Source organism: Citrus sinensis, chromosome 7 (assembly GCF_022201045.2).
Source record: "Citrus sinensis cultivar Valencia sweet orange chromosome 7, DVS_A1.0, whole genome shotgun sequence".
Lineage (NCBI taxonomy): Eukaryota > Viridiplantae > Streptophyta > Magnoliopsida > Sapindales > Rutaceae > Citrus > Citrus sinensis.
The window spans coordinates 14,999,155-15,071,243 of NC_068562.1; the positions used below are offsets into that span (position 1 = coordinate 14,999,155).

The 72,089-nt window shown below is 32.8% G+C and overlaps 5 protein-coding genes across 8 annotated transcripts; 2 read left to right on the forward strand and 3 right to left on the reverse strand.

The window, feature by feature from the left end:
- Positions 1-4,501: 4,501 nt before the first annotated feature.
- On the reverse strand, positions 4,502-8,543 carry LOC102618498 (26S proteasome regulatory subunit 7). Of its 3 annotated transcripts, none has more exons than XM_006493301.4 (11): positions 8,361-8,543; positions 7,748-7,856; positions 7,556-7,637; positions 7,352-7,443; positions 7,196-7,273; positions 6,772-6,833; positions 6,034-6,178; positions 5,674-5,892; positions 5,395-5,576; positions 5,049-5,224; positions 4,502-4,862 (listed from the first exon to the last, which is right to left on the reverse strand). In XM_006493301.4, exons 2-11 carry the CDS (start codon positions 7,832-7,834, stop codon positions 4,705-4,707), a joined length of 1,281 nt encoding a protein of 426 aa, XP_006493364.2. In that variant the 5' UTR covers positions 7,835-7,856; positions 8,361-8,543; the 3' UTR covers positions 4,502-4,704. The 3 variants fall into 3 exon arrangements, with proteins under 3 accessions (XP_006493364.2, XP_006493365.2, XP_006493363.2); XM_006493302.4 differs by having other exon boundaries at positions 7,748-7,849; positions 8,361-8,542; XM_006493300.4 differs by having other exon boundaries at positions 7,748-7,866; positions 8,361-8,542.
- Positions 8,544-10,841: 2,298 nt separating this feature from the next.
- LOC102619183 (hypothetical protein) lies at positions 10,842-18,394 on the forward strand. 2 transcript variants are annotated; one of them, XM_006493303.3, is made up of 13 exons: positions 10,842-11,276; positions 12,357-12,387; positions 12,728-12,820; positions 12,900-12,962; positions 13,418-13,529; positions 13,918-14,003; positions 14,409-14,459; positions 14,758-14,816; positions 14,922-15,024; positions 15,142-15,202; positions 15,878-15,960; positions 16,039-16,119; positions 18,043-18,394. In XM_006493303.3, exons 1-13 carry the CDS (start codon positions 10,936-10,938, stop codon positions 18,100-18,102), a joined length of 1,224 nt encoding a protein of 407 aa, XP_006493366.2. In that variant the 5' UTR covers positions 10,842-10,935; the 3' UTR covers positions 18,103-18,394. The 2 variants fall into 2 exon arrangements, with proteins under 2 accessions (XP_006493366.2, XP_052287414.1); XM_052431454.1 differs by lacking the exon at positions 14,409-14,459 and having other exon boundaries at positions 10,845-11,276.
- A 12,776-nt stretch (positions 18,395-31,170) lies between these two features.
- LOC102627338 (putative cyclic nucleotide-gated ion channel 8) lies at positions 31,171-38,344 on the reverse strand. Its single transcript, XM_006493330.3, has 7 exons — positions 37,853-38,344; positions 36,340-36,922; positions 35,936-36,145; positions 35,311-35,627; positions 34,924-35,035; positions 33,645-33,881; positions 31,171-33,398 (listed from the first exon to the last, which is right to left on the reverse strand). The coding sequence occupies exons 1-7, from the start codon at positions 37,909-37,911 to the stop codon at positions 32,670-32,672; spliced, it is 2,247 nt and encodes a 748-aa protein (XP_006493393.2). The 5' UTR covers positions 37,912-38,344; the 3' UTR covers positions 31,171-32,669.
- A 2,932-nt stretch (positions 38,345-41,276) lies between these two features.
- LOC102619677 (putative cyclic nucleotide-gated ion channel 7) lies at positions 41,277-48,198 on the reverse strand. Its single transcript, XM_006493305.4, has 8 exons — positions 47,998-48,198; positions 46,651-46,818; positions 44,918-45,500; positions 44,515-44,724; positions 43,945-44,258; positions 43,555-43,666; positions 42,406-42,642; positions 41,277-42,125 (listed from the first exon to the last, which is right to left on the reverse strand). The coding sequence occupies exons 2-8, from the start codon at positions 46,707-46,709 to the stop codon at positions 41,400-41,402; spliced, it is 2,241 nt and encodes a 746-aa protein (XP_006493368.2). The 5' UTR covers positions 46,710-46,818; positions 47,998-48,198; the 3' UTR covers positions 41,277-41,399.
- Positions 48,199-57,783: 9,585 nt separating this feature from the next.
- Positions 57,784-60,566, forward strand: LOC102620137 (putative receptor-like protein kinase At1g80870). The gene has a single exon (XM_006493307.4). It carries the CDS (start codon positions 58,055-58,057, stop codon positions 60,209-60,211), a length of 2,157 nt encoding a protein of 718 aa, XP_006493370.2. The 5' UTR covers positions 57,784-58,054; the 3' UTR covers positions 60,212-60,566.
- The last annotated feature ends 11,523 nt before the right edge of the window (positions 60,567-72,089 follow it).

The window sequence follows — 72,089 nt, forward strand, 5'->3', positions numbered from 1 at the left end:
AGCATTATTAAACTTATTGTTATTAGTTTTATTAAGGCATTTGAATCTAATTTCAAACTTAATAAAGCTTATATTTCAAAGGAAAATGCTATTATATTTGTCTACAAGTTTTTTTAGTACATACTACAAATTAAAATAACTTTAAAAAAATTCTTGAATATAAAACATATTAAAATAATCACAAGTATTCTAATGAAATCATAACATGGTGTTTGTCTTCTTCGAAGTTCATCATCAAACAATCGTCTCTGCGTTTCACATTCTTGTATATGCTCAAGTTCTTTATGAAATAATTGAAACTTAACAGACAAGCATTCAATCTCCAATGCCAACTTCCTAACTTCCTCCACTAACAAATCAATTTTCTCTTCACTGGATTTACGGTCTTCTACCCATTGAAAGTTCTTACATCCTCTACATTTCTAAAATTTGTGATTTGGATTCTTTGTAGTACGTGATATTAACAACTCCATTTGCTCACCGCATTCGTTACATATTTCATATTTGCAACGAATTTCGAGTTTCATTTGTAGTAGATGACATCGTCATTAATAAACTACTTAAATTGCCAAAATATAAAAAAAAAAAAACAAAGCATTAAAACACAAAACACTCATAAGACAAAGTATAAAAAGCCTTTCCCCTTTAAAATTCCAAGGATAATCACAAGCAAAAATTACGGTGGGATAACAGGTCACCATTAATGAATGAGGAAAATTTAGTACAAAACTAATACTAATAAAGTTTAATTACTGCAATTTATTACGACACCAACATTATAAGAGTAGCAAACATTAAATAGAACACAGAAATAGGCTACTGATTAATGTAAGACAATACCAATATTGTGCTATATTAAGGGAGAAAAGGGTAGCATACACACGTAAATAATTATATGTAATAAAAACTCAATGCTGATACATATTAAGATTACCAATCAGTAATAAAGTGGATAAATTTTCTTCGTTGTAGAATTAACACACATAAGCTTGATGATTAACAATATAATTGCGTTACTAAGGTTAGGAGAAGAAAATTCACTTAAAAATTTGAGCTAATCTTCTTATTTTCTTTCACTAGGCATGCAATCTAAACCAAAATTCACAGCAATTCTACCCAATTTTTCCAATTCTGCAAAAAAACCACCCAGCTAGACAAAAAAAAAAAAAAACCCAAATCCAATACACCCACCAAAAACAAAATTTTTCACAGAAATGTCAAAACAAAAATTCAAACATCAATCAATTATTTTTCAATTAGTTTCGAACCTGCAGAAGAAATGTCAAAAGAAAAAATTAAATTCCAAAAGCTTATTACACAAAATCATACCAGCTTATCATATCTTGCATTGCTTAAATTCTAGAAGCTTAAATTCCATTTATTTATTGTTTGCCGAGAAAATGCAAGAAAAGTAAAAGAAAAAGAAAAAGTTGAAAAAAAGGCACGATTTTCCTTACTTAATGTTTGCCAAGAGAGAGTTGGAAACAGTGCTGCTTGTCGTGAGGAGGACACAGAAACAGAGCTACTTTGCTGTGACAGACGAGAAACGGAAAGAGTGATGCTTTGTCGTGAGCCCGTGACAGAGGAGGGAGACAAAAACAGTGCTGCTTTGCTGTGAGGAGGAGTGCTTTGTTGTGAACGATGATGGTGCGTCGCCGTGAGGAGTGCTTTGTTGCGAACGAGGATAAGGGCTTTGCTGTGAACGATGATGGTGATTTTTCGTGAGGAGAGACGAGTGGATGAGGAAGCGTGCTTTGTCGTGAGGAGTGCTTTGCCGTGAACGATAATAGTGATTTGCGTGAGGAGAGAGGAGTGGATGAGGAAGCCTGGCTAGAGATAAGGTTTGGATTTCATTCTATCGTTAACCCATTTCTTTATTCATTTTTTAAATTTTTTTATTGTTTCAATTGGTGAGAGAAATAAGAATCGTAACGACAGCAACTGCTGCCGTTTCTCTCATGATTCTCTTATTTCTCTCGCTCCCTAACATTTTCCTTTTATCATCATCCCTTTTGCACCCCAATGCCCACTTGTTTCATTTGCCTTTTACGTGTAAAAAAAAAAAAATTTTAAAGAAAACGCTAGAGGAAGGCTTTGAACCTGGGACCTTGTGGTTAACAGCTACAGGCTCTAACCAACTTACAACCAAGCAAATCTCACCAGCCTGTTTGGTCCCATGACTTTTTTATTCATTTTCTGATTATAAGTTACAATACTTACGAAAATCCTGCCAAGCAACTTTGTAAATCATTTTAAATGGATCCCACTCAAAAAATAAATTATTTATATTATAAAATAAAATAATATATCTCATTTGTTTTATATTTTACTAATTTTTCAAATATCACCGCCAAACTTTTTTTATTTTTTCAAAGCTACATATGAAATAAACGACAAGGGTTAACAAATTTACCGAAAACTAATAATATCTACTTTACGAAACAAATACAAAGCATCACTTAAAACACAACACCAAACGCACCCTTTATCTCCATTCTCCTCACACATGCCAATCCTCAATTTCATTGGTTTGTCACTTTAGACTTATGCCCAAACCATTGACGCAGTAAGGTTCAGTTGCATGTGGTTGACTTGTGATAATCAATATGTGCATCCATCTAAGTTATAGTAAATTTTCAATTTTTTTCTAGTCACCAAATCATTATTTTTCAATTTTAGGCTAGTATTTAATCACAGTTGTGTGTGTGCGTGTGTGTATAAAATACCTTTAGCAGGTAAAAGCGAATGTCTAAGATAAGGATACTCCCGAATTAGATGATAGGCCAGCCACTCCTATAAATAGCGGTAGACACACTGCAACCACAATAGGCACGCTTGTCCATTTGTGTCGACAAGTCGATAACTTATCATCATGTTGTCCATGCATTTATACTCTTTGGCTGTGAGGTCAATATATCGTTCCTGGCCGCAACTACAATAATATATAATTTCGAATAGGGATAGACATCGGTTCAGTATCAGTATCAGGCAGATCTAAAGATTTGGTACATAATTAAAGTATAAGCCGAACTAAAACCAAACCAGTCAGTTCATTTATGTGCGTGTGTGTCTGTATATAATTTTATGAAATGAAATTACTTATAATATCTTATTATATCATGCCATGTGGACAGGGGCGGATGCAATATGTGACCAGTGGGCCCCCGTTGGCTAAAAAAATTCTAAGAATAAAAGAATGAATATTTAAGATTTTTAATTAACCCCCATTAAATCTATTAAAATTGACCTTATAAATTTATAAACTCACAAAATTTAAACTTTATCTTTTAGAATTATAAAAGCCTACACTATAATTAAAAATAATGATAGGTCATCATTACAAATATTTTTCTATTCTTCAAAATACGTCGAGAATAATTATAAATGTATAAACAAATATTTTATATATTTAAAGTTTTAGTTTTAAAATTTTACTATTTTGTAATCTAGCGCCCAGTAAATTATTTTTCTAGATCCGCCACTGCATTATGTATATATACATATATATTTAATTCGGTATTGGTTCTAAAAATTTGAACCAAGAACCGAATTGGAAATCGGTTTGATTCTCGGTTCATATTTATCAATTTTTCTAAAAATTTAGAACCGAATTAAAATTAGAAAAAAATGAATCGAACCAATTTTTTTGGGAACTGGTTCAATTCTGTCGCCCCCCTAACTTTTATACCTACTGGAAACAGAATTTTTATTATCACAATTTTTACTAAATGCATTCAACACATGATTATTATTCTCAAGTGAGTTGATTTTCGTTTTAATAAAGTAAGGACGTTGCTAAAATATAAAGAGGAGGGGAAAAAAAAAGAACTCTATTGGGCAGACTTAATTTTCATTTATAGAATTCAAATTTCAATCCAATTTCAAAATTCAATCCAACGGTGTATTCTCAAGTAAAAATGTTTGGCATCTGAATATCATTCATCTACTATTTGATTGAATGGATCAAATAAATAAGAAATAAGTATCTTATAATTTATCTCCTTCTAAATTGGCTTATTAGCGTATAGTGTGCATAACAAACCAAATTTTGAGATTGTTTGAGGAGAAAATGTTGAATTGCTCTCAAATCACCTTGTAAACGCTACTTCACTGATGGTCTTTAATTCTCTAACCCCTACTTCGAGAGTATTCAAGAAGCTCCTTTTAAAGATCACTAGGATTTCCAAGAAAAGAATAAATTTTGCAGTAATGTTGTTCTATTATATATTTAAAATAATGCCCCCCGAATGGTTATATATATTTTCAGAGTGAATTTTACTAATAAAACTTTATATCCAAGTTTTATATTCCTGTTTCAGCAAGGACCCTTCTATTGAAGTAACTCTTTAAAGGACCGGATTCATAACATTTTATCAAGATATTTTAGGACAAATCCTATAAACATTTCTTTGTAAACGTTGAAGTTATATGTAAGATATGATTCCTCTAAATTTATCAACTGTTTTTTTCTCTTTCGAATATACATAATATACCCAATAAGTTCAAAAGAAGGTCGTCTTAATTTTGTTTCAAAGTTTTCAGTCTTAACAGATAATGTGAGGAAACCAAAATGGTGCACATGTAAACATTGGCGCACTGATTTAAACTGATAATTGAATTTGAAATCAATCAAAAATCTCCCTGAAAAGGAACTGAACCATAATTAACAGTGGGGAAAGGAAACTACTGGTTCTCATTTCTTAATCAATTGTAGACCATGTATTTCGGCGTTGCACTGAACTTTTGGTACCCTTTGATGACTTTATTCACTGCATCAAGGAAATCTTTCTCTGTCACGGTTTTCCTACGTGCTCGAATGGCAAACATTCCAGCTTCGGTGCACACGCTTCTTATATCAGCTCCTGTAGAAAAGACTCAAATGTCAGGAAACCAAACCAAACCAAATAATTAAAGATAAGGCATAAATACATACACATCAAAGATGACTTCAGTTACATTATTAATATAACTCCTATAAACATAAAGCATTTTGCAGTAGTCATCATGAGGATTTACCATGAAGCAACTCCTAAAAGGTGAATGCTTACCAGTGGAATTGGGGCAAAGCCGAGACAAAAGTTCAAACCGGATATCTCTTTCGCAGTTCATGGTTCGTGTATGGATCTTAAATATTTGCGTCCGGCTCTCCAAATCCGGGAGGCCAAACTCAACCTTACGATCCAACCGTCCAGGACGTAGCAGCGCAGGATCAAGTGTGTCAGGCCTGAAAAAGAAAGAAGCATGAGCACCTGAAAACAATTCTGCAACACTACAACTTCACAATCATCATTAACTTCAACACCACCAATGCACGCATGCATGCTTAGGAAAGTGAAAGTAACAGAAAGCAAGTTCATGCAAAACAGGTGTCGTACAGTAGGTAGCTAACTTAACCTGTTTGTAGCCATCAGAACTTTGATGTTTCCTCGAGCATCAAACCCATCAAGCTGATTCACAATTTCAAGCATTGTACGTTGAACCTCATTGTCTCCACCGACGCCATCATCAAAACGTGCACCTCCTATGGCATCAACTTCATCGAAAAATACAATACATGCCTTTTTCGAACGTGCCATCTGCAGCAGACAACATTCTTGTTGGGTAATGAGGAAACATGCAATGCAAAGGTGTAACAAAAAATCATAATATGAAATGAATGGAGCAACGCCTGACCTGAAACAGTTCACGAACCATCCGGGCTCCCTCACCTACATACTTCTGAACAAGTTCACTTCCAATGACACGAATGAAACAAGCATCAGTTCTATTAGCCACAGCTCTGGCTAGAAGCGTTTTACCAGTCCCTGGAGGACCATAGCATAGAACACCCTTAGGAGGATCAATTCCAAGCTTTACGAACTTCTCAGGATGAAGCATAGGTAGCTCAACAACCTACAAGAAATGAAATTCATTAATACATCTGCCAGTTATAACTATCTTGTTTCTTAAGTCATTTTCAAATTTATTATTTACTCATGTTGTTCACTCAATTTGTATTCAAGTAATAAGCAAGTAAAAGTATGAAATACTAACTTCTCGCATCTTTTCAATCTGCTCCTTACATCCACCAACATCATTATATGTCACATCTGGTTTCTCTTCCACAGTCATCATGGTTACACTTGGATCAATTTTTGGAGGCAAGGGAATTTGAATTTGATATTTATTCCGGTCAACCCTGGAATGGTCAGTATGAAATAATATTATTCCATTAGTAAACTTTTTTTCCCTATTTTTAGGTAATTCAATTCAGTTAAACACCAATGCAGTGTAGAAAAAATTAGATTGAACATCCATTCCAAAAGAAAATTAAATAACATACAAAATAAAATACGAAGAACAACCCAAGTATCCACTGGTTTGCTCAAATCTTGTAATATGTTATTGACATAATTATTGTTATTATTATTTTAATAGAATTGTAATATATATTTCACTCTCCACTTATTAGTATGATTACTTGATATTCTCATCATTTACTACATCAAACCATAAATTCCATTTTATCAAAATATCTCCTTCCACTTTCAAACAAAATCATCAATCAGAGACATCTGACAGCCAAGTATGCACACTTCGAACTTTCCAACTAACTCTATTTATATTGATCCGATATAGGAAACCCAGATTTACAGTTCAGTGTAACACATAAACATTCCATATGTACTATGAATTAGGAATATGACGGAAAAGGAAATTAATAAAACAATAGAGTATAGAGGCTCATCACGATAATTCTAGACAAAATTCATTCAAAAGCACAAAACTTACCCCACACGCATCCCTTCTTCAATATCAGTAGGGGAAACTTTGTCACCAAGCCCAACGACAAACTGAGTTGAGATAGTAAAAAGTTATGTTAGACCCAACATGCACAAAAACAACATTATAATCAAAGGCTGATCATACAATTTGCACACAATTGATGTGAGACAATCCATAATGACATTTATTTTTGCATCCAAAAAGGACTAAGTATTACATCTGCACATTATTTCAGACCAGAAACTTTAGGAGAATGCTCATCAAAAAGAAAGAGTTACTAGTTCCAGTAAACATTTAATCATTAATCAAAATGGTAAATTTTATATATAGGAAACATTGATATATAAAAAGAATAAAAATTACACACAAAATTTATTCACAAGAACTAATAAATTACTGGTAAAAAAGGACATAGGAAATAAAAATATACCTTGGCAATTTGCTTAACATTTATTACATATTTAGCATCTTCAGAATTTGGATTGATAATCTTGGTGCATCTCGCAACCTAAGCCGCAAAATCATTGAACAAGTGAGAAACACAAAGCCCAAATATTTTATTAAACCTTATAAAAAAGTACAATACCTGAAGAGGCTGCTCCTCTTGCATCATCTGCTTATCAGAAACAAGATCCCACTGGCTGGGTGCAGCTAAGCCTGTGTCAGATTCCTTGATACCTATTACATTACAGAAGTGACATGATCTCATTAAACAGAATCAGGGGTTTGTCCCATAAAATGACACATACCAAATGAGTGATGCAGATGTAATTATAACAAAGTTCTATACCACACAAGTCATTGACTTTCTTGGCCATGTCCTTAATCTCCTTCTCTGCTTTCTTTATGCTAGTAGAATACGGTCCTAAACCCTGCATAAACAATTTCAAGCGACACAAATATCAGCCTTCGCTGGTGATTATTACCATATCCAATGAATGACAGACAAGAAATTAGAGTTCAAGAAAGAAAGAATCCATACATATGTTTTAAGCAGTGCAATGTCATCTTCATCAAGAGGTCTGGGATTCTTCTCGTCCTTGATCTCATCTTCCGGCTCAGGTGCCATTGTTTTATGAATTTCCTGATTGCTTGCAAGTTCTAAGACCAAAATTAAATCATATATAATTTGATGGATTAAAGAAAACCCAAATTAAATACAATTCATAATCGGCAGAGGTTTTCAAAAAGTTTCCAATCACCCATTCTAGTCTTGAAAAATTAAAATCACCCAACAAAAGGACTAACATTTATATAACCATGAAAATGATAAATATCATTTGACAAAACTTCTTTTTCCTCTTTGTTTATATAATTAAGTAATATTTTCTTCTACATTAATGATAACTAACACAAAGCATAAATAATACATCATAAATTTTTAATAGTTATGCAGAATTGCTCACACTCAACTTAACAAAATAAAAAGAATATTATTTGTGATATAGAAAATTAACTCTTTAACTCTGTACAATTTTTTTTTCATAAACCCTAATTAAATCTTAAACGGCAAACGGCAAACCAAAACCGTAAAACGTTAAAAACAAAATTACAAGAACGAAATAGTTGATTGAGATTTGAGAGCTGATGTGTACCTAGAGAGGAAGATTGGGCGTTGAAAACCGTCGGCGAGGTCTTTCTGAGGAAACGGTGTCGTCGAGGTGTTTGGCTTGAAAGAGAGGCACGACCGCACGAGTTTCCTTGAGGTGGTAGGATCCGATCTGTGGTGACGAGTTTCTTTATCGGGTCAGGTATTCACAATTTTTGTTAAAGTTTCATATAGCCCATGTTTTTATGTTTTCACTGAATTTCCCGTTTTCATTTTTGTTTCCGTAATAAAGTTTCGGCCGTCATACTGTAAAGTGAAAAACACATAAAACATGATTAATTTGACAATAATTAAAAAAAAAAAAATAGTTATACATGTTTTACTTATTCCACAAAACATACTCTAAAATATATTATAAAGCGGTTTTTTGTGCGCTCGTCAATGTTTAATAAAAATACTTTTATTTCATCTTTCACTGAAGAACCAAATCTCTATTGTAAGTAATATTTTTTTCTTTTCATTATTGATATCTTTATTTATGAAATAATAACCAACGAATACACGCCCACTATTTTTTATTACATTCAATTTCAAACAAAATTGCTGTTTTTATTTTCAAAATACAGACACACTAAATTCAAAATCAACAAGTCATTGAAATTCCATTTTCATGCTCATTTATTTTATGAAAAATAACAATTGAGAAACAATATCGATGCACCCTAGAATCTCAACATGTCCGAATTAATTAAGGTGGTAGTTTTTTTTAAAAAATCTGAATAGACCTGAATTAGTCTGAATTCTGAATAAAATTAAATTTTTTAATCTAAATGATATATTTATTTTTTTAATCTAAATCTTTGATAACAAGCATTAGGTTGGTTTTTTTTTTTTCATTTTAAAAGGTTTAAAAGATAGTACTTTTACATTTGTGCGTTTACAAATTTTAAATACTAGGTAAACAAATATTTCAAGGAATATAAATAAGAGTATTTTATCATAATATAAATCATGTTCAATTAAATGCAAACCTTTAATATTCTAAATTAGAGCATGTTAATCAATTTTATTATAGTTTATAATGTATTATATGAAAAATATTCAAAAAAATTGTAAATATAAATAATGTTAATTTGAATATATAAAAAGATAAAAATAATAATAATCTACTACTATATTTTCATTATCAAAACTCATGAAGATGAATAATAATACTAATTGCTAAGTTTTTATTTAAATAACGATAAAAAATAATTAATTAGATAGGGTCATTTTTGGAGAATATCTTTTTTGATTTATTCAAACTTTTTAAATTAAATAAAAAGTTAAAAAAATTGACTTAATAACTTAACAACTTAATGACTAAAAATTTTCATTAAGTTGAAAATCAAACAAATTTAATGACTTAACTGATTGAAATTAAATCAAATATGTCATTAAATTTAAAACAAAAAAACAAAAAATAAAAAAAACAAACGCACCCTAAGACAAATCTACCTTCAACACGCATAAAAATGACTAAGAAAAAAAGCCGCACAAAGGAGGAGCGTGGGTTGGGTAGGCATAGCCAGCCACAAGCAGTGAAGGCATTAGATGAGAGAATGACGAGCATAGTGCAATACAACCCCCTCCCATTTTACGTTTAAATTTTAAGTTCTCAATTCTAGCTCCAAAGTTTTCGTTTTTAAGTAACTAACTTATGATATATTGTGCATAATGTATCGTAATTAGGTGATTAACAATAAAAAATTTGAAAGACCTAGAAAAAATTTAGATTTAGACCAATTTTGATATCTTATTAATTTGTCATTAAAAGTAATTATATCCTCAACTCCTCAAGAATATTGAAAATATAATTAACCATTACAAGCTTCTAATAATATTTCATAAGTTCTTCAAGTTTTTGTTTTACATCAACCATTAATTTCATTAGTCACTATTAAATTATTTAAGATAAAAAAACTAATTTGCCTTGTTCTAAAATATTAAATAAGATTTTATTTTAGATTTTTCTTTACAGTGTTTAACAGTTATAATAGAAAGTTGGTTGATATAAAATAAAAATTTGTGGTGGTTTTAAAATATTATTAAAAACTATTAGTGACTACCAGTATTTTTGATATTCTTTGCTTGAGGGATAATTTCCCATATAATGCACTATTATGCAATTCTTTAATCTTCGCTTAAAAAGTTTTAATTTTTTATAGCAACAACCAAGACTTTTATCTTATAGGGAAAGATCTCGCCTAATTTATATCAAATTGGTTGGTCATTCTGTTTAGAACTTTCTTTCACAATAAAATCCAATTTAACAAAAATAAATAAATAAAATAAAACGGATTTTGCTATGTTACAATTAATGTAACATACACAAGCCACAAGAACCACACAAATATGTGGGTCCCATAATTTGTGTGGTTCTGGTGGCTTGTGTATGTTACATTAATTGTAATATAGGGACTCCCAAAACAAATAAAACAAGATTGACTATAAAACGAACACGTGTAGCAATCCTAGCGTTGAAGTTGATTCCCATATCCAAAGGCAATCCATACTTTCCCTCGCTCTCATGAATCAGAGCAACTTAACCGTAACCGATTAACCGTTAACGACAACCTTCAATGGCCATGTCTCACATGGCGTCCACTCTCCCCTCTCCTCTCTCTTTCCTCCTCCTCCGCCATTCTCTCCCTCCATATATTCCACGTCAGCATTCTCTCTCCTCTCCTCTCTCAAAACGCCAACACTCGCACCAAATCCTCTGCGCTAAAAAGAGCAGCAGCAGCAGCAACAACAGCAAGCAGCAGAAGCCAAAAGCACAAACAGCTTCTAGTTCTTTGGGACCCAAAGCTGGGATTGCCATTTACAAGCCAAAGTCTTATGAAGTACTCGCCGCTGATGCTGCTAACTCACTCGCTTTTGCTCTTCAAGATGGCAAAACCCGCTTGGAAATCGACTTCCCGTAATTACCCTTTTCTTTTTGTTTTTTTTTTTATAATAATTCTGCATTTTTATGGAAATTTTTTAATTTAGGTACTGTATGCAATTACTTGAATTAAGCAGAAGATATCCATTTAAGGCCCATGTTTGAATTGGTGTTTTTGAGCTTTTTTTTGTTATTTGATTACTTATTTTGGAAGAAGAATGGCATATTATTTAATTTTGAGCTGCTCAAATAGTGAAAGTTCTGTTCTTTAGTGGTTTTATGAATACCCATTTGATTGGTTCAGCTTCAAATTGAATGCTGGCAACACCTTTTTTTTTTTGTTTTGACTTTGTACCCGTTTCTTTCTATACTTATTCTTGAACTTTAATACTGAAATCTGGATGTTGGGGAATAACAATCTCAAATTTTGCGGGTTATCTTTTGGGATTAGCTTTGCTGGATTTCTTAGGATGTCTTGTTGAGTTTGACAATGAGCTTACTATTTAAAGGGAATTTTATGTTCACGTTTAATTGGTTACCTGTGGGTTGCTTGGTTTTGAGTTCGCGTGAGTTAATTTAGTACAAAAACTGGGTGGTTTTTCGGATTTGAACATTTTCAATAAATTGTCCTCCCACTTGTTTCTTAAAAATTGGGTGGCATTTCATATTTGAGGATTTTTCCTAATGTCTGTCTTGTTCTTATTTTGGAATTGTAATTAGCTAGCAATAATGATAATACTGCTTTTTAGTTTTGGATTGTTCATATTCCTCATTAAGTTGGGATTTTGTAATCAATCAGTTCCTAATCAAGAACAAGTTTGAAAAAAAATAGTGAAATATTAGAACATTATTATGAAGCTCTTTGGAAAAAGATGGGATTTGATTGCATGAATAGTGGCAAGCAGTGTGTAAACTGGGCTGCATGATGGTGATGATATGACACCTAAGGTCAGAAAACCTTTTTGCAGTTGTAAAAATAATGTTATTTTTTGTTTGGGGATACGTGTCATGGACTCCAACACTGAACTTTCCCATTAGCCCCTCATAAAAATTAAAAGATAATAATTATGTTTTTTATTATTGTCAATCACTTATCTTTATTTTTCTCTTCTCCAGGCCCTTACCAAGCAACATTTCCTCTTATAAGGTACCTCTTTGATCTCCTAAGTTCCTTAGAAAGTTTACTGAACCATTTATAATTGATCAAGGTGCTGATGTTTTGATAGCTTTCTGCAAATTTTTGACTGGTTTTATGTATTGACCAGTTTCCGTTATTATATATAGTTTAGGTTTTAGAATCTCATTTTATGATTTTTAGATGATATGCATGAATGATTTTGTTACTGGAAGGAATTTTGCAGTATTAATGCAATTTTATTTACAAGTAAATTTGTTTGTCCGTGAAAATATTAGTTCAGCAGATGATTTTTACAAAGAAAAGAAATAGAACATGTACATGCCTTTCTTGAAATCTTATTTATGTGAAGGGGTCTTCAGATGAGTTCATAGATGCCAACATTCAACTTGCATTGGCTGTTGTCAGAAAGCTCCAAGAAAGAATGGAAACCAGAGCTTGCATCGTAAGAAGAAAGTTCCTTTCATATAAACTTTTGATACTCCAATTGGATAAATGACTTGATGGAGTTTGTCCAATCTCAGGTGTTTCCTGATAAGCCAGAAAAGGGCAGGGCCTCTCGGCTTTTCAAAACAGCTCTTGATTCTGTAAGTATACACATTCTGACCAGGTTACATTTTGTTTTGTTGCACTTTAGCATTGTGCTAGGTTCCTTTTGGTTTTCTGCTTTTTTTTTTCTTTTGGAGGGGGGGGGGGGGGGGGGGGGGTTTTGGGTTTTCACATTTCAAGAAGCACTTTGTATGGTTTCGCTTCAGCGCACGTGTGGATTGTTGGCTTGTTCAGGTGGAGCTGGGTAAGACTGAAGCCAATGCTCAAAAGAAGAACAAAACAACTTTCCCTGCACTAGAATAATTAATATTTCCAAACAACATTTTCCATTGATGCTATTTATAATTTTTTAACATGTTAATGACTAAATCTAATTTTTTCTTATGTAGAGTATACAGCATTGGTTTCAAAAACTCTTACTAACATAAAAACCTTTAGCATAGGAGTTCTTGTATTCTTAGTTGGATTTCAGTCTTTGATTCATTTCTTTCAGATTGATGGTATAACCATAGGTTCCCTGGATGACGTCCCCACTGGTGCTGTCAGAAGTTTTTTCAGCTCAATTAGGAACACCCTGGATTTTGATTTTGATGATCAAGAGGAAGGTTGGTTTTACAAATGCTTGTGAATAGGGTCCATTATTTACCATTGTATGGGTTATGCTGACTCGGGTAATGTTTGCCACTATTTTTAAACTTTTAAAGTGCAAGGAATAAGTGTGATTCAGTTATTTTTATAACAACTATAATTCTTTTTATTTGAATCAAAAGAATTATTGAATTCAATTGATTTTCTTCTACTTGAATAAGAAAGTGGGAACTACAATTTTGATGTAGTAAATTTTGCTATTAGCACCTTAAACATGTGAATCTAGGAAAAATTCTCTTGAAACTTTTGCAGGAATCTTATGTTTCAATGTAATTTAATCATTTATTTCTGAGCTCAAAATCCTTAACCAAACCACCCACCCCCCCCGCCCCAAAAAAAATGCAGGTCGTTGGCAGTCTGATGAGCCACCCACACTTTATGTGTTTATTAATTGCAGCACACGCGAACTTTCTGTCATAGAGAAGTATGTGGTATGTTGTCTTTGCTTTTAAGAAATTCGCTCACCTAGCTAATGACCTTAATGTCCAAGTTTTATTTTGGTAATAAACTCTGAGTTCATATACTGTAAACTCGTTAAAATGATGCACTGGAACTTATATAATTGTACCGCTCGACAGTTGAACAGTAATGATGTCACATAGCTAAATCCTCTTTTTTGGTTATGGCTTTCCCGAGAATCATAACAGTTGCTATTTTTTAATTTTACATCGTGCAAGAGAGAGTTAAATAAAGAACTGTTGATAGTTAAGTAGGTCTGTTGAGCAATGGTCTATTTCAGAATCCAGAAGGCATACTGGTACTCTAAAAGTAATTTAAAATGAATTATATTGTTTACTATTCTCTGGGAAGCTCCATAAATCAATACTTGCCTCTAGGTTTTATTTGAAGAAGCGTATAGCCCTCTGTGTGGAAAATTTCTTAAGACGGTGAGATGCCTCCTCCTAAACCTATCTCAGTTATAATATTTAAAAAGCAGAATCCAGTGGTTGATGGAAAAGTTCTCTTAAAAATTTGATGTAATAAAAATTCAGTGTACCTTATGGACTATTACTGTAATGTGCATCACTACTGAATGTCACTGAGGCCTTATTTTTGGTGCTTAGACATTTAATGTAATGGCGAGAGTGCCATCAATTCCGGAACACCTTTATTGACTTACTTTGAGAAAATCCTCAAATCACAGAAAATCTTCCCCCACCTTAATTCTTTTTATAAGATTTACAGGAGAAATTTGCTATGTCAACCCCAGCGCTGCTCTTCAATCTTGAACTGGACACATTACGGTATCATCGTACCTTTGCCTTACATTGACTGATATTTGATTCCCTTATCATTGAATTACATGTTCAATACCAATATAAAAAGATGAAAAATGTTTGCTTTTGCAGCGCTGACTTGGGCATTCTGGGATTTCCATCCAAAGATTTGCATTACCGGTTTCTTTCTCAGTTTACCCCAGTGTTTTATATCCGCATCAGAGAGTACTCAAAGGTATTTCCTCTTTTGCAACTCTTCGTTGCTGTTATCGTTATCATTATTATACTTCATTTTTGTTGATTGTTTTCTAACTCCAGTTTCTGAGTAACCACTTATGGTTTACAATGTAAGACTGTACCAGTGGCACCTTTTACCATAAATTACAGTGGAGCATTATTTCGCCAGTATCCTGGTATGAAATAAAATCTTCTAAGACAGTTAAATTGATTTCTTTTTTATCATATAATTTTTCATGATTTTATTTTTGCAAATTCAATTCTGAGTTAGCTTACATTTTAGGAGATTTATGTTGTCAACGTCCAAGGTCAAGGAATCACTAGATTTCAAAATTTCATAATTTTTTATGGCCGAAGCAGTGAATGGAAAGGCTTTCCCTTCATTTTCATTCTGTTAGGACAATAATTGGGTTTCCCCCTCATTTTGTAGAAGTTCTGTTAGCATTTCTGCAGATATTTCTTGTTAGTCATTGTTAGATACTTACTGTGGAAAGTCTCTCTGTGTGCCTGACTGCTGTGGTATTCATCATGGCTTTATCGGAGAATTTTTTCTAATCTTAAGGTATGGGAAAATTCAAAATATATACTTGAATAGATACTTCCAAAATATTTATTTCGTAATTTTCTTCTGCATGGATTTCAAAAGATTTCCCTCGCCTCGTTGATTGGCTTCCTGATAGACTAGCTCCATATTATCGTCAACTTCTAGCAATTGTCTATGTTTTGTTTTGGCACTTCCCCTTTTAAAAATACATCCTCTATTTCCTCAATATTTTTATGTGCCTGATATTTGAACTCTAAACTATAACTTCATTCCTTCAAGCTCCCTTAAATGACTAGAGTTTGTGCAGGGCCTTGGCAGGTGATGCTTAAACAAGCAGATAGTTCTTATGCTTGCATAGCAGAGAGTGAAACACGCTTTACACTGAGTGAAGTATGCATCTTATTCGCCAAACTCAATTTTGATAAAATTTATCTCATGCTTCAAAAGTAATTATTGTCTGTGCTCTAGACCAAAGAAGAGCTGCTGAGAGTCCTAGGACTACAAGAAGAAGAAGGAAGTTCTTTACAGTTTCTCCGAAGAGGCTATAAGGTTTAATCTCCATACTTGAATTTCATTTTTATATATTCTACTTAAGGCTATTAGTGGTGCGATTGTGTAACTTCTTTTCTCATATTTGATGACTTTATTAAGGTCTCCATATCACACTTGATGTTCTATTCTTTTCTGACATCCTATCATCAGATAGAGTGCAAAGAGAAAATTAAAGGATTCTCTAATAAAACATGTTAATCTAAAAGGCAAACCAGCTCTGGAAAGCAAATTTTCATTATGGATTTAGGTACACTTCTGCATATTTAATTATTGATTCTTGATAGTAGAACATGAATGTTATTGGGATTCTAAGTGATGGTTTTCACCAAGCGTTCTTTTCTAAGAAGTGGTATCAAAGCCTATTCATATTAAATCCTTGAGAATTAAACAATTGGTGGTTGTTTTATAAAATTAAGAAAAATATATTTGAAAATTTAGTTTCTTAGGCTTTTTGCTGGTAGTAATGATAGCCGCCGGTGCTGAGGTTTTGGCCAAGGAAGGCGCAGTTGTTGAATCGCATCGGCAAGTAAGCCGTGGTCTAAGTAACAGCAGTAGGCCATGGATGAGGAAAAAAATAGAGTTTAAAGAAAGGTACGAGGCTAATTTGGAATTGCGTTGGGTTGATCTGACCTAATCTAGCTCTTAACCCGATCAATAGTTGACCATTAACCATTGACTGTTGATTTTGACCAAAAAAAATTTCCTGGACCACTTATCTTTTTGGACATGGAGCCCTAAATGCTTCCGAAATGACCTTCTTTATGATCATGATGCATATGTGATTTGATTTCTTTCATGTTTATATTAGAAGCGAGGGACAATTATCCTTTAATGCAAGGTTGAGATCCATGATTGCGAGAACTACTAAGAGATTCTCTTGTTATGACTTGAAGTTAGAGCCATTTAGTATAGGAATAGAATTGATATTGGTAGTAATATTAGCAAAAGTTATAGCTTAACAGAGAACAAACAAGCAAAACAAGCTTGTAGAAGTCTCAAAACAAATGTAAATTCAAATAAAGGGAAAACACATCTCAAGATATGATTGCTCTATTAATTTTTTTGGTCAAAGTCAACGATTAACAGGCAATGGTCAATTGTTGACCGAGTTAGGGCTGGATCGAGTTGGGTCAACCTAACCCGAATTCTAAACTTGTCATATGCCTTTTTTCAAAAGCTATTTTTTCTTCTCTTGATGCGTCGTTGCTTCTGTTAAATCTGCCATGGCTCGCTTCTTGGCATAGCCAACAACTGCACCTTGGTTGATCTAAATTTTACTCAATCTGCCACACTTTGGTGGTCGCGGCTTGTTTGTTGGCAGGGCCTAATAACTGCGCTTTGTTTGGCCGAACACCTCAATGATTGTGGTAACCAGAACCCGAATTTCTAAGTATATTTTTCCTTAATTCTAGAAGATAACTACTAATTGTTTAATTTTCAATTGAAGAGGCTCTAATGCCACATATTAGATAATAATATTTGGTGAAAACCATCACATAAATTCAAGGAACGTTTATGTTGTATCATTAAGAATCAATAATCGAATATGCGGAAGCGTATTTGAATCCATAATGACTAATTGCTTTCTAGAGTCATGCGGTTTGCCTTTTACATCAACACATTAAAGGACTACACCTTATGTCTCTATACATATATAAAAATTACTCTTATGTCTCTATACATTAAAGGACTACACCTTATTAGATATAGTAAAGTTCAAATTACCAAAAATTTTAATAAATCACTTTTAATTTAGTTTAATTTTATATGACAGTCTGCAATATATAATTATTCACATAGAAACCCAACGTTAGATTAAGAATTTAACATAATTGTTTCAGAAATTAAATGATAAAAAAAGTCTTCATAGTTAAATGTTTTGTGCAATAATGCATATTAACCATGTTATATAATGTGCAGAATGCCACTTGGTGGGAAGAAGATGTCGATCTAGAATTATCTTCTGCATGGCGTAGTTAAGTGATTGCAGGAATACTAATCAAGTCTTTGTAAAAGGACCAACACCACCACATTCAAGTATTTTCTCAAGCGCGTGTTGCGTTTGAAGAATGCTTTTACTTTACTCTTAGTGAAGTCTCGTTCGTGCCTTATGATGGGGTGCAAAACGAATGAATATAGGGCAAGAAAGAATCTCAGAGTTGGTTAACATATGGATTCTGATAAAGCATTGTTAAAAAGATCAAATTCGAACTTTATTCATTATTTGAATGTAATATACTGTTTATTATATTAAATTTATTGCAAATCTCAATCATCCTTCTATTAACTAAAGTTCAATCATGTTCTTTAGTAGTACAATTTTCTTTTTCATGAGGTAAAATTGTTCTTTGCAGTAAAAGAAATTAATAAAGGAATAAGGACGGGGAGTGGGATGCTTTTAAAAAAAAATATTTATGCGTTTAAATATTGTTCAAACATTTGTGGTAAAATAAAATTAACTCATTCCACTGGATCATCTCAAATAGTTTCTTTTGCAAATAATTATTGATTTGGCCAATTCAATTCTGAATACATTTTAGTTTTCTCTACCATCCCAAAGATAAAAATAATATTTATAATAGTTTTCTTTAACATCTTAACATATATATATATATAAGTAATAATAATACAAATACAATTAAAATTCATCATCAATTTTCATGTTAAAATTTTTTATATACAATGCATGCTGTAATTATTGTGATGGTTTTATATAATGCAAAATTTTTTCTTGTCAGTTGCCGAGGTGGTGTCTGGCATAGCTTTTGTTTTGGTGTTTTTTTATTTTCTAAAAACAGATGCGTAATATGCTCTTTTTTTTTTTGGGTTGGGTTATTTTTCTCACGTTGTTCTATCTTTTATTTATATTTATTTTTTTGGATATAAGTTTTTTTATATTTTGAGGTTAGTATTTGTTTAGTCCTTATATTTTTAAAAAATACATCGAAACCTTCTTATTGTTGAACTATTGACACCCTTACCGTTAGTTTTTGTTCCTTACAACTTGCTTTACAATATGACTCTCTTAGAATAATATTTCTTTTTCTTTTTCTTTTTCTTTTTGGAGAGTAATAAAAAAATAAATTAACAATTGAAGCCCAAAAATAAAATAAAAATAAAAGAATATATATTAATTTTTGTGGAAGTTCATGTATGTTCAAAAAAATTAATTTTGTAAAAAAATAAATTACCAATTATTTTTGGACATTATATTAACTCTTCATAAGAGTGTTCCACAAATATATATATATATATATATACGATCTACACTAGTAATCAACATATTCAAAGTCAGGAAGAGAAGGAACCTTCTCCTCCAACATCTCCTACGTTTTCTGCTGTTACAGAAAATGTCATTAGTGTCATTGAAAAAGAATTTGAATTAGATAAAACTCTTCTGCATAATGATTTTTATTCTGATTTAAACAAAGAAAAAAGACTTTGGTTTTTCAAACACTTTTTAAACCAAAGAAAAGAAATCCAACAATCTTATTATGAATTTGTGAATCTTCATAAAGTTCATATATTATTTTTTGATTGGTTCGAGATATATTCCTCTAATAACAACATCTCTTACCCCTTCAAAGAGTCAAATCCTATTACTATTAGGAAAAAGACCACTGAGTGGAAACTCTCCGAAAGTAATAGAACAGTCGATTCCGAGCATCCACCTCTCCGGAGTATAACCGTTGACCACGGTGAACCTCCCATTGACATTAGAGCTTCACCTTATAAAATCCCTAAACCCAATGATACTGATAGTAATTTAAGCAGTATTATCCAACAGAATAATTTCTGTAATACTAACTTAAATACTATAGGAAAACAGTTGACTAGAATAGAAAACCAATTCCAACAGTCAACCATATCTGTTTTTCCTAGTCAAAAGCCCATTCCTTCAAAACCAGATTCTGATAAAAAGCTTAAGGAACCTATTTTCAAACCTTTTCAGGTTTCGAAAACTAGCCAAAAGCTTGTTCAATAATCAAAATCAGATTTTGCTAAAGCCATTAGAGAACAACTAGATAGGATAGAAGCTGCTTCTTCCTCATCTAGCAAAGCCCAGATAGCTCCTGATACTCCTCAATCTAGCAAAATTGGAGTATTAGAAAGAGATGACCAAACTTCTATAGCCTCTTCGGATGTTGAAGCCTTCCAAGAGGAATCCACTCCTAAAGCAAACAAAATCCATTGGGAATTAGCCCTTCCCACTGTCAAGACTCCACCTGATCTAGCAATAGATAATAGGCCAAGTGCATTAAATCAATCTCGATATAATGCATCTTCAGTCTATGAGTGGAATATCGATGGCATGTCTGAGTATAATATCCTAGGATTGTTGCAACAAATGACAATGGCAGCTAATGCCTATAAAACCCAAGCAGGAACTTCTGATCGTGCCATATCGGAAATCCTCATTGCCGGTTTTACTGGTCAATTGAAAGGTTGGTGGGATCATCTTCTCACTAATCGGCAACAACTAGACATCCTAAATTCTATCCAAACCGATGAGAATGGAGCTCCTATTCTTGATGAGTTCAACAATCCAATCCAGGATGCTGTTGCAACTCTCATTTTGACCATTTCCCTCCATTTCATTGGTGACCCTTCTCACCTCCGTGATAAAAACGCTGAGCTACTACATAACTTGAGATGTAGGAAACTTAGTGAATTCCAAAGCTACAAAACCTCCTTTTTCACCAGATTATTTCTAAGAGATGATGCAAATCATACTACTTGGAAAGAAAAATTTCTTGCTGGATTACCTACCCTTTTGGGTGAAAAGGTAAGAAATTCTATCAAAGCCCTTTATGACAACCGTATTCCGTATGATGAGCTCACCTATGGTGAACTTGTCAGTTTTGTCAACAAAGAAGGTTTAAAGATTTGTCAAGATTTGAAATTACAGAAACGACTTAAGTGGGAGCTTAAGAAGTCTAAACAAGAATTAGGCGGTTTCTGTAAACAATTCAATTATGACCCCTTTAAAACTTCTATTTCCAAAGATTGTAATGGTGAGTGTTCTTCTAAAACTCGCAGGAAACATTACAAATCTAAACACTTTAGAAAACCTTTTCGTGATTTTAAGAAACTTCCTTATAAGAAACCTTCGAGGCCTTATAAGAGACAAAGTTTCTCTAAAAAGAAAGAACTTAAAGCCAAACCTATAACCCCATTCAATTTCAAAGATGCTACATGTTTCAAATGTGGCATGAAAGGTCATACTGCAAAATTTTGCAGAATGAACAAAAGACTTCATGAGCTTGACCTCGATGAAGACATTCTTTCCAAATTAGCTCCCCTCCTTGTTGAATTTTCTGATTCTGAATCTTCCATGTCGGGAGATAATGATCCTTACCAAGTTGATGAGCTTTTTGACTCAGATGACTCTGCATCTAGCAGTAGTGAATCTGAATCCGATTCATTTTTAAAGAAAATCAATGTTTTGACCAAAGACCAAGAAACTTTTCTTGAACTTGTAAAGCATATTTCTGATCCAAATCTTCAAAAAGAATATCTTGATAAACTTTTGAAAACTTTGGATTTTAACAAAGCCGAGACTTCTAAAGTCCCAATTGTTAAAACAAATTCTTATGATCTTACTCAGATTTTGGACAAAAAGAAAACAAAAAAGTCAACACCCACTATCCAAGATCTTCAAAACGAAATCAAGCAGATTAAGCTTGAAATCAAGGATTTAAAAGAAAAACAAAAAAGTGATTCTGATACTATTCAACTCCTTTTACAAAAACAATTACAGGATAATTCAGACAATGAATCTAATCCTGACAATGATGGTGATGATATTAAAGTAGAAAATATTGAGTCAGTACCCAATGATTTTCTGTTTGTTTTAAAACAAATCACCACAAGAAAGTATTTGATTAAAGTCACTCTCATCTTTTCTGATGATTTTGCTATGGACGCCATTGCCCTTTTTGATACTGGCGCCGATTTAAATTGCATTAGAGAAGATATTGTCCCCAAAAGATTTCATGAAAAGACAAAAGAAAAACTTTCTGCCGCTAATAATTCGAAATTGAATGTTAGCTCCAAAGTTGAAGCCTCGATTTATAATAATCAAATTGAATTTAAAACTTCTTTTGTCCTTACAAATGATATTCATCATGCTATCATTTTAGGCACTCCTTTTATAAATCTCATAACTCCTTATGCTGTCAACTATGATGGTATATATTTCAAAGCAAAATCTAAAGAACTGGTTTTCCCATTTATTGAAAAACCAAAAACTAGGAATCTAAACATTGTTAAAGCTTGTTCTGTTTATCAGCACAAAATCAATGCCATTCTTAAATCCAAACAAGATGATTTGTTTTGTTTAAAAAAGGATTTAAACTTCCAAAGAATTGAGAGTCAATTACAAAATAATTTTATTCAAAGAAAAATTTCCGATTTTAAAAGCCTTATTGAAAAAGAAATATGTGCCGATTTACCTTCTGGTTTTTGGAATCGAAAACAGCATTTAGTAGATTTGCCATATGAAAGTTCTTTTGATGAAAAACAAATACCCACCAGAGCACGTCCAATCCAAATGAACATGGAATTGGAGCAACATTGCAAAAAAGAAATCAATGATTTGGAGTCAAAAGGACTCATTGTCAAGTCAAGGTCCCCATGGTCTTGCGCCGCTTTTTATGTAAATAAAAATTCTGAAATTGAAAGAGGTGTACCTAGACTTGTGATAAATTATAAGCCCTTAAATAAAGCCTTAAAATGGATTAGGTACCCCATACCTAATAAAAAGGATTTGCTCCAAAAATTATGTTCTGCTCTTATTTTTTCAAAATTTGACATGAAGTCTGGTTTTTGGCAAATTCAGATTCATCCAAAAGACCGTTATAAAACTGCTTTTACTGTTCCATTTGGACAGTACGAATGGACTGTTATGCCCTTTGGTTTAAAGAATGCACCCTCAGAATTTCAAAGAATTATGAATGATATTTATAATCCTTATTCTGATTTTTGTATTGTTTATATTGATGATGTATTAATATTTTCAAATTCAATTGATCAACACTTCAAACATTTAAAGACTTTTCATCTTGTTACAAGAAAGGCTGGGTTAGCCCTTTCTAGTTCAAAAATTTCTTTATTTCAAACAAAAGTCCAATTTTTAGGACATCATATTTCTAAAGGAACCATCACTCCTATAGAAAGGTCACTTTTGTTTGCGGATAAATTCCCGGACAAGATTTTGGACAAAACCCAATTACAAAGATTCCTTGGTAGTTTAAATTATGTTCTTGATTTCTGCCCTAATATCAATAGGATGTCTAAACCTTTGCATGATAGGTTAAAAAAGAATCCTGTTGCATGGACAGAAGAACATACCAAAGTAGTTAGATTAATAAAGCAATCTGTAAAAAATATTCCTTGTTTATTTCTTGCAAACCCTGCATTACCTAAAATTGTTGAAACTGATGCATCTGACATAGGTTATGGAGGAATATTGAAACAAAGGGATAATGATAAAGAACAGATAGTTCAATATGTTTCTGCTCATTGGAATGACTGCCAGAAAAACTATTCTACTATCAAAAAAGAAATCCTTTCCATTGTTTTATGCATTACAAAATTTCAAAGTGATTTATTAAATCAAAAATTTTTACTTAGAATTGACTGCAAAGCTGCAAAACATGTTTTAGAAAAAGATGTTCAAAACATTGCATCAAAACAAATTTTTGCACGTTGGCAAGCTATTTTAAGTGTTTTTGATTTTGATATTGAATTTATTAAAGGTGACAAAAATTATGTTCCTGATTTTCTAACTCGGGAATTTCTTCAAAACAGATAATGCCGCCAAAGAAGAATAAAGGTAAAGCAGTTCTCAAAGACACTGGTTCCCAAGAACCTTCCAAAGAACCCCAGTCAACCCCTTCTAAAGAAAAATTACTTTCTTCTGCCATGCCCATTAAATCTTGGATTGAAATGGTTGAGGAACATGGAGTCCAATACAAATCTATTTCTTCTGATGACCAAGTAAAGCAATGGATGAGTTCCATTACAAAATCACCTGAGCTCATGCTCGCCCTCCAAAACCTTTCTCAAAGCCAAATTTCTCCCCAAAAAGAAATTGAAATTACAAAACCCTCTTCCCAAAATGTTGTTGTCTCTGCTGAAAGCTCATCCTCCCAAATTGTGCTTTCTCAGCCAACACCTTCAAAGAAAACCTCCGATTGGTTTGATAAAATCCATTTTCAAAATATCCTTTCAATGGAAGATGGATTTTACCATACTGATCCTTTTCAAAGCATTTCAAAGTTTTTTCCCAAAGGCTGGTTTTTCAAACCATGGGATTTAACAAAACCCCAGTCTTATTATCAAAGCATTTTGGAGATAACTGAATCAGTTAAATTCAAACACTTTTTCCTTGACAAAGCCCATCCAGAACCGGCTTATTCCACGGCCACAATCCTAAAAGTATTGAGCCCAAATCAGTGGGGTGACCTACTCCACAATTTTAAAACCTTCCCTTTAAATTTTGAGACCCGTTTACCACATTGTCGGACTTTTTCCTATTGGGATTACCAACAAGCATGGTATAACACCTTTTTTATCCAAAACCCTAAAAAATCTCATTCATGGTTATTCTTCTTCAACACGAAAATAACCGTTCAAAGCCTCCCAAATTGGTTTCATCATTGGTGGAATCTTTTTGGCCCAACTCCACAAATCCTAACACCAAATGCCACAAATTGTCTAAACCTCTTCAAAGTCCATTATTTACCCTCTGACTCAGAGAAAAGATTTCCCCCCTTTCTAAAGTTTTGTGCAAATTTCTTCTTACCTTGGGTCTGTTCATGGAACCTTCGTTTCCACACCCAGGATTCCCAAGTCATCCTCCAAAGAACCTTTAAAGTCAAATGGTGGTCAAAATTTGATGAACAGTCCAAACTGACTGTTAACATGATCAAAGATTGGCTTTCCTCTAAAAACCTCCTCCAACCATCCTTAACCACCTCTAAAGCCCAACAAACATTCTTAACCCAAAAATCCAAAGCCCAGTCTCTTTTGGCAGGTGCCAAAACTGAAGATGAGTACTTCAAAGCTATGGAACAACTCCTCGCCTCACGATCAAAGTCATCAGTGGCTGACACCTCTGAAGACGAAGATGAAGACGACGATGAGGACGAAGAGCCCTTTATTTCTCTCGGAGACGATAATGAAGATGACTGTTTTGGCATTTTCTCTCCAATAAAGCATTGTAAATAATTATTTGATTATTTACTTAAAAAAAAAAAAAAAAAAAAGAGAAAATTTTATTTCTGTATTTTCGGGTGGTCCCCTGGACACAAGTGAGAGCGCACATGTCTCTTCACCCGTATTGTATTTTTCTACAAAGAGTCTACTATTCAAAGCTACGATCCAATTGTTACTATGCACTTAAAATCCCGCTACAGTGAACAGTGCAACTTTCCAGAGTTTACTGTGCACTTAAAATCCCGCTACAGTGAACAGTTTAAAGATTTTGTATATAAACCGAGAGGAAGACTTAGACTCCTCAGGTTTTTCATTTCTCTCTTCAAAGCTTCTCTCTCTTCTTCTCTTCCTTCTCTCTAAAACCTCTCTCTCTCTCTCCGAAGGGTTCCAAAGAAGTTTTCTGCTTACACAATAGTTCTATCACAAGAGCTTTGGGTGATCAGACTAGTTCTTTACCTTCAATCTTCCCGTCTTTCAATCTTCCCTTCTGGAAAGATTTGAAAATTTGTAAAGCCAGAAAGCAAAGATGTATGTTTAAATTCAGTTCTTTAAATTTTTAAAGTTTAATGTAATTTAAATTTTCGCAATTTACTTTAAAGCATTTACTTTTCTGCAATTTAATTTTATGCACATTTAAATTCCAGCAATTTATTTTCAAAGCACTTTTCTTTTCAAAGCATGCTTGCAGACTGATCTATATCAGATCTGCCATATAAATTCTACATTCCTCTGAGGCAAAGAGACCGGATCTCGATCCTCAGTTGTAAATCTTCTCTTCTCCCTCCATTCCTTCAGAGCACCATTTCCGGGATCCGGATCTGGTACTGTGTATGTACCCAAACCTTTAAAAGAACCTAATCTAAATCTGATAATAGCCCAATAAAAAGAATCAACCACGTTTAAAGCAACTTAACTTTATTTGGTAAACTAAAACTGATTTGGTATATCGGCTGGAAACCCGAACGTGCGGGCTATTGATCTGTTCTAAGTCAGATCTGGGTCTAAAGGCTTCACTCTGTGTAGCATCGATCTGGTTTAACAACGTCACGTATCAATTAGTTATTAAAATTGACTAACCGCGTTCAAATTTGTTTGAACATTGTATGATCCAAAGAACTCCATAATCAAAGCTGGTAATTTATTATTTTATAAAATTTGGAAAAGCCGATCCATTAATTGGTTTATCTAAAGTTTTTAATATTGAGATCTAACGAAAGCACATCCATCCTTCGATCCTATTTCCTTCTGGTATCAGAGCCAAGAGGAGGAAAGTGTTTTATCGTTTAAAGTTTCCTTGTTTTAAAGCCTTGTGTTTAATTTTGAAGTTTTGTTTTGTGGTGAATTTTTACTGGTAGTAAGTCCCGTTATAGGATAAGTTTTCCGTTGAGGGCTGTAAACCCATACCTGTAGCCATTTTGACCAAACCAAAGATTAACCATACGGTTTTAACCATGGATCCTATACACTGTAGAACATCATCCTTTTCTAGCTCTTCTTCCGGGAAGACTAGTGATTCAAAGCATGTTGTGAGTTCAGAGGAATTCTTTATTGAGAACTTTGATAAAGCAATTGATTGTTGGGAACTTCCAAAAATTTCTAAAGAAAAGATTTACAAAACAAAAAAGCTTGATTTTTTAAAGAATGATTATATTATAAAGACTGAAGAACGTGACATAACTCTTTCAAAACCTTTTGAAACAATTCACTTGTTTTCTGAGCATTCTTTAAAGAAATTAAAAGAAAAGAATTTTAATTATATTCACATCGGCCTTATTCAAGTAGGAATAAAACCCTTAACCAAAGAAGGCTTGGATACTTCTATCCTTGCTATCCTAAGAGATGGGCGATTCATCTCTTTTGATGATTCTTTGCTAAGCAGCATCGAATCTAGTCTTTGTAAAGGTCCCATATCTTTTGATTGTTATCCAAATATAACAATTTCCCTTAAAGACAAAAATATTTTGAAAAGCATGATTTTACAAATCAAAACTCATAATTATAATATGATTGAGGGATCTATCCCAGTTGCCTTAATTTTTAAAATCTCATATAAGGCAATGATCACTGCATTTAGTACGCAACATAAATTCCAGTCAAAAAGAGATGAGACTCTTCTCTTGCAGACTGATTTGTCTAGAGCCAACACAGTTATTCCAAAACCTATTCAATGGAAAGATGTCCATCTTCCAGAAGAATGGATTCTTGAAGGAGCCGCTCCACCAGCGATTCCAAAACAACTTGAGCCAAATACAGAGTTACAAAACGTAACTCAGTATTCAGATGGTAGAGTCAAACTATCGTTCAGAAGATCCACCTCATCCAGATTTTCTGATAAAGCATCGTGCTCAAGTATTCCTTCATTAGAAAGGAAATTCACAAAAGTCCCTTCTGTTATAAATCTTCCTTTTCAAAGTCAACCTAGGTTTTCTACTTCAGATATTCCTAGTACCTCCATCCGATCAGTTGATTATACCACTAGTGTTCCTCATCCGATCCTATTTCCTTCTGGTATATATATATATATATATATATATATATAATTCTATTTTTTGGGATTAAATTAGTAATTTAATTTTTTTTATTTATGTCCTAAAAAATGAACATTATTGTAAGAGGTAATATTGTAAAAGCAAGTTAAAAGGAACAAAAAATAATGTCAGGGGTGTCAATAATTTAAAAATAGAGATGTTTTAATTTATTTTTAAAAATATAAGAACTAAACGAACACTAACTCAAAACATAGGGATTAAGCGAGTTTTTACCCTTATTTTTTCTATTGTTCTATTTGATTGATGCGTCAGTTGTTTTTAAGATATCACATCATTTGAGATTTAAAGGATGAGATAATAGTTAGAATTCCTAACATTACTCTTAATTTTAAGTGCCATGAATATTAGAAAAATCAATGATACATTTATGTTACTATCAGACTTTTATTAAAAATTTAAATAAATTTGGTAAATACGTATAGGAATAGTCAATATTTTATTTTACTTATTTGTTATTTCTTCCTGTAGAGAAGTCGTTAAAATAAAATGGTACTTGTAGTGTGATTTGTATGTTAGCCTATTAGGAAAAAAATAGAAATTTTCACTTTTTATGGTAAATTTTGATTTGAGATTTCTACTTCTAATTCTTTGTTACTATATATTTTTGCCGATCCCAATTTCTTTTTCTTATATACAAATTTTGTTAGGATGATGTTTGCAATGATAAATTTTTTTCTTTTTTAAACTACTATTTTTGTCTAAATCATTTTGAAATATTCTCATTAATAAATAATAGTCCACGGTTTAATTAGCTTAATTACTTACTTCAGGATTAGGCTTTATCAAAATTGATCACATTAACTTTCCAGGACCAAATAATTCGGAAACAATTCTGAAATCCTGTCCGCATTGGAAAATGTTGTACAATTCCACCACACAACTATGTTAAGCTGTCATGAATTTGACACTCAAGACCCAATGCCTCAATGTTGAAGGCTTGGAAACAATGTTGAAATCCTGAAAAATAAATAATTCGGAAACAATTCTGAAATCCTGTCCGCATTTGAAACAATGTTGAAGGCTTGGAACTTGAACATAAACAGCCATTAAATGTGCATGTAAAGTCTGCCTCAAATGGACCATACTCAGGAGCGGCGGAACATTAAGACCCAGGTATCACAATTGCTGCAGTATTTAAAAAAAAAATGAGATTTTTATACAAAATATAAAAAGTTAGTATGAAAAGTCTATATGTACCTTTGTACACTTAATCTATAATTCTATATACTCTTATATTGGATAAAAGAGTAAATGTTCTTGGGTTCTGTAGACATTTACACAAAGCTCCGTCATTCTTGCCACTTAATGAGGTTGTTCGAACTAATATATTATGGAACCAAGCCTGGCATACATTCCTCGATGAGAATTTAGTGATATGGAATGGGATTCAAGTAGAGCAAAGGAGATACTCTATTAAAACGGCACATGGAGAAGATAAGTACAGACAAGTTAACACTTCGGATTGCTCATGAATCCAGAATTTCTATCATGCATAACCCAATGCCTTTGGTATGCGATTGGAAGGAATGTGAAACTTGAATTTCGGAGCTAAAATCAAAAGTACCCTTTGCCTCAAAAAGTTTTCTGTGCAAATTCGATAACTGTACATGTCGGACTTGCGAAGCTGTAAATTGGAGTCACGAGGAAGTAATGCGCATTTAACCTCTTTGAGAAAATTGTGCCTGTTTCAAGTTTATGTAGATCATCGTCTAATTCAGAATTTAGTCGCTACATGTCCTTTGATTGAGTAGCTGGATATTTATGCACGTCGAAGATTTAAATTTCTAGAGATGTTAAGTGTTGTAAACTTAAGAAATTCAAGGTACGTAGTCATCGGGGGCTAGTTGGACCGTGTGTGATCAATGTAGCCCCTGGTAAGAATCTCAAAAGCTCAAAATAAGTACAGTTAGCTTCCATTAAAGATGAGTGGCTCCGCAGCCAAATTTCTGAACTTCCATTCCTGGAGAACTGAGAAATTAATGAGTGTACGGAATTAAGGTGTATTAAGATTTCAAGTTGCTCTCTGAAGAAATTGGTTATTGCTGGTTGGATGTTGGTTGAAATCAAGATTGATACTCTAAATTTAAGTATCCTCAAATATAGGGGTGCAATGATATCCTTCTCTCCAAATGCTCTGACTTCGTCCGAAACAATACTCAAATTCTGCACTGATAATATCAACCGTGAGTGGTACATGAAATTGATTGAACTTCTTGTAAAATTTAATCATTTTTCTGAAGTTCTAAAATTTGGAAAGTGACCCCTGTGAGGTTTGTCTACGCCTACCAAATTCTTTAATCTAAAATTTCTAGCTTATTAGAGTAATTATACCACGAGAACTGCACAGAATGTTTTGGCCTCCATTGTCTAGTGACAAGCATGAAAACTTTGAAAACTTTGAAGTGAGTCATAGATATGCACACCATCAAATTTAAGAACTTGTGGATGGCTTGTTATGGATCTCACCTCATGCAGGGACTGTATCAATCATACATGAATCTCATTGCCGGAAAAAGTTTTCTTTTCAGGTACTTTACGTTTCGCATTTCTATGGGTACATTTCTATGGGTAAAAGTGTTTATCCATTGCGAAGATGTAATAAATTGTTTGATTAACTAATCATCCTAACTATCGTATTTATGTTTTTCTTGTTATATAAAGGAGTCTTTTTCAAATGGTAAATCCCCTAATTGGAATAGTTAAACGTACGAATGGTTACTATGATAAGCAATAATGATATTAATCCAGTTGATTCTTCCATTTGCGACGGCTAATTGTCACGGGCCGCTTAAATTTCCAATTAACGAAGGCTAAATTGATGCATATGAGTTCGTTCAGTAAAAGTCCGCCCAACTATGAGATGTGCATAGCAGTAGGGTGCGCTCAGTAGTGGGCCGCCTCTTATAATTAGCGAGCCGTGGTGTACTTAGCAAACAGATAATTCAAGATCGCAAGTTAAAGTGAGCAAGCCCAGCCTGAATTTTAGAAATCTCTACAACACACTAACACTTGTAAATATCTGGAGAATTCTACACTCATGTATTCTAAAACCTAAAAGATATTTAGGCCATTTGCATAGAACTCTCTAGACCTAGGCATGCCCCTCTATAAATAGGGGAAGACACCCATTATTTTGCTTAACACCACAACTCCGCACCACACACAATTCACCACACACCTATCAACTCAAGCATCTTTATAAAGCTCTCTTATATTCTCTTTTGAAGTAATAAAATTCACTTGGCCACACTACTCTTTCTTCTCTCTATCCTTTCCGCAATCATCTTATTTGGCTACCTTGAGAAATTCACTAGGTTTACTTAACAACTTTGTACTATAAGTTGTTTAAGTGTTGCACGGGTCGCTGCGCAACATATTCATGCCATGATATAGTCCACTCTTGTAATTGCTTTATTTTTCTTATTAACCAACTCTCTTTGTTTTCCATGAAAGTATAGAGAAGAAATGAAATAGTTCATATCTGCTACTTGAACCCTTTTCAACTCAGAGATTCTAAAAAGCACGCGATGGAACTAGTATGACCATAGTATAATGTTACTCTATTATTAGATTTTTTTTGTAGCAAGATAGGATTGTCACTGTAATATTCTTCACATTTGGTTTTATCATTTTATGCTCTTTATGTTCCATTGACAATTGGTCCTAAGATAATGATTTTATGTGTGTGTGTTTTTTATGTTGATGAGAAATGCTGGTGACTGCTAGTTACTTTGTTTCAGTTTGCATATGAGGAGCCAGTTATATATGAGGGAGCGACTCCTCTTTGCTGCAAAGCCCCTTCCTCTTTCACGTTGGCAGCATTGCACTAAGGAAGTTAAGATTGAGCATACCATAGCAGCTCTAGGAGAGAAAAAAAAAATTATTGAGGTAAAGATTTAATCTTTTGGGGATGAAGACATTTTGAAGAAGATTGATGTTCTTTGGACATCTTTGCTGGAGGAGTCTGATGATAGCGATGATGAGCATGATCGTAGCAATGATGATGAAAATGGTTTCAGCGATGATGGCCATTATATTAGTGATTATGATTATCCTAGTAGCGAGTATGAGTATGCATGACATAGTGATAATGAGGCTGAGGATAGTGACTGGCAAACTTCTATCTTAGTATATATATGTGATTATGGTCACTTGGGATTTTAATATCGTTGCAATATTAGGTTGCATCACCTATGCACGAGCAGAAGAGCTTCATAAAGTAATTTTTTGTTCAGTACCGAAACTGCTTCTGCTTAAATGCTTACGAAATTGCACACGTTAGCTATTGGCGACTTGTAGAATTATATTATGCCTGTAAATCATGCAACGAAAGGATAACTAAGTATTTTTTAGAAGTACTTTTATATTGCTCAAGAGTTGTTTTTTTTTTTTTTTTGGGTGTTTCTCAGTTGTTTTTGAATTACGGGTTTACTTCCTGATCTTGTAGCTTGTACATATTATAGCTTACTTGTTCTTTGATTCTATTGACGAGCATAGAATTTCTCTACATCAATATAAACAATCAATCTTGAAAAGTTCAACATCAAACATGTTGAAATAGTGCAGTGAAGTGTTTGTTTTCCTTGAAAAAGGGATTTTTTTTTTCATTTTTCCTTTTTCCACTCTCAATGATTACTCACTTCTTTCTTTTCATTCACATTTATAAATGCATGCACAATTAACATAGCTATGATGGTTTAGGAAAAGCTTTAAAGTCGGACAGAACAAGTGATATTACATTGACACTCGTTATCTTCATCTGAAAAAATGCAGTCTTCAATTATCTGTATTGAAGTCAGGCTCAGATGGCTTCTGCAGATTTAGAAACCTCCTAGGGGGACTAGTAGGAACGGAGGCACGACGCCTATGCCCTCGAAGAGCATTGGCAGCAAAGCGAGATGCCATGACTGTAGCGCGTAGTCTTGACGGAGCATCACTAAAATCAACATCTCGTTGATCCACTAATGACCCATTACCAACTTCCCTGTAATCAGATCTCTCTCTTACTTCTTTAAGACGCTGTTCGGCTTGTTTTTTCCTTATGCTTCGGCGGCGCCACGTAGCTTGGATAAAGCATGCAGCCCATGTCCTCCATTGCTGCGAATAGAAACGGAAAGTATGCTGCACTTGTCTACTATGCAGGCGCCTAAATTGGCCGGCAACAAATTTTAACTCTTCAGCTTTTAAGGCAAAAGCCTCTACTTCAGCTAAAGCCCTCACTGTCCTAGTAGATAATGGCAAGTTAGTTGAAGATTTCGGGTCCAATGCCCATGTAAGAAGCTCCTCTCCACAGAAATCTCCTTCTTTTAGCAAACCTCGGTTGTAGAAACCAGTCCTTCCACCATCTGTAGTTACACTCTCTAACCTGCCACGAATGATCAACAGCATTTCATCAACTGGATCACCTTCCCGGACCACGCATGTGCCTTCTGTGCACAAACTTGGCTTCAATCTTTCACATATGGCATCAAGCAATCGCTCATCCATATTGGCAAACAGAGGAACCTGCATAAAATAGTGATAGTTAATAATTAAGATGGTGAAATGTTATTATTACTACAAAAAGGAATAAAAAATGGCAGTTATAATTGCATATTCCATTCAGAATATCAGGGATAGCTTTCCTCTAAATTCTGAATTGAAGAATGGTGAAATGGTTGTGTATGAACACCCTTCAAACGTCAACTTCCAGTCTACAAGTATTGAAATGATGATATAGCAACTGAGCTAACAGAATCTGAATGTACTTACCCTTCTCACCAAATTTAAACAAAGATGTCGTTTGATATCCCTCCTCAGATCTTTCGGAAGACTTTGGACCAAGCTCTCTTCATCAACTCCTCGCGTTTCCAACCACTTGAAATGCTCATATCGCCTGACTCTTTCCCTGAGATCTTGTGGAAGCCAACGATGATGCATCCACTGTTCAGAGTCACGCCTTTTGATCCTCATCTCCTCAAGACGAACGGTAAGGGAAGTGAGATAGGTCTGCAACATTGACGACATATGAGACTCTACATCATTGATGTGAAAAATACATGATTGCCGTTTTTTTTTTTTTTTTTTTTTTTTTGCCCCTCCTCTGAACACAGAATCATTACATTATCTCCAAGTTAAATTCAGCAGATGTGTTTAGTAAGTATACATGTAAGAGGAAGAACACCAAATTATACTCAATGAGGAACTTACTCATCCTATCCCACCTAAAATCTTCTACCAGACGTTACAATTGTCAAAGCCAACTATTGGATTTTAAACGCTTAGATACCTATCATCCTTGACTTTCAAATTTATCAGAAATCCAAAGCAATTAAATCAAAATTGTGTTCAGAAAAAAAAAAAAAAAAAAGAGTTACTATCTACAGAAGTATGAGCTCATGACTTACACAGCTACAAAAGTCCAATTACTTGTGGCATTTTATATCCATTACAAAAAAATAAATGGAGTAATGACATAGTCACAAACTCATGTGCAAACAATTTTTACAAAAATTCATGCTGAAAAAGTGATTATAATTTTACATTTTCTCATTCAACCTGTTATGCCACATCAATTTGCACCAAAATTCTGTGTACAATAGTTTCTGGCCTTAGTATTACTTAGGTTGAGTTGATGAACAAAAAATCCAAAAACAGTTACTAAGCATTCGTAAACAAAAAATTTGAGCGTAATTTTCAATAAATAACCACAGAAACACCTAGTATATGCAGAAGTTCTATTTATAGTCACTGCAAACATGAATGCTACGACTCCTTTTGTATAACACTGTCTCATTTTTGAACAAATCGGCAAATTAAAAATCAAAAGCTAAAGATGATTATAAAACTATGGAACACAAGATATCTATTAGTTCTAAGAACAATTTTCTAGTGAAAAAAATAGGTGGAGTGGCATGATAAAACATCCGATCCTTGCAATAGACTCATCACTTCTGCATTGTCCTCAGTTTTCAGGAAGAAAGTAATTTAATACTCACCTGAAATAAAGAAGTTTTTACGAACTATGACAAGAATGAATTTTGTAACTTACCTGCATGTTTCCAATCAGAAGCGCAAGAAGTACAAGCCCAGCTACACCTACTGCGATTGAAAAAATAACCTCCTTAGGAGACGTGGTAGTTTTCAGCCCCTGGCCTAGTGTACTGTAGAAAGTGAAATCAGAAAGAGCTTAGCTAAAGAAACTTTATACTAGCAAATGAACCTACCAACTTAGAATTTTAAGTCAGTAAAACATCAATTTAAAGAATATTTCAAGATTAGGAATAAGTTTTCATCCTACAGCAATTAGATACCTATTGCACACCCATATATATATTTTTTGGTTTATTTTTTATGGAAAAATACCCAGAATTGCTAAATATGAAAGATAAGCTATTGTACATATAAAGCAAGTGGCAAAACAAAATAAGCAATATACCTTAAATTTTGCAGGCCAAACCAAAAACAGTAAAAGAATTTAGAGAAGAAATTCTTGGATGTATGAATTTCAGATTCAATAGCCTGTAAGTAGATCCCAAAATTGAACTCTGAATTTAACGAATTAGGATTACATTTGTCATCAAAGATTTCTTTATTAGCTCGCTTCCAATCATCAAAAACTTGGTAACCAGTGCTACCGCAGTCCAACAATATTTCACATGCCCCAGACGTTGGAGGTTCTGTTTCACTACAAATTTCCTTCCAGCAAAAGATATAATCTTCTACAGTAAATACATACCACGCAGCCCCAATTATCTGTAAATTCCATCCAGAAATGGTAAGATGGCTTCAAATAGAGTTACAAGCTTGCTTATTCACTTTATCTGGTGGCTTGGAGATAAGAAAAATGTAAGAGTTTATATATATTTCCTATGTTAGAAAACTATAAGTTGACACTTGATTTTAGGTAATAATATTTTTCTATATGCTTTCCTCTTCTGCAGGTGTCCACCAACTATATAATCCTCTATTTTGAAGAAATAAACTCTTATAGATGTACAAGTTTGTTGAAAATATTTGAAAGGCACTAAATAGTAATTTTCAGTTCTTCTATAAACACTTACATGACTACAAAACATGTACCAAAACAGATAATATGCAGCTCCTGCCAATGTACTTTCAGCAAAAACACCAGCGATCTTCTTCAATTCTGAAATTAAAGGAAAAACACGAAAAAACCTTGGAAAAAATTGGAGCAACATGTTTACTTGCATTGCATCTTTCAGAGACAACACATCTACATATCCGCCGGAAAGAAAAGACCAAACCATTAGCTGCAGAAGATCAAATTAATCAGAAGAGAATTAAATTTAGGATTCAATATTAACAGCATTCATTAACATTGATGAACCACGTAAAGCAGTGGTAATTCTACCAAACACCAATTAGACTGTAACACAGCCCTATAACAACCTTCCATCAGTATTAGTTAACAGAACAAAGAATTCAAGCTAATGCTTATCCAAACCTGCGGTACAGGCAGCACAGAAAGAAAATCGACAATGAAATGATGCCGTAAATATCGTCTAGCTATCATTGCAGGATCAACCACAAGTTCTCCACGTCCAAAAACCCGCGATGAAGGTGCAATATAGGCTGTGTGGAACTGAAAAACCATGTGAATCAAATAGAACAAATCGAATACTGTCCGAAGTGTTGTAAATGCGCTTCCTAGCTTGGGTTCCATGCTAACACAGTGATTGTCTTTTTCAAAGAAAAGAAGATAAAAGAACACAGGATCTATAGATACTGATATAATACATGATAGGACAAAAAGCCTATTCCATAAAAGGAGAGACCTGTCTTGAGGGTCAAAAATTTTTTTGTCAGAAACTTTGAGATCTTTTGGGATTACTGCCTTGGCTGCAGCAGATCTTAGTGATTCACCAAATCTAAATAGCCCTCTTGATCCTATGTTCATCCCAAATCTTAGTGATTTCAAAATGTTCTTCCTTCCACTACCAGCAAATGGCACTCCTAAATTAAATCCACGCCTATTCATTCCACTCTTATCAGAAGACATTGATAGTGTTGAATCCAAATCATCCAACCTACGGGTTACCAACACAAGGGGAAATCAGATGCTGACTTCACCCCCTACACAAGTATGTGTACAATATTGATAAGAAAAAAATGAAAGAGGAAAATAAAAAATAGGAAATAAAAGCAAAATGTACAACATAAAAGCATTGCATTGATCATTGCTCAGATTCCTTTAACTGGAAGAGAGACAATCACAAATATCATCTTCAAATAAAATTTATCGATTTCTGAATTGCAAATCATTTTTGCCTCTCGCCTGATGTACAATTATATTGGCTTATTGTGCAGACTACTTTTAACAAAGTGATTCATCAGAAAGAGGCATAGAGCTAGTAAGCCATACACAAGGTTGCTATCTTTTCAAAATCAAAATGAAATTTAACTGTTCCATTAATCTGCCGGAAATTTATTTTCAAAAGAATAAAGAAGAAAAACTGAAGTCATTTCAATTTTATGCAAATCATAACTAATAGTATACTGAAGAGTTGCAAGAACATCTTAGACTGTGGGGTCACAGAGCTTATCAGTGAAATGAATTCACAAATAACTCATCCTTGAATCCTGCACATTTTTTCAATAACACAGTTTTCTCGCTCATAAAAGAATTCCACAAATCTTTTCTCCTATAGCGCATCAAAATACATATAAACACAACAGTTTTTGCATGCAGGACATGCATTCCATTAATCTTTTCCGCTTAAAACTGTTTTAAAAAATAAGATCCATTGTTAAATAGTTATCTGAGTTCATCAATTTGTATAATCAAGCTTTAGCAGATAGGATTAGGAGCCGTGTATAGATCATGCATGGAAATAAATTGATAGTTGTATTAACACGTTTGAACAAGACCTCGAGGATTTGTGATCAATGACATGAAATATCTTTCAAACAAATACAATAACAAATAAAAGATGCGATAATATATCCACAAACCATACCTCACAAATTTCTCCTTCTGGCCACCGATATACTGTGACTTATGACTACAATCAAACATTTTGTAGACTGGATCAGAGAGATGCCAGCCACCCTAAAACTTGAACCAAATCCCTATCTGGAAAAAGGAAAAAGCAGAAGTCAATAATATTCCTGTCCTATTAAAAATTTAGGGGGAATGAAGAGTAAGATGCTGTCATTGATTCAATTCATTGAAAAGCGCCTTAGATGTTCAACATCTATAATATGTTATTTTCTGGGATCCCAAAGCTTAGCCAACACATACAAAAGTTTATCCCATCAGATAAAAACAAGAATTACAGTTCTAAGCAAAAGTTTACACTTTTAAGGATTAAACTTTCGACTGGGGAGTTTAGCAACCAGTGTATGCTAATTGAACTTAATTATTCACAGCAGTGTTGTTGTTGCTGCTGCTTTACTTAATCTAACAATCAATGAGTCCGGCAATTTCAACCCTTCTTGAAATCAATGGGGAGGCAATCAATACGCTGCTCAATTTCCATTGTAACTTAATTTAGGAAAATTGTTGAAATCCAAATCGTCCAAACTTAGATTATTTTTTATTTATTTTTCATTGTATTATCGTTTATTCTTTTAAAAAGTCAAAGAGGTGGGAAAGTCTAAATTAATTTTTTAAGTCATTGCCTTCTATAAGATTCTAATTCAAGTGACCAGTCAAATAAATCTACTTGAAAACTAGTCGACTAGCCTTTGGAGACAATTTACACTTAGATGTTAACGTCTAAGCATTTATACAAATGTAATTAGCTTACTCATAAGTATCAAATTTAAAATGCTACTTTTTAATTTACTTAAAAATGGTATCCAATCCAACCACACCAAGGAACTCTATGACTTTCAAAAGCGGCAATCTGAATTGAGAAATATGAATTTCAATTACAAACTTTCTAGCCATTTGCAACTATGAGATAAATACCGAATACATAGTTTCTAACCAAAATTGTCCCTTAGGATTTGCGGAATACAAATTTATTAATGTAATGTCACCAAACTTCTTCTTGAAAGTCATTGTAGTTCTCCAAATCAATTTGTTTACTTATACAAAATTCCACGATATAGCCTCTAGAACTCCTTTTTATCTCCCAAAGAAAGTATCATTAAATCATTTCATATGTGCTTGCTAAACATTCAAGTAAATTCAATTAAAAAAAAAAATATTCCAAAGCACCCACCTTGACCCAACAAACCCCAATTTCTTTGATCCAAAAACGTCTTGAGAAAACTACAAGAACCCTTAATCACCAACTAAATTAGTTGGTACCGCAATCGAATTCAACAAGGTTAATTGGTAAATCATATTTATTACCACAAAATTTGTATATATTCAAAATGCGCAATTATATATCAAACCTCTTTCTTTCTAACTCGCAAAAGTTTTTTTTTCCAGCAAGAATAATAATAATTGTTTTTAAGGGGAAATGTTGGTGATGTCAATAGCAAAATGAAACAATCTAAAATACCAGAACAAAAATGGTACATTTAATTTGCATGCATGATTAAATTCAAAAGGTACCTTCTGTGATCAACAAGAACGTATAGAAGAATTAAAACAACGCATGCAAATGAAATTCAAAGAAATCACAAACAATGCATGCAGCATTAAATGAAAATTGAATTTGAAAAAAAAAATGGATGATGAAAAAAGAATGAACTTACGATGAATTTAATTGAAAGGTGAAGATGCTGAGAGACGGAAACCGTTATTTCCGTTATATGAAACTTGTAGACATTTTGGAGATGACTGATGATCAATGGACATCCTTGCCGGAGAAGTCTAATTATAGCGATGATGTGTGTGATCACACAAATTGTTCGTACAAATGATCCTGTTCATTGGTTGGATCAAAGCATAGAAATTAACTTATTAAATATTAATAAAATTAATAATGTGTATAAAAATTGTGACCTAAGATTACATAGAATTATGTGTTTATTAATTAAGGATTTCTAATTGTTTTAGTGCGCATGTTTAGTATGATTTATCTAATAGTTAAAATAATTTATTTAATTTATAAGTTTATTTCAAAAATTTTAGTATTGTTTAGTTGTATTTGAGTATAGCTATTATAAATTAAATGAGTTAATTTACCTACATTAATAGAATCTTAAATATTGGGTTTTTGGGAGTAAAGGATGTTGAGCTCATTTAAAGAGTTAAATTTTCTAAAATACCCTTAATTTATTTCACAATCTTATTTCATGCATTTTATATCAAAACTTTAAAAAATTAGTCTATTAAAGTGATTTGATAATTCAGTAAAAGCTTATATTGTTAACCAAAGAACTTAAATATTTTTACTAAAAATTCTATTTATATAAGCTCTATTAGTAAAAATTCTAAAAGGGTTAACTTGGTAATGTTGTGTCATTTAATAGTAATGATGTCCATTGTGTAGTAGAAATGATTAACTACAAAGAGAATCAATTAGTGCCCGATAGTGAATTTTAAAAGGAACTATTTGTTTAGTAAATCTTATTATAAACTGCTACAAAAAACGCAAGTGACTAAAATAGATATAAGGCTAAATGAAATTTATTTGTATATATATAAACATTTTATACAATTTTTTTTTACTATGTACATATGAATTATTAGTAACTAATCTTTTTTTTATTTGCCAATTTTTCTTTTTAATCTCAGCTTTCCTAGGGCTCAAGTCCTATGCTCGGCCTTTAATGAGTTTGTGAGTTAATAATTAAAAAAATAATTTTGAGGATATTATTTTGAACTTATATATACATATGGAATTGTATTGATAAAAAAAAGATTCTAAAAATCATATTTAAAATACTACACCATTGATACTTTTTAAAATGTATTATAAGATGAAATAATTTTGCCAAAATTGACTTTAAATTAAAAATTATCAAGCACTAGTTTTATTTCTTTACTTTTTCTTATCTTTAAAAAATTGAAGATCTAGTTTCAGAGTAAGGAGGGTCTTCCAGGCTCAGGCCATGGGTTTGACTTTAATAGATGCGTGAGTTAATAGTAATAATTAAAAAAAAAATCAAATACCAATGATATATGATGGGTACAATTTATATCATATTTAATCATTTATCACCCCTAACTTATTTTTGTTAGTTAATTATATTAATAATTAGTTATAGTTAGTAGTTATCTTATTTAATAGGAAAGAAGTGAGTGTTGTGGGTTAAATTTGATAAAAAAATCAGATATCTAATATGATTTTAGGGGTTAAGCACCCCTAAACATTTGTGCAGTGCAGTGGCAAGAAAGTTCATTTCTATCGTAGAGCGCCTGCAAACCGCATCCATCACAGGCATTACTCTTTTCACCGCACATCCAATCAATTTTTCCCGAAATTCAACTAGATTCATCCCATCTTTATCAGTCAGTTGAGCTGTAGAAAGGCTGCATCTTATAAATGGAGCTTAACCTGAGCTTCAAATTTATAATTCTGTTCATCAATAATTCATTATATTGTTGTCTTGGAAAAATGCATACACTATCAACATGGAAAAAAAAAAAAAGTTCTAAATCTAGTCTGCATTGAAATCAGGCTCGGATGGCTTCTGCAGATTAATCAACCTCCTAGGGGGACTAGTTGCAACCGAGGCCCGGTGCCTATGCCCTCTAAGAGCATTAGCGGCAAAGCGAGATGCCAAGACCGTAGCACGTAGCCTGGATGGAGCATCACCAGAATCAGCACTTGGCTGATCAGCTAATGCCCCATGACTAACTTCCCCGTAATCAATTCTCTCTCCTTCTTCTTTAAGACGTTGTTCAGTTGCTTTCTTCCTTTGGCTTTTTCGGCGCCACGTAGCTTGTATAAAGCATGCAGCCCATGTCCTCCATTGATGTGAATAGAAACGAAAGGTATGCTGCACTTGTCTACTATGCAGGCGCCTAAACTGACTGGCAACAAATTTTAACTCTTCAGCTCTCAAGGAAAAAGCCTCTACTTCATCTAAAGCCCTCACTGTCCTAGTAGATAATGGCAAGTTGGTTACAGATTTCGGGTCCAATGCCCATGTAAGAAGCTCCTCTCCGCAGAAATCTCCTTCTTTTAGCATACCTCGGTTGTAGAAACCAGTCCTTCCACCATCTGTAGTTACACTCTCTAAGCTGCCACGAATGATCAACAGCATTTCAACAACTGGATCACCTTCCCGGACCACGCATGTGCCCTCTGTGCATAAACTTGGCTTCAATCTTTCACATATGGCATCAAGCAATCGCTCATCCATATTGGCAAACAGAGGAACCTGCATGCATAAACATAAAATAGTGATAGTTAAAGATTAAGATGTTGAGGTCTTATAAGACATTACAACTAAAAATTGTTCACACTAACAGATATAATTGCATGATCCATTCAGAACACTCAATTTTTGACAAGGATGGCTTTCCTATAATTTCTGAATTAAAGGATGATAAAGAGGTTATGCATGAAAATCCTTTAAAACGTTAACTTCCAGAGTACTGAAATGACAACATAAACTGAGCAAGAAGCAATGGCGCTCGCTGAGTCTGAATCGTACTTACCCTTCTCACCAAATTTAAACAGAGATGTCGCTTGATATCCCTTCTCAGATCTTTAGGAAGATTTTGGACCAAGTGCTCTTCGTCAACTCCTCGCGTTTCCAACCACTTGAAATGGTCATATCGTCTAACTCGTTCCCTAAGATCTTGTGGAAGCCAACGATGATGCATCCACTGCTCAGAGTCACGCCTTTTGATTCTCATCTCCTCAAGACGAACGGTAAGGGAAGTAAGATAGGTCTGCACATTCAGTATATATGAGACCTGATATCTTCGAAGCGAAAAAAATATATGATTGCTTCTTTTTTCCCCTACCTCTGAACACAGTCACAAACAATATCCTTTTGAAAATTCTTGGCAAAGAATCATTACATTCATGTTAAAGTACAGTTAAGCATAACATGTATTTAGTTTGTTTACATGTAACAAGAGAGGAGACATAATGTGGTACTCTTTCATTCTACGCCACCTACTACCTTCTCTCATAAGTTAGAATTCTCAAAGCCGACAATGTATCTTTACATATTTACATACCTATTACGATTGCTTTCAGATTATCAGAAATCTAAAGCAGTCTGATGGAAATTGTATTTAGGAAAGAAAAGATATTAGGTAAAAAAAAAATTGTGTTCATAAGTGATATAGTTAAGAATATTCAATTATTAGTGATATTTCAGATCTGTTACAAAAATAAATATGATTCAAAGCTAAATCGACGAAAAATAAATCAAATAAACAATTATAGGTGTTGTAAACAAATAAAATTGAGTGTAATTTTACCCCACTTTTCAACCAAAAAAACAAACAAAAGGAAACACCTAGTATATGTTAGAAGTTTGATAGCATCTGCAAACATGAATGGTTCAACTCTGTTATTTAATATTGACATGGTAAAAGTTCAGCAAATTGAAAAGAAAAATCAAAACATGCACATAAAACTAACATAACAGAAGACCTTTATTAGTTCTAAGAATAATTTTCTAGTGATGACGATAGGTGAAATGGCATGATAAAGAATCATGTACTTATGATCATCCTCGCGATGGAATCATAACCTTCATGCTTGTCCTCAGTTTTCAGAAAAAAAATAGTTTAACTATTTCCTTGAATGAAGAAATTACTACCCTAAAAAGGACAAAGTTTCTAACTTGCCTGCATGTTTCCAATTAGAAGCGCAAGCAGAACAAGCCCAGCTATGCCTATGAGTATTGAAAATATAATCTCCTGAATATACGTGGATGTCTTCAGTCCCTGACCAAGTGTACTGAATAAAGTGAAATCAGAAAAAGCTTAGGAAAGGAAACTTCATATAATTAAATGAATTTAACAACCTAGAATTTTTCTGTTAATATGAAACTGAATCATCAATGTAAAAAATATTTTAAGATGGACATACATTTTTAATGCTTACTTACATTGCACATGCATGTAATATGAGTTTTATTTATTTATTTATTTACTTGAAAAAAAACCCTGAAAAGCTATATATGAAAAATAATCAATTTTAGATAAAGCAACTCACAATAAAAAAAAGCAATATACCTCAAATTTTGCAGGCCAAACCACAAACAGTAAAATAATTTAGAGAGAAATTGCCCAGATTTCCCAGATAAGTGAATTTCATAGGTAATGGCCTTCAAGTAGATCCCAAAATTGAATTCTGGATTGCCCTCCATAGCATGACATTTGTGATCAATAATATGTTCTCTTGTTTGCTTCCAATCATCAAAACCACCAAAATTAGTGTTATGGCAGTACAAGAATGAATGGCTGCATCTCCCAGTTTGATTGCAGGCTTGCTGCCAGCAAGTGAAATTACGCTCTACGGCTAATAAATACCAGAAAGCCCCTACTATCTGTAAAGTTCCATACGGTGATGGTAATATGACTTCATATTAAGTGACAAACATGATTATTAACTTTTATCTGGTAATTTGTGGATAAGAAAATGTTAGTATACATATATGTTTCTTATGTTAGAAAATTATAAGTTGACTTGATTTTACAGTAAAAGTGAATAAAGTGAAAAAATATTCTTATAGATACAAAGTTCTGTTGAGAATATTTAAAGGGAACTAAGTGGTGTTTTTCAGTTCTGTCATAATCACTTACATGACTGCAAACGATGTAGCAAAGCAGATAGTATGCAGCACCACCCAAAGCACTTTCAACGAAAACACCCACAGTCTTCTTCAATTCTGAAATTAAGGGAAAAATACGAAGAATCCTAGGAACATATTGGAGAATTATTAACAGTGGCAGTGCCTCTTTTGTAGAGAAGACTTTTGCACGTGTGTCACTAAGATATACCGAAACTAGTAGCTGCGGATGATAAAATTAATTAGAAGAGAGTTAAAGGTTCTGCTTTTCTGATTCAAAATTTACAGAAGTGTGTAACAAGGATTAACCATGTAAAGCTGTAGCAACTCCACTACACACCAACTTGCTGTGTAAGACAGCCCTATATCAGTATTCATAAATAGAACAAAGAAGTCAAGTTAATGTTTTTTCAAACCTGTGGTATGGGCAGCACAGAAAGAAAATCGACAAGGAAAAGGCGCCGAAAATATCTTTGAGATATCAGTGCAGGATCAACCACAAGTTCTCCACGTCCAAAAACCCGCGATGAAGGTGCAATATAAGCTGTGCGGAACTGGAAAGGTATGCGACAGGAATAGATACAATCTACTATTGACCGAAAAGTTGTAATCGCAGCTGCTAGCTGGACATCCATGCCAAGGCAGTAATTTTCCTTATCAAAGAAAGGAAGATAAAAGAACAGAGGATCAATAGATACTGATATAAAACATGTAAAGACAAAAAGTCTATTCCAAAAAAGGAGAGACCTGTCTTGAGGGTCTATTATTATTTTGTCAGAAACTTTTAGATCTGTTGGAATTACTGCCCTGGCTACAACAGATCTTAGTGATTCACCAAATCTTAATAGCCATCTTGATCCTACGTTCATCCCATATCTAAGCGAGTTCAAAATGTTCTTCTTTCCTCTTCCAACAAAGGACACTCCTAAATTAAACCCACTCCTGTTTACTCCACTCTTATCTGAAGACATTGAAAATGTTGAATCCAACTCGTCCAACCTGCAGGTTACCAACATAAGGAGAGACCAGATGCTGACTTCACACACATCTACAAATATTGATATTTGAAAAATGAAACAAGATATAAATGTACAACTGAAAAAAGTTACATTGATCATTACTTTTTGTCTTTTTCCTTTTTTGGGACTTTCACTAACATTCCCTTTGATTTGGAAGAGAGACAATCACAAATAGCATTTCAAATAAAATGTATTGATTTCTGAACCTTTCAATATAAGTCCACAGAATTTGAAGTATCTCTAGAGAGGAAAGCATTTTTGTTTCTGGCCTGCTGGAAATTTATATTGTTTTATTGTGCAGACCACTTAATGATTTACCAGAAGAAAGGTAATACATAGACTGATCATATAGAATGACTTTGCTCATGAAAGGCATACAGTTAATTTGTAATTCACATATGAACCATTCAAAAGGTGGCTATCATTTCTAAACCACAATGAGATCAGAAAAATCCATTAATTTGCAGGATGGATAAAACCAAAAAAAAAAAAGGAAAATTAGGGAGAGTGAAATGAAAATAGCTAATAGGATACCTAAAACTTGCAAGAATATCTTAGACCATGTAGTCCTCCAATGAAATCAAAATAACTCGTTTTCAAAAGTGTAACAAACCTTTTCCCCTGTAATGATACTCAGTATATGTAAACATGGAAGTTTTTGCATCGAGTATATAAATTTCGTTAGCCTGTTCCACTTTAAAGTGTTTCAAAATAAGATCAAAGTTAAATGATTATCTGACTTCTTTAATTATGTCGTACTTTTTAGTGTGCGTGTAGGGAACTTGTACAGGTTGTGCATGCAAGCTAAATTGACAGTTGTATAATTAACATGCTTCAACCAGACCGCAAGGATTTAACTCAAGGGAAGATATATACTTTGATCAAATGACATCACAGATCTGTGAAACAGTCCATTGAAAGCAAGTGTCAAAAGCATTTCATCCCCAAGGCAAAACCTTCAAAATGCAGAAATTTAAACGAAATTATGATTAATAGTCAATGAATCATCATTCTTCATTTAAATTATATAAGACCGATGAGCGTATAAAAATTTGAGGAAAAGAATAATATTAACATCAATCACTACCATTAATGAATAAAAGATGGGATTACATATTTACACTCTGTACCTCACAAACTTCTCCTTCTGGCCTCCGATATACTGTGACTTGTGACGATAATCAAACATTTTGCAGACTGGATCACAAAGATGCCATTCATAAATGTTAGGAGTCGCCCGAAAAGCTTAAACCAAATCCCCTCTTGGAATAAGGAAACAGCAGAAGTGAATAAAGTTCCTGTCCAGTTAAATATAGGAGAATGAAAAGAGAGATACAATTATTGATTCAATTCATCGAAAAGGAGTTAAAGTTTTCAACATAGTATGATATTTTCTGGGCTCACAAAGCTTGGCCAACAGATCAGAAGTTTTAGCCAAGAGATAACCAAAAGAACTAAAGTCCTAAGTGATTAAAAGCCACCATTGTAAGTTAATTGAACCTTCACAGCATTATTGTTATTGTTGCTGCCGCTTTATTAAATCTAATAATCAATGACTCGAGTATTTTAAATCCCTCTTGAAGTCATTGGTGAGGCAATCATAATGCTGATCTAGTTACATTATCAACAATCAAGCTCAAGACTAACGAGTTTCTTGATGCAAGAGAGTTTTAAAGCCCCTCTCAATTCATTCGAGTAGGGATCGAACTCAGAACTCATGTCTCAACTCGAAATTTTATCAACTGAACTAGTTGTCACCCAAAAAATAAAATATCAACAAATATAACTAGCTTATTCATAATATATATACCAAATTCATAGTTTCTCACCAAGACTACTTTTTTCACTCAAAATATATATCAAATTCATAGTTTCCAAACAAAATTATTCCTTATGAATCGCCGAAACAGAAAAAGAAATCTAATTCAATCATTTCATGTATGCCTGCGAAAATAAATTCAAATAAATTCAATTTTTGTCCTAAGCACCTAACCCGACCCACAACGCCCAAAATTCTTTGATCCCAAGAACTCTTGAGAAACTACAAGAACCCTCATTTACCAGCTAAATTAGCTCGTGCCCACAATTGAATTCAGCAAGTTTAATTTGTATGTCATATTTATTTCAACAACAAATGTACAGATTCAAATTGATTCAATTATATTTCTAACCTCTAAGTTTCTATCTGACAAAAGTAATTTCAACAAAGATTAATTAACCGACATAGTCATTGGCTTTAAGTCAAATGTTATTCACATCCAACAGCCAAATGAAACATCTAAAAGTACCCAGAAAAATTACGTCCAATGCATGCATAAATCTAGAAGGGTCCGCAATTTAATCAACAATAACATTATTTAAGAACTAGGCAATCCATGCATATGAATTAAAAAAAAAAAAATCACAAAGTGCGTGCAGGATTAAATGAAAATTGAATGGAAGAAACAAATGGAGTAAAGACTGAATAATGAACTTACGATGAATTTGATCGAAAAGAGTTGAAAATTTTCGGTTTGAGGAGGATAAAGATAGATAGTGAAGGAACAAGAGGTTCCTTTTAAATTTGAGACCGTTATTTCTGTTATATATATGAATTTCAAACTCGTACCCCAAATATGGAGCCAATAGAGGCGGTCCAGGATTTTACATTAGACCTGGCTAATTGTAACTTCATTCTATATTTTATGTGAATTTTGGTGCATCCTTGGAGTTGGAGGCCTCATTAAATGTTAAAAAAATAATTACACAAGTAAAAGAGAGGTCACCGATGCCACCAAAGCGTTCAGCCTGTGATAATTGATGTCCTCAATAAATGTCCTCAGTAATTTCGAGTCCCCTGTTCTTTCACGGGAGTAGGGATGTCAAAAATACTCATTCAGCTCGGATTTTGTTAAGGGTCGGTAATATTAATACCCAGTTCGAAGGTAAATTCGAGCAGGACCCAGACTTCACTTGATAAAAAATTTGGGTTTGAGCCAGAATCTAAATTTAAAAAAAATTAATAATTTTAAATAATTATATTTATTTACCTAATCTGTTATATACATTTAAAATTTTACCATTCTAAGTTCGTATTTTGAAATTCAATTTCATTAAAATAAAATTTATAAATGTATAAATTATAAATTAAATTAAAAATATACATATATAATATTATAAAATATAATATCCAGACTTTGGTTAGGGATCGGTAATATCCAGCTCGAAGGTAAATCCAAGCAGACCCAGACTTCACTTGATAAAAAATTTAGGTTTGAGTCAGAATTCAAATTTTAAAAAAATTATAATGTATATTATTTTAAATAACTATATTTATTTGACTCATCTATTATATATATTCAAAATTTGAATATTGGAAGTCCATATTTTGAAACTCAATTTCATTAAAATAAATTTTATAAATTATAAAATAAATTAAAATATACATATGTAATATTATAAAATATAATATCCAAGCTTTTTAAACTTGGATAAAAGAGCCCGGCCCAATGCCAGGCTTTTAAAACCCACCCCAGGTGATAAAAAAAAGATGTCCCTGTCGGATCCGAATATTGCCATTTGCCATCCTCCATAAGAGGATTCAATAATATATTATCCCACCGATCTATATCATTCACAGATATTACTGACATTACATCAGACATTACAATTAATATTTACAATCATACTATATAACTGGGACCACCATCATACATTGACACACTGAAGTATATGCCCAGATATTTTAAACCCTCTCTAATATTCGAGGGGTGCCTACTCCACTCACATTTCGTAAGGGAGAGACTGTCTCCACTCAATTAATTGATAATTGAGGAAGAACTGAAACTAACCTCAATAATGCTCTTATGGAGGCTCGAACCCTTGCACTCAACATTGTAAGTGCAAGGCTTCTCCCATTGGACCAAAGGCCCATTGGTTATATCATTTTTATTTTGGTATAGCTTAAATTTACTATTCCTATATTAAGGAGGAATATAATATATTCTCATCTTATATAGAAAGAAATTGTAGAAACAAATTTAATTGTGAAAGACAGAATGATTAAGGTCACAAAACACTTACTATATATAGTATGTATAAATCTACTTGTAATATAGTGAGCCTCGAGTTGTAAATTGGACTGAGCACGAGTCTTATTTATGATTCATGTCATGCTCATGTTGGGCTCATTTTTTAGAATGTCAGTTTAGCATAATCCATCGACCCAGTTGATACTGATCTTATCATCTTAGTATTTTGCAATGGAGAACAATGTCATTCATGTTGGGCATCAAATTCTGTTCTGTCAATTGGTAGAGTACGGCATGTCAGAGTGCTCCTAGATCTCTGCAGGCATGTCATATGGCCATTACTCCCCCCCTATTTTGTGATGAGTGCCGATGTTTGTCTCGGGTCAAACCTCGAAAAAAACAAAACTGCGTCGTTTTATTTTAATTTTTTTTCTTTTTTACTTCTTCAAAATGCTGCCGTTTTTAATATATTTAAAATTAAAAGAAAAAAGGGAAAGAATAAGAGTCTGTCCTCTCGCCCTTCTTCTACTCTTTAACTTTTGCTGTTAAGAATTCATTCAGATCCAACAAAACCCAGAATTAAGCCATCATCATCATTATTCTCACCAACAATTAAACAAACCTCAATTGAAATGAATTAGGGTTTCAAATTTTAAACTTAAAGTAACCACCCTTTGCCTTTTTATCAACTTTTCCTTATATTCCCTTATCTACTAATTTCGCTTTCTCAAACAAACACTGAGAAACCAAACTGACCCCCAGAAAAACAGAAAAAAAAAAATGGCTATGAGAGGAAGCAGATCAGAGAAAGTGAAGAGAATTTTTCAACAATTTGACACGAACCACGACAGTGGCCTTAATAGAGAAGAAATGGCGGCTTTAGTGGTGGCCGTAAACCCTTGAGTCAAATTCAACGAACAAATCAACGCAATTCTCGACGAAGTATTCCGTACTTACTGCGAGTTCATCGACGGTGAGAAGGGTTTAACTTACGATGGTTTGTTACGGACCTACGATGATCAGTGATGTGGACAGAGATTTCGATGCGGTGGTCCGTCGTCTGTGGGCTCGTCCTTCATCTGTGCCGGTTGTTCGCGTGACCGTGGGTAACTGTTGTTTGTGGGTGTGATTCTGTGGTTTGTCAAAAGGAAAGTAAGAAAGGGGCAGAGAAGAGAAGCACTTGAGTTTTTTCTGCTTTAGTTTGTTTTGTTTTTACTAGCTCAAACGACTACGTTTCATGCAAGTAAAAAAGAAGAAAAAAAACCAAAACAACGCCGTTTTGAAATAATTCGGGGTTTGACCCGGGGAAAGTAGCATTTTCCATTTTGTGATTTACTTCTGAAAATTTATGTGCCTTGGAGTCAATCCATGTGCATCCATTAACTTTTCATATTTAAAATGTGTGCTCAACATCAATTCATGGAAAATAATACTTAGTCAGAAGGACTACAGAGGTAATAGAAATAACAATAAAATTTTGCCATATTAATATATTTTTTTCAATTGACAATAACTCATATAATTTTTTTAAGGATAATTATCCACCGAGCACTTATTTTTTTAATTTTTTTTTAAAATAAACAAATATTTTATTTTTTTTGCTAGACTCCACTTGAAGTTATAAAGTTTTACAATTATCCATTGCCGTCTTAACTCTATTAGGGAAATTAATAGAATATTAATGAATTAACAATTTTACCCCTAAACATAAAGTGACTATTTCGCCCCAACTAAATGACAAAGAAAAGATGAAAGATTGCAAAATAAACTGATTTATTTTCATAAATAAAATAAAATAAAATATATATAACTTAAATTAAAAAATTATGCCAAATTGAAATCATAAAAATAAAGGGAATTATTTGGGCAGCTAAATCTTTGTTTCCTATGGCATATATAGATGACAAGAATCGTGATCTTTGGGAGATGAGAGGCTTGGGGACAATGAAAGAATGGATTTTATTTATATTTATACTCTAATTCTAATTTTTAATTTTTTAATTGTGCAGTTTGATCGGGTTTTTGAATTTGATCTGAATCCCATCCCAAGCTAGGTTGTGCATAATGATGACATTTTGTATGTTTAAATAAAATGATAATTTTACCCATATGATGTAGTAACGTTATAACAATCTGTAAACGATAGTGAATAATTGTAATACTTTATAATTTTAGGTGAAGTCGAATAAAAAAATAAAATTTATGTATTTTAAAAAAAGTTTAAAAAAACACATGATCGGTGAATAATTACTTTTTATTTAATTATGTGTTAACTAACATAATTCCATACAATTTTAATCCAATCCAAAATTATCTTATCTAAAAATCAATGCTCTTAATCCATTTATTTCTCTTGCTATGGCAACATGCCAACACCATATAAGTGGAGCTTGTGCCGTACGGTGGAGGCCCGAGCCTGACCCATCCTTGTCTAATAATAAAGGAACCCCCCCAACTTCATCTATAATCGCAATTAGTGGCTTTTAAATACATAATCATGACTTGGCCTCGTCAAATCAATCACTATGACTCTACCTTTATGGCTTTACTAAGTCCAATAATGATTATTGTAAATTACTTTTTATTTGGTTCACTTTACAAAACTTTTCTCACTTCAATAAACACACAAAATAAAAATAAAATATGAAATTTTTATGGTCGATGCATGATCATCTTTTTGTGGGTCAAAGTGTACCCTTTGGAGCGTAGTAGAATTTTGGCAGCTAGCAGACTGTGCATATATCACTGATATCAGAGACGTGCTAACGCTTAGCAGCTTTTCAAAGTTGTGGTCTCATGATACTTTTATTTTATTTCTTTTAAGAAGAGAATGAAAACAACAAATCATGTGCTCAATTAGAATATTTTTAACAATCCTTCTGAGGAGAGATGTGTATTGTGTAGCGTCCTACTATCGATGAATCCCCACGATGAGACTTATTATATTTTTTTAATTAAATTTCAGTCGATTTTTAGGTGGGACTCACTCGAGCTCCCACCATAAAATCTATCGTTATGCCAAATGACGGAATCATAGTGGTTGTTTACCAACAAAAGTTTCTCCTTTTTTCTTAAACAAAATTCTTATGTTATTTATTTTAAAAAAGAATAATTTAACCTCAAATTTTTATTTTAATATCTAAAAAAACGAACTTCAGTTAATAATATGAGAGATTAAAAAGATATATTATTAATGGTAAATACTTTTTCTTTATTACTAATGGTAAATTTTATTGATATCAATAAACTTCTTTATCCTAATTAAAGGATTCTTGGGCGATTGAAGCAAAAAAATTGCTTAATTGCAAGAGACATTGTTTTAGAATCGGTGATAAAACTACCTTACAACTGTAAGTTGTATATGTTATATTTGTTAACTTACAAAATTATTACTTTTAAACTAGGATGTCTAATGCACTCGTAATTAGTCCAACTCAATTAGATCAGATTGTGATAAGATCAAGTCAAATTCAAAAATCTAAAGAAACCAATGTACAAACTATCTATGACACAAAATTTTATTCCGATTTAAACATATATTAGATTATAAGCTCCAATTAAATTCAGATTTTTTTAAATATAAATAATGATTGGGTTGATCCAAACCCGAATTTGTCCAAACCTATCTTAAAGTTTCAACATTTCATTTCATCGAAGTCGATCATTAACTTACAAGAAATCCAATATACAAAATCACTTGAGTTCAATGGAGAGAAATTTATCATGCCAATAATAAAATTACAAATGTGTAGGCACAAGCAAAAGTTGCAAAATGAGTGACGAACAAAGACACGAAGTTAGTGCCAAAGATTTATTCAAGACACATTTCGTGAAAGCATGTATATACCCAAAAGCAAGCTCGATCTTCTCGGTGGAGAAATTAAGGTCCCACAGCCACAGACACAATGAACTCCATGTTCAGTTGTTCCACTACCTCCAAACCAAAGAATGCACAGTGAGACACCATTATCACAATATAGCTATATTTCACCCATAACCTACATGTACATTTAGCCCACCTAATTGATGCTTCTCTCTTCTTTTGAAAATTTTCTAAAAGTTTGATATGAATATGATAGCGCTTGCACATACCACTACCAATATTATTATTATTATTCCTCGTTCAATGTGTAAAGTGAATGTTGGCTCCTAGTCGAGACTATCTATACAATTTACTTTTTTAATATATTATATTAAGGAAAATAACATCAACATAGGTTTGGAAAAATAGATATCCCTACTCTTAACTTTCTAAAAAAGGACACGTAAACTTCTTTTAATCATTATATCTTTTATTTCTATTATTTTAAAAAATTAATTTTAAAATTTTTAGTAAATACAAATATTATATAAATAATATAATTTATGTAGTAGACTAATAATATTAAAATATTTTAATAAATTTAAATGTAAAAATTATTATATTTATTTGAATAATATATTTTTAGTTATTGTAGAGATTTTAAACAAATATTTGCATTAGGTACATTTTACAACTAAGAAAAACTGACATTCTAAATATGTTAAAATTATTTTTACATATTATTAAAAATAATTTAACTTTTATACATTTATTTTAATATTATGTTTATATTTATTATAAAATTTACTTTAATACAATAAAATATAACTAATAGATTGCAAAATATTAAAATATTTTTTAAATATGGAAATTATTTTAAAACGTACATATTGTTACATTTATTTTAATATTATATTTCTATTTATTATAAAACGAAAGACTCAATTTTTTTTGGATTATAGAGGTAAAGGGTATTATAATAAAAACGGGGTCTTGATCTCTCTTTTTTTTTTTTTAAACTTGGGGTATTAGTGATCATTTTTCCAATTTTTAGAAGGGTGGATGACTATTTTCCTGATATTAAAATATTGTGATAATATTATTCATGGACGGAATCTGAAATTTAATTTATAGGGATTAGTTTAAGGGTGCGTTTAGGATTAAGGTTAGGTAGTTGTAGTTTAAAAGACACAACACTAAAGTGTTTGGTAAACACTAGCTGCTGTAACTTGAAAGTTATGCTGATATAATTTTTCACTTGTATAATAAAAAATCTTTTATATCTTTAATAATTTTATCAAAATTATTATTTAAAATTTATATTTACTACATATTACTAACTTTTGTTTTATAATTATAGTTTTTTTTTTACAATAGCTATAACTAAATTACAACATCACAATCCCAAACACACCCTAAAAGGAAAAAAAAAATTATGATACAGTCAGAAATTTAATTTACAGGAAACAATTTAAAAGTAAATGTAATTTAAAAGATCACGACTTCAACTTTTGGGAGTATCGACAAAATTTTACGACCCTATTTGCCGTAGACTGATTCCTCCCTTGGTATTACTGTGATGATTAATAATCATTGAAGTTTTTTTGGTTTGGCCCTTGGCCGTGAACGGAAAAAGTAAAAATTGTCATCTCTAAATAATTTTGGCTATGATGTGATCTGATAAGTGAGTGGTAAAAAAAAATTATAAAATTTTAGAATAAACAAAAATATTGGGGTGGCTGTCTCGTGATACTATAGTGAAATTAATGAAGATTTTCTTTTGAGAGAAGAAATAAGTTTACTGATTGAAAGGACAAATTGAGAATAATGAGTGCACCTCAAAGTAAACATTTTCTTGTAATTCTCTTGAAAATTTCCCAAAGCTCTTTCGCTCTAATAAACTTCTCTTCCTGTAATATCGCTACTCAATCTCATCATTTATTATAACAAATTATTCTTAGACTCAGATATTTGAAACATTTTGACACTTGAATACTTGATACATACTTTATTAAAAACAACTTCATGGGTTAGAAAAAAGTCCACGAAATGCATTTTACATCTGCTTTTTTAAAAATTGAAAAAAAAAATTCAGATTTGCTTATGAAAGATTATCTTACTTGGAAAGTTTTTAATGCAAACTCTGCCAAACACCAAATAATTTGAAAATTGAAATAAAAACAGGAAGCAAGAGATAAATAAACAAAACAAATGAATTACACAAAAGTGGCCATGGCCCCAGGTTTCCATAGCTGCGACACTGAACATGGTGACACTGATGTAGCTCCATGCCTAAAATATTCTATTAACTGAATATATAATTAAATTATTTCGAACGTTTCTAATTACATAAATAATTTCATAATCACTAAAAATTCATGGAAAGTTCATAAACAGCTTTGTCCTTTTTGTAGCTCAATCATTCTGTTCATGCAAAATAAAAATAAAAAGTGAAGGTAAAATTGATTGATTAGCACAATAATGTATGAATTTTTTTCCCCTATTTTAGATAGAATCTAATTTTCCTTTTTACCTCCAATTCTTTTGGTGGAATGTATCAAAAATATTTTGACATAACATGTGAAGTATTTTTGAAGTTATATGTGTGTAGTGATCAGTGACCTTTGACTGATGGGTAACTTTCCTTTGGACTGACATTGCTTAAACTTAGTGCTAAGTATATACCTGTGCAATAGACAATAGTATATTATAATTATGAGATCCTGAATCCAGGACACTCTATTATTATTTTACATGATCGTGGAATCTCTAGGCAGTGTAGGATCGAAGGTCTATTGCGTGAAATTTTAATTTTTGATATTCTTTTATAACTAACTACATTTGTGTTTTAAATAATCTTAAGATATATTGACACTGGTTTTCTTAAATAAGCGCTTTCCAATCTTATATTTTTTTTTTAAAAAAGTAATAGTATTTTTATGATAAAAAACGAAAATTTGCAATTAAAAATCTATTGGGATAAATGTAGATTAAGCTTTTGCTTAAGTTATTATTTTCTATATTCGTAGGGAGGATGAAACAAAGTCATGAAACAAAAGACTCTTCTAACATGCTCGTTGGCCAATGACGAATGTCGTGAAACGCTTCATGGATAAACAAATGCTTCTCTATAGGTGTATTTAGTACACTGTATTGTATTACATTAATTGTATTGTAATATATTATATTGTACTAGGGTGAATTAAATTATAATGTAATATTATATTTGGTGCAACACAGACAGCAGTATATGTAATAATATTGTAGATCATTATTTATATTATTATTAATTTTAAGTTAATATTATTTAAATTTATCAATATTTAAATATTTATTATCAGTTATATTGAATCGTTGAATAATAATAAATTTTTATATATTAATTATTATAATATAATATAATTAAATATTATATTATTTAACTATATTTTTAATATAATTGATATAAAAAAATCAAATAATATTTATATTAATTATTATCAGATAATAAATTCTAAATTTATATGAATTATTATAATGTAAAAAATAAAAAGAAATTAATATTATATAATATAAGATTATAATATAATACTTGAATTATAAACTTATTTTTATTTATTATAATATAAAAATTAAGGGGAAAAAAAGAAGTTAATGTTGTGTAGTCTCATATTATGAGGGGCGTGAAGTACACCGTACGTGCATAAACGACATTTATAAAACTTTTGGCCTTCTTGTATACTAAACCAATATTACTTTCAATTGGGAAAATAATTAACAAATGCATAAAAAGAAAACCTTGATTGATTGCAATTGATTTTCAGTTCAGAAGATCAAGTCTAATTCAAGGCAATTTTTGGTGAAAATATTGTTTTAATCCAATAAATATGAGGTTGGTTACTACTTTTTAAGGACATTCCACATCATGCCTAGGCTTATGTTTCTTTAAAAAAAAAAAAAGGACCGAGAAGACAAACATACTCACAAAATATAAATTTTACCCCTAATTAATAATAGAAAGCTATTATATTAAGTTTAATTCTAGTCATATAGTTTTTGTTTTTTTTTTTATAATAGCTTTCTATTATTAATTAGGGGTAAAATTTATATTTTGTGAGTATGTTTGTCTTCTCCATCCATTTTTTTTTTTAAAGAAACATAAGCTTAGGTATGATGTGAATGTCCTTAAAAAGTAGTAACCAACCTCATATTTATTGGATTAAAACAATATTTTCACCAAAAATTGCCTTTTTTGTTACACTCTCACTCTATGGTAACCCAAACCCACAAAAGGGGAATTGTCTCACTCTTGTTAAAATTTATTACCATGGAGCAGTGATTATGAATCACCAAAACTGGCAAAGCAGTCCATGTTCCCTCCCCTTCTTTTTCTCCCTGCAAAAACTTGCTCTTTAGTCAAAAGCACCTTGGGACCCCCCATTTCTCTTTTCATAATCTTCATTTCCTCATTTCACCAGCATAAGGTCCATAACCAAAAATAAATAGTAAACAAATCAATCAACACTCAATTAAAATTAAAAAAATATATCAAACTCCACATATACTAAGCAGCATTATCAACCTCATTCGATTATCCAACTGTAAAGCAACCTCACATTGGATACGCACTGCAATAAACAAAAAAAATGAAGAAACACTCCCAGACTTTTCTTCATCATCAATTCTTGTGACCTTACAAACAAACTCTGAGACACCCCAGAAGCAGCAACAGCCAAAAAAACCATGCCCTCAAGGCCTCTTTCTCCAAGCAACTACAACAATCTTGCTAAGCCCAGCTTTGTCAATAAAACAAGAGTCTTGTTTTTGATTCTCACTATATCATCCTCCGTAGTCATAGTGTTTACTTTTCTTTACTTTCTTTACCATCTTTGGTACAATCTTGTAAACCGCTCAAGAACCATCCCTTTTGATTCTAATGCCCCTTTAAAGCTGCAAAGGTTCACTTACAAAGAGTTGAAGAATGCTACTAATGATTTTGATGAGGCTAATGTTATTGGCAAAGGTGGTTCGGGTACTGTGTTTCTTGGCATTGCAAGAGATGGCAAGTTATTTGCTATCAAGAGACTCGATACTTTTTCTTTACAAACTGAGAGAGAGTTTCAGAATGAGCTGCAGATTCTTGGTGGTCTAAGGTCACCTTTTTTAGTCACCCTTTTGGGGTACTGCATGGAGAGGAACAAGAGGATCTTGGTTTATGAGTACATGCCAAATAAGAGCTTGCAAGAAATGTTATTTAGTGATGGTAATTTAGTGTTGAAATGGAGCCAGAGGTTTGAAATCATTATGGATGTTGCAAAGGCTTTGGAGTTTTTGCATTTTGGTTGTGACCCTCCTGTGATTCATGGTGATATAAAGCCTAGTAATGTGTTGCTTGATTCTGATTGTAGAGGAAAAGTTTCTGATTTTGGGTTGTCAAGGATTAAAGTGGAGGGTGAATTTGGGATGGATTTGTTCAGCCAAGACTTGGGGAAGAGTCAAGAGCTATGGAAGAGTCAAGAGCTTTCGGGGAATTTGGCAACTGCTACAGAGACACCAGCAATTAGTACTCCAGTTGACAGTGCTCATGAGGTAGATTTTGCTCTTGCTTTGCAAGCTTCTTCTTCATCAAATAATAGTAGGTGTTACAATGTTAGGGCTTTGAACTTGAATTCTTTGAATTACAATGCTAATATTGCGAGTGAGAGTGAAGTTAAGAGTGGGAATGGGAAGGGGAAGGAGGTTTCTGGTGTTGATCTTGGTGCAGTTGATTGGACTAGTAAGTTTGTGGCTTATGAAGATGAGCTTTCTAGTGTTGATCATAGCAAGGAGTTGAATGTTAATGCCAATTCTGTTAATGATGAGGCGGCAAGTACAAAGCAATGGGGAAAGGATTGGTGGTGGAGGCAGGATGGGAGTGGTGAATTGTGTAGTAAGGATTATGTGATGGAGTGGATAGGGAGCCAAATTTGCCCATCAACAAATCCTGATTGGGATGAAGAGAAAAAGAGCACTAATGAGAAAATTGAGTTGGATAATTCTACTCCATTGGATAACTTAGAAGATGGTCATGAGCCACAGTTGCAAGAACTTGGTTTTGGAAAATTGGAAAAGGGGTTTGAGAAGAAAGAATCAAAGTGGAAGAAAAACCGAAAGAAAAGGCATAAGAAGATGCAAGAATGGTGGAAAGAAGAACATTTAGATGAGATTAGCAAAAAGAGTAGTAAATTGAAGAAACTTGAAACTAAGTGGAAGAAGGGGTTTAAAATTCCGCATTTTGATCTGGCCAGGCGGTTTCATTTTCATAGACGAAACAAATTCAGGGAGCAGAATCAAGATGATTGTGATGCAAATGGGGAGTTCAGTTTTAGAAGGGGATGGAGGAAAAAGAACAAAAACTCAATGGGGAGTGATATGTGGAGTGGAGATCTTTTCAGCCGAGAATTGAGCAGCACAACAAGCATGAGGGGTACTCTGTGTTATGTTGCTCCAGAGTATGGTGGCTGTGGTTACTTAATGGAGAAGGCTGATATTTACAGTTTAGGAGTTTTGATCCTTGTAATTGTGTCTGGTAGAAGGCCCTTACATGTTCTTGCCTCGCCAATGAAGCTCGAAAAAGCTAATTTGATCAGCTGGTGCAGGCACTTGGCTCAAGCTGGAAACATATTAGAACTTGTAGATGAGAGATTGAAAGATGATTACAACAAGGAACAGGCAAGTTTGTGCATCAATTTGGCCTTAACTTGCTTGCAGAAAACACCCGAGCTGCGGCCGGATATTGGTGAGACAGTCAGGATTTTGAAAGGCGAGATGGATCTCCCACCAGTACCATTTGAGTTTTCTCCATCTCCATCAAAATTATACGGCAAGTCAAGGCAAAAACAGAAGCTAAATGCAGATTAGACCTTGGTACTTGTTTTTTCAATTTCACCTCTTCGTATCACGTAATTGCATTTGGGGTCTTGTTGGGTGTAATTTAGATTAGATGATCATCAGCAAATGTAACCCGAAAACCAATTTCCAGATCGAAGGAAGGAAGATGTTTGTGTACATTGTTATGTGAGGATTATGCCCCAGTTATTTCTATTAATGTACATTGAAGCTCATGTTCTGCATATTTGTTGTACATTTGAGCTCTTCAGTTGGTGTAATATTATCAAACTTCGAGAATAACTCTAGTCCAACGTTGTTTTGTACATCGAGTCCATTAAAGAACTTCAAATTTTGAAAGTTTTATTATTACTCTCCAAATTTTCGATCTTGACTCTCAGCTGATGATAAAATATACTTTACATATTCCCTCAAATTTCATGCAAGGTCAATGAAATTTTATACACTTTTTTCTTCAAATTTCAAATAAAAATTCTTTGCAAATTGAGAATTCCATCCAACAAAGGGAAAGGAATCTTGTGTTGGAGACAACAATAGATAGTTCATTAATAACAGTTTTGAATATTTATTGCATTTTTTTGACTGGGTATGTGTATTGAGTTATGTTTTCATTTGAGTTGTGAAGCCTATTTAAGGATACTGGTCCACAAAAATATATATGGAGTTACTAAGGTAGTTCAGGTTCACCAAATACTTCACTTCATTTTTAAAAGTAGATGATTGGTCCTTCATTTTCGGTTGGTTATTGTTGACTAGAGTCAGGCACCGATAAAGTCACTTTCACACTCAAAAGCATAGAGATCAAATTAATCATCACCATCATTAAATTATTCATTGTTAAGCCACAGGGTTAACTGTTAATTAATCAATGAATTATTGATGTATATAAACCGACAGAATAAAATTAAATCCGTTCTCTAAGTCTGACTATTTTAATTACGTTATTACTATAGTTAATCTAAAGAGTTCTGGAAAATTTTTTAGTATAGATATTTACGTAAATTTGTATTGTAAAGGGCAAAAAAAAGGCTAAAACTAGATAGCAACGGATACATCTACCAATCTTTTCACTGCATTTGTTAAATTCTTTGGACATTGGGTTAATTGTTTTTAAAGATTAAAATATGATAAATAAGTTGACAAATTTAATAATAGAAACTTAAGGGAAACTTAAGTTACATCAGAAACTTGGAGTTTTACTTCAATAGATAATTATTTATAATGATACTATTGGCTATAGTCAATTGGTGTTGCACCTGCAGGTTGAGAGAAATTGCTGGACTTAAGAGTTTTGCTGGGTATTTGTTGAGAATGAGAGTTTATCTACTGAAATTTCACTGAGAATATGGGAGGTGTTTTGCACTACAAGATTTGACGGATTCATAGCTTGTAAAATTTAAAGCATTCGCTCGAGTTAACTTTTTTTTATTACTTTGGATGTGTTAATTTTTGGATACAAGTGTTTGTGGATGATGTTATTAATATAAAGTGTTTTTAGACTTGATAGAATGTATAATCTAAATTTTGGTTTATATTGAATTTGTGATTAAATTCATATGCAAGAATGCATAAATTTAAATAAAATAATTCAGAATTTCTTTTAATATAAATTTAGATCCTGTGACAAAAAAACCAGTCATAAATTATGTCACAAACAAAATAATTAATGATAAAAAAATTCAATCATTAATTCCATCACAAACAAAATAGTTTACCCACTAAAATTAATTGGATAATAATTTACGTGTAAAAATTATTTTCCCGCTAAAATTTAAGATAAAATTTAATTTTTGTGCAAAAAATTAATTAAAATATTTATTTTTTAAGATGACAGACATATGACTTCGAAACACTATCATAAGTTAATGACATACTTTTTATCTATCATAAAAAAGTGACAGGTACATAGATAATAGATAAATTCACTGTCATCCACCTCCCTTTATGATAGTTTTTTTCAGTCATTTATTGCCAGTTTTCTTATAATATAAAATCTTAAATTGTATTACTGTTTAAAATAGTGTAAAATCTTAAATTGTATTACTGTTTAAAATAAAAGCTTAATTCCTTTGGAATAAATTATTCGGTCCCCTGTGAATTATTATCTTAAAATTGAACTCGTTCTTGCAAAATGAAAATTTCTCTTCGACATTGGTGGGCGGAAAACCTGATCCCTTAATCACTTATTTTAATTCTTTACAATAGCCCATCCAATTGATTCATCCCCGGAGAAAACTTTCTCACAAAAGTTGGATTGGAATATTTTAATATAACGTATACCATGATTTAAGCTCTAGCAATTCAATTATTACATGCACAATCACTATGGAGGTTTGAAACTGGAACTCATAAGACAAAATAATGTTGACGACGAATCGCTATCCAACCAAATAAAATTTCAACGTTTGATGTGCTAAGTTTCAAGAGTATAGGAAAAGATTAAAAGCTCTATTGACTAATTTTCTTAAGGTACAAGAACGTGTTTATACATGAGTAGAGGAATTATCTATGGAAGAAACATATTTGATGTAGTGCGGAAGCGATATTAGATATTGTTTTAGCGTATATTCTTGAAATTGAAGAAAGAATAACTCTCTAGGAGAGAAATTGTCGAATTAACGATAAAGATAAACTCAAAGAGAATAAACCGAAATATTATTGATAAAAGGTTTAAAGGTGTTATAATAAACTATCAATAACCAGATTATTTTTACTATTAGCTAATTTAATCCTAATCATTCTCATCTAAGAGAAATAATCTGAAATCCTAATTAAATTAGAATTACAAATATGATCCAAATAAGTATAATAAAACAAGTTAAATTTAATAAAATACTAAAGAATAAATTAACTCAAATTTTGGAATTCCTAACTTATTATGTCCCATATGCTTCCTACATCAATCTCTACATCTTCGAAAAGAACATTCTCGAGTTTTGCTGAAAACATAAAATAATGTGGAGGATAAAATTTATAGTGAAGAAGTAATTGATCTTGTAACATGAACTTGTAGCACTTTGCATAAACTTTTCTTGAAATTCAAAAGTATCAAAACTTCAATTTCTTCTTAATTTTGAGTATGACTCTTCTGAAATATGCAAACTTGTAGGAACAAACCATTAGAATTTCCTTCTAACTTTCTCTATGCTTTACTCAATGTATTTTTCATTCAATTTCTCCTTCTGAGCTAAATCTTCTTTAAGCACAAATTTATCTTCAATGTAGATATGGATAACCATATCAATTATATCAGTTCTTCAAGAGCAATTTGCTTAGCTCCATGAATAATTGATAAAACTATATCAACTTTGTCACCTTCAGGAACAATTGTTGTCTTTTCACCAAGAGCTTGTTGCACAATTTTAATCATATCATTAGACATAAAACTCAAATCAAGAATGGATTGTACCTCCTTATTGGAAACTTCATGTTTATTTAGAATCTTTTCAAAAGAAGATTTTGTGACATTCTTCTTTTCCAATGATGAAATCGATAAAACTTTATCTTCCACATTTATACTTTCAACTTCAAAATCTTGGATAAATTCTGTCTTTTTACTTATTGCAATAGTTGAATCTTGAATAATCAATATATCTTTAATAACTTCTGTTTTAAGCACAACATTTCTTTTTATGTCCAAACTATCAACCTCAAGAGTGAAACAAGGTTGCTCTTCAATAATAGAATCCTTCGGTGATGAAATTTTCACTATAGGATCTTGCTTCAATGAAGAACTATCTTATTTTAGAACAAATTTATGGGACTCTTGATCTTTCTGTCTTTGATTGTCACCATGCTCTTTCACTCGTTCAAATCTCTTCAATGCTTGCTTTCTCTCTTTCTTGATCTGCAATTCGACTTCAAAAGTAATTTTAATGACATGCCAATATTCATGAGTATGATCAATTTGGAACAAACTCGTTCTTTAGTATTAGCATGTAATTTTTTCACAAATCTTGAAATTGTATTTCATTATATTTAAAAAGATTCACATGACAACGATAATTTTGAAGTTGAGATTCATAAAATCGAACAGAATTTGTACCTTGTTGACGCTTATCAAATTTACGATGGATTGTTTGAAAATATTCAAGAGGTAAAAAATAAGCTTTTATCTTCCTTTTCATGTTATGCCAAGTTCAAATCTTGTCTCTTCCATATTGAAGTCGTTTTGCTTATAAATTTGCCCACCATTTTGATGCATGTCCGAGTAATTTAAATAAAACGTACTCAACATGTCTATCCTATAGAATATCTTCAAGAGTATCTTCAATTTTGAAAATCTAATTGAAAATATCCCAAGAATTAGTTAATCCATCATAATAGAAAAAGATCATTGTCATCTTCTCTATATCTCAATGTACCACTTTTTTTTTAAAATTTTTTCTTTTTTCTTTTTTTGTTTTGGGGTCTTTTATAAGAACAGAAAAAATTAAAAGGATAAAAATGTAATTAAAAGAAAATATTAGGCAAAACTTATAAATAAGTAAAATATGAATTCACCGGCGATGATGATTGGGAAAGGAACGGTATATCTAGAAGAGTTGATGATGGTGAGTGTGATGGTGGTGGTGGTTTGACTCCGATCATGATAGTTGATCAGAAAATTGAAGTGATTGGAGGTATGTTTTGGTTTTCGGTGAGTGGGGTGCGGTTGGCAGAGGGATTTGGTTGAAAAAAGAGGTCTGATGAAGGGAAGTAATTTGGTTCTGGTGGTGGCTGGTAAATGGGATGGACAACATCGAAACGAGAAGTGTTTGGTGTGGCATTTTAACGACTCTTTTGGGTAGTTTTCAGCGGCTGAAATGGTGGATTGATGGTTCTTGATGGGTGGGATTTGGTCGGTGACGTGAGTACATTCAGATGGGGTGAGGATCTTCGCGAAAAGAAGAAGGACGCCAAAGGCAACAGCCTTGCGCGGTGGCTGTGATGGTGGCTTCGAGTTTTGCTGTTTTTTCTTTTTTCACTTGGTGGAATTAATGGATAAGGAGGGAAGGATTTGAGTATAGAAGGCGGTTGATGGTTAAGAAAGCTCTGCTTAGAATAGGGAAAGGTTCTGATAGGCAGTGTGAAAGTGATATTAGATCTTGTTCTAGTACGTTCTTGAAACTTAAGAAAGAATAAATCTTAAGGAGAGAAACAGCCGAATTAACAATAAAGATAAATTTATAGGGAATAATCTGAAATATTGTTGATGAAAAGTGTAAAAGTGTTATAATAAATTATTAATAACAACTCTATTTATACTAGTAACTAACTTAATCCTAATCCTTCTCAAATAATTAAAATAATCTAAAATCTTAATTAAATTAGAATTACGAATATGACTTAAATAAGTATAATAAAATAAGATAAATACTAATAAAATATTAAATATTAAATTGACCCAAAATTTAAAATTTCCAATTTATTTTACCCTATATGCTTCATACTTTAATATTACAGAAATCATGAAATACTTTCTAAACTCAGTCATTGACTAACCATTGGCTAAATTATTGTGAATATGAGGAGAATTTGGACTTGAAATGATAATGGACTGTCTTTCTTAATTTCTTTGGTGAGTCTCTATATTACGGGATTGTGCGAGGCGTTTCAGTTGTAAGTCTTTTGGAAGAGCAATATAGATTGTCATTTTTGTTTTCCAGTGATTTGTTACTCGCCATGTTGATGCAAGATTGAGTTGGTGTGTTGATTCCAAATTGGTACGTGACTCGTGTGGCTACTTGTGCTTTATGTGTTGTGACTGTTTGAATTTCGCATTGGTGGGCATTGTATCTTAACATAATGCAACAAGCTCAATAGCCCAACAATATGAAGTATTTATTACTACACCTATCTGTACATAAAATTGTTATTTATAATGTACAAATGGATTCGAATCCTTCTTATTTTTTCTCTCTTTACCCCTTCTTTTCTTCGTAATCTAGTGGAAATAAACTAGCTTGATTATAAATAAATTAAAAAAATATATATAGAGGTAAGAAGAAACTAAAAAATAAAGAGAAGATCCTTATCCATTCAAATATGGCAGCATTAAATGGCATTTCCGGTAATGGAAGCTTGAACTTAAAGCTCGTCAGTATCTAGTATTTGTGTGATCATTGGGTTAATCTGGGGAGAAAGCAAAATAAAAACTAAAACAAGGACAAGATATATGATAAATTAATTTTTTAATCTAAATTGGAAAATTTTGATCAATTGACCTTAGAGCCGGTGGCCTTTTCAAAATTTTTGCCAACAGTTCTATATGCTTAAATGAAAATGCTATTGATAAAAGAAACTAAATTCCCATTAATTTTCCTTAAAAACATTTTAAAGAAAATCATTCATCAAATCATAATGTTGAAAAATTAAAGAATTTTAGTGAATGTAAAGTATAAATTTAAATGAATTCTAGCTTCATTAGAGTACTAGAATGAAAATGCATTTCACCTATTTTAATAATATTTTGAGTTTTGTTTCTTTTAAAAGGGTTAGGCAAGACCCCTTTATCTATCTATTAAAATAAAAATGAAAATAAAAACATTTGGTAGACCAAAACCCGCAAGCTAAAAAATAACCAACAAAAGAAAAATAGTAAAAGCAAATAAAAGCAATAAAGAATAAACAAGAGAACACCCTAAGGCAAACCTAATAAAATAAACCATATGAAAGGTGAGCTAACTCCTAGAATACCCTTTACTATAGTACTTGCGTCCAATGACTAACTAAAAGCACTTTTTTGAACCTGAGGCACGAGGCTAGTAACACTAAAGTCGGGGCTAAGATCACATTCCATAGTACCCTCAAGCTCAGATAAAAAGTATTCATTAGCTATAATGAGAAAGAATATCTAGAGAGTGGGAATTGAAACCTATAGCCATTGTGCGAATATTATCCACTGCAGATTAGAAAAAATAGAGCCCATGGATATCCTGTGAGCACCCAAATCATCCAAAATCATATCATCACCATCATTAGTCATATTAACTAGGATCTGCAAAAACGAATCACCGCGATCCCAAGGCTTAACAACTAGATCAGACTGAATAGGAATGGCAATATCATCAATAATAAGATCATTAGTAAAAATTAGAATGAGGCCACTTGGCCAACTAAATCCACATCATCATCTCGAGCATCAGAAATAGGGATTCTAGCATCTTGAAATGCACTTGCAGTAACATCGGGCCATAAAGGCTGAACCACCCCATGAAAAATAGGCTGCTAAGTCAAACCAGAAAATTGTCCTTAAACAAAAGAAGGCTAAGCAATAGGCCCCCCATGTTGATTATCCACAACAACAACATATTGAGGAACAGTAGGAACCTAAGGCTGAACATCTATAACAGACATAAATTGCTTACCTTTTGATAATTGCATATTTTCCATATATTTTGCTATTAATTTCTCTATCTTTTTTTGTTTTGGTCTTAAATATTATAGTTATTTTAGTTAATTTTTAATTTAGTAAATTATATTTTATTGTGTTAATTTTTATCTTAGTTTTATTTATTTTGTTATTTTAGGTATATTTTGGAATTAAAGAGAAATTAAATCGGAGCATTTAGGAAAGAAATTTAATTGAAGATTGAAAGACAAAAGTGCACAAGAGATCAAGAATTAGAAGGAATTAGAAAATAAATTTAATTAAAGCTTGTTTGGGCCAAGCAAAATTAATGTTGCACATGGAGCTAAAATTAGAAAATGGAAGTAAAAAAGGAAGCCAAGCCATCACATGAAAGCAAAATTGGAAAACAAAGATTGCAAACCAAAAGTGGCCACGTGAAAGGAAAGAGAATAAAGCCTTTTGGCTTTAGGAAATCATTATTGGCTTATTAATTGAAGCATGCAAGTGGCGGTTTTGGGCTTTAATTCTTTCCGGGCAAGGATTTAAAAAAGCCACAATTGAAGCATTATAAATAGGATCAAGCGGAAGCAACACTGGAGGGAAATCAGCAGCAAGAGAATTTGAGATTGCAGCCGCAAGAAGGAAAAAAACAAGGGAGACGCAGCAGCCGGAATTAAATTAAAACAAAGGCAGCCGCTTGAATTAATTTTGATGACTGGTTTTATCAATTCTCTTATTCCCAATTCAATTATGTTAGGTTAGATTTTTATTTGGTTGAGGGTGAATTCAAAACCCTAAACATGCTATGCAATTAAATTTAAATTGTATCATTCAATTTATTTAATTGAGATTGTTTATGTTCTTCTATAATTAATGTTCATGGTTTATTCTTATTTTATTTGGGTGGCCAATTAGATAGGACTTGAATAAATTTTATTACTAGATTAAAATTCTTGATCCGTAATTGTCTTGATATTTTAATCATTAGTAGCAGGTTGGAATTAATGATTTCAATTGGAGAACATAACCTAAGTTAAATAATCCGAGCTTGTGTGTTTATTGCCTAGATCAACCTAATATCTTTCTCTGTTTAATGCTTCCATTATCTTAAATTTACAGAGCTTGTTTTAAATTATTTAATTGTTAGAGATTAGGTGAAGAGCTTATTTTGTCTAACGACACACTAAGGAAAGATTGAGACTAACAGAGCTTATTGTTGTCTACGGTTGATAATTTTAATATAAATTGATGATAGAATTGATATATTATGTGCATGTTTAGTGGTAGCGAATGATCTTTTAACCAAAGTTTTCATCATTATTATTTCTTTCTCCTTTAATTATAGTTTTTATTAAATTCTTGTTCGTAATTTTAATTTCTTTATTTCTTACTATTTAGTTAAAAATTCATAAACCCCCCCTTTTATTTTTAATTGGCATTTTCTTTAGTTAGATTAATTTATATTATTATTACTATTACTATTATTTTATTTTAAATCTTGCTTTGGAGTTAATAATAAATATAACTAGCATAGTCTTTGTGGGATCGATCTTTATTCGCTCTGTACTAATTATTTATATTAGTGGTAAGGTTTTAAATTTGGTGCACCTTAACGACACTACCAAATTTTTGGCGCCGTTGCCGGGGACTAGCGTCTTGTTTGTTTATTATCACTCGTTTTTTTTATTTTTTTTATTTCTTTTCTCATTTTATTTATTTATTTTATTTTAATTAGTTATTTTTTGTTCTATATTTAGATTTTCATGAGCATAGAGGACATTCGATTGAAACTCGAACAACTTAGAGCAACCTCATTATATTCAGAACTTGATTTTGCCATCCACATTCCACTCCCGAAGATAGAACCAAGCAGCCCAGAACCCGAACCAATGGCTCAGAATAACAACCGAACACTTAAAGAGTTGGCAGCTCCTAACTTGGACCAGCAACCCTTATGCATTGAGAATCCAAACCCTCAAGTAAACTTTGAACTCAAATCTGGGATGATTCATCTTCTTCCTACTTTTCATGGTCTTGCAGGAGAGGATCCAAATAAGCACTTGAAGGAGTTCCATGTGGTCTGCTCCACAATGAAACTAGCCGGAGTTTCTGAAGAGCAAGTTAAGCTAATGGCCTTCCCATTCTCTTTGGCGGATTCAGCCAAGGAATGGTTGTACTATCTTCCCTCCGGTACTGTCACTACATGGAATGAGATGCGTCAGCTATTTTTGGAGAAATATTTCCCAGCATCAAAAGCTGGCAGCATTCGAAAAGAAATTTGTGGAATCCGACAATATAATGGAGAATCGCTCTACGACTATTGGGAACGATTCAAAAAGCTATGTGCTAGTTGCCCTCACCATCAGATAAGTGATCAACTTCTTATTCAATACTTTTATGAGGGTCTACTACCTATGGATAGGAGTATGATTGATGCCGCTAGTGGAGGAGCACTCGTGGATAAGACACCAGAAGCAGCCCGAAATCTCATTGCTAACATGGCTGCTAATTCCCAACAGTTCAACACTAGGAACGATCTACTGCCGCCACCTAAGCGAGTCAATGAGGTAAGTACTACTTATCTAGAAAAACAAGTTTTAAATCTTACTTCTTTGGTGCAACAATTAGCTCTAGGGCAACAAATGAGACCGTGTGGTGTATGTTCTATGGTCAGACATGCGACTGACATGTGCCCTGCTATCCAAGAGGGTTCACATGAGCAAGCCAACGCAGTTGAGAGGTTCCTAGGCCAACCAAGACAAAGGTATAATCCCTACTCTAATTTTTACAATGAAGGTGGAAGGATCACCCTAATTTTAGGTATGGGAATCAACAACAAGGCATTTCTAATGTGGCACCGTCTCGACCACCGGGCTACCCCCAACACCGGGTGCAACAGCCCTACCAAGTTCGGCCACCTCCACCTCCTCAAAATCAAGGTACGTCTTTGGAAGATCTTGTAAAAGCTCTCGCTACTAACTCTAAGCAATTCCAATAGACTACCCAGACGCAGCTCCAACATTTAGAGAATCAAATTGGCCAACTAGCCACATCTGTGAGTAGGATAGAGGGTAGAACTTCAGGAAAGTTACCTTCTCAACCAGAAATTAATCCAAAGGAGAATGCTAGTGCTATGTCTCTCAGGAGCGGAAAGCAATTAGAACCATTATTATCTAAGCCATCAAAAGTATCCACAACATTATCACCATCTGTGACCAATTCCTCACCTGAGGCTCTTCCTTTAACAAGGAAAGATGATTCCCACTCGGCATTGCCAGTCGATCCATCTGGCCAGGTAAGTATCCCCTCACCTCGAATTAAGACTCTCTCCATTCCTCCACCATTTCTTAACAGATTTAAACAATCCAAGAAAGAGGAGCAAGAAAAAGAGATCCTTGAGACCTTTCATAAACTATCGGTAAATATTCCTCTACTTGATGCTATTAAACAAGTGCCACGTTATGCAAAGTTTTTGAAGGAATTATGCAGCAACAAACGAAAGTTGAGCGGTAACGAAAAGGTAAGTGTTGGAGAGAATGTTTCTGCTGTACTTCAAAGAAAACTTCCGCCTAAGTGCAAGGATCCAGGTACTTTCACTATCCCCTGCACTATTGGTAATACTAGATTCGAAAGATGTATGCTAGATTTAGGGGCCTCAATTAATGTTATGCCATACTCAATTTATAACTCCTTGAATTTAGGTCCAATGGAAGAAACTGGTATAATTATTCAATTGGCTGACAGATCTAATGCTTACCCGAAGGGGGTTATGAAAGATGTTCTTGTGCAGGTCAATGAATTGGTCTTTCCAGCTGATTTTTATATCCTTGAAATGGAGGATGAGTTGTCGCCCAATCCCACTCCTATTCTATTGGGGCGGCCATTTCTTAAGACAGCCCGAACCAAGATTGATGTTCACGATGGAACCCTCACAATGGAATTTGATGGTGAAGTGATCTGCTTCAATATCTTTGAGGCAATGAGGTATCCTAGTGATGTTCATTCTGTTTTTGCCATGGATGATATTAATACTTTGGTGCAGGATTTCTTTGAATTATCCGGTAATGACAGTTTTGAAATTGCGATAAGCAAAAATCTTACAAACGATGATTCTAAGGAACATGCAAAGTTGATAAAGTTGGATGATGAGGTAGAGGACGCTATGGCGATCTTAGATGGAGCAGTCACATTACGCACCCATGGGTATAATGTTTCTTACCTTGAATTGCCTTTATTAAACGAGAAACTTTTACCTTCAATTGTGTAGACACCTACCTTAGAACTTAAACCACTCCCAGAACACCTGCAATATATTTACTTGGGTGAGAATGAAACACTTCCAGTCATAATTGCTAAAACCCTCACCCTAGTTCAACAAGAAAAATTAATTAGGGTGCTTCGGGATCACAAGACGGCGATTGGTTGGACCATTGTCGACATTAAGGGAATTAGTCCTTCCATGTGCATGCATCGCATTTTGCTAGAGGAATGGTCTAAACCAACGAGAGATGCACAACGCCGCCTTAATCCACCAATGATGGAAGTCATAAAAAAGGA

Coding starts and splice junctions, on each gene's coding strand:
- LOC102619677 (XM_006493305.4), bottom strand. CDS start 46,709: ATGTTTGATTATCGTCACAAGTCACAGTATATCGGAGGCCAGAAGGAG. Junction 44,259..44,514: donor GCTACATCGTTTGCAGTCAT/GTAAGTGATTAT, acceptor GGAACTTTACAG/ATAGTAGGGGCTTTCTGGTA. Junction 42,126..42,405: donor GTTTAAATTTGGTGAGAAGG/GTAAGTACGATT, acceptor TTATGCATGCAG/GTTCCTCTGTTTGCCAATAT.
- LOC102620137 (XM_006493307.4), top strand. CDS start 58,055: ATGCCCTCAAGGCCTCTTTCTCCAAGCAACTACAACAATCTTGCTAAG.
- LOC102627338 (XM_006493330.3), bottom strand. CDS start 37,911: ATGTTTGATTGTAGTCATAAGTCACAGTATATCGGTGGCCAGAAGGAG. Junction 36,146..36,339: donor CTGTGCTGCCTGTACCGCAG/GTTTGGATAAGC, acceptor GATCTTCTGCAG/CTAATGGTTTGGTCTTTTCT. Junction 33,399..33,644: donor GTTTAAATTTGGTGAGAAGG/GTAAGTACATTC, acceptor TATTTTATGCAG/GTTCCTCTGTTTGCCAATAT.
- LOC102619183 (XM_006493303.3), top strand. CDS start 10,936: ATGGCCATGTCTCACATGGCGTCCACTCTCCCCTCTCCTCTCTCTTTC. Junction 14,004..14,408: donor CTGTCATAGAGAAGTATGTG/GTATGTTGTCTT, acceptor ACTTGCCTCTAG/GTTTTATTTGAAGAAGCGTA. Junction 15,025..15,141: donor GCATCAGAGAGTACTCAAAG/GTATTTCCTCTT, acceptor TTACAATGTAAG/ACTGTACCAGTGGCACCTTT.
- LOC102618498 (XM_006493301.4), bottom strand. CDS start 7,834: ATGGCACCTGAGCCGGAAGATGAGATCAAGGACGAGAAGAATCCCAGA. Junction 6,834..7,195: donor ATGTTAAGCAAATTGCCAAG/GTATATTTTTAT, acceptor ATCTCAACTCAG/TTTGTCGTTGGGCTTGGTGA. Junction 5,225..5,394: donor GTTCTGATGGCTACAAACAG/GTTAAGTTAGCT, acceptor TTTCTTTTTCAG/GCCTGACACACTTGATCCTG.